This window comes from Megalops cyprinoides, chromosome 12 (genome assembly GCF_013368585.1).
Source record: "Megalops cyprinoides isolate fMegCyp1 chromosome 12, fMegCyp1.pri, whole genome shotgun sequence".
In the NCBI taxonomy this organism is placed as follows: Eukaryota; Metazoa; Chordata; class Actinopteri; order Elopiformes; family Megalopidae; genus Megalops; species Megalops cyprinoides.
This window is the reverse complement of record NC_050594.1, coordinates 23,908,367-23,969,314: the sequence shown is the minus strand read 5'-3', so window position 1 is coordinate 23,969,314 and position 60,948 is coordinate 23,908,367. Positions and strand designations below refer to the sequence as shown.

Sequence of the window (60,948 nt, the reverse complement as noted above, 5' to 3'; positions counted from 1 at the left end):
GCTGTACTGATGTCAGCACGAGGCCCCAGAATAAAGGGAAATGCTCTTCTAAACAACAGTGTGTGATTAGATATCTACCTATGGGACAGGAGAGCCCAGAGGACAGGGGCTGAAAGGTACCTAATTGTTGTGAATATGTGCCTTTGGCAGCATTAAACTTTCCTATTCAATGCCAAATTTGTAGGCCGCGCGTTCTCCCGGGAACGGTGGAAGTATGCCTGCATCTGACTGCCAAGCAAAGGGGTTTAGTCACACTCCACTGCCATTTTTCTTCTTAAACAATCACATTGCTCCCCGTGTTTGCTCGGCGGGTTCCTCAAAGTGCGAGCCCAGCCGGCCCGTCGGGAATCTCCGAGAGGGAGGTCCTAAAGAGATCTGTGGCGCCCTTGGCACCGGCAACCCAGTTTATTTCTCATTTCGGGGCAGGAGAGCGACCCGGCGAGCTGGCCTCTCAGCTGGCAGTAAGATATTGACACACAGCTGAAGCATGGAGCATCAAGATCCTTTATTCTGCACATCTTTTATCACTTGACAAAACCTCATCTTTTCTTGTATTAAAAAGCAATTAGGAGACACATTCCTCCAGATTAAAGGGAGATTAATGTTTTTTTTAAAAGAACGTGACTTTCCCTTGCACATGGAACGCAGAGGGAACGATTATTGTAAACAATTCCGATTAGCATACATTGGTTGTTTTAGGAGATATGATCTGCAGTAGTTTTGAATTCTGACCCAGGAATTCACAGACATTTCACTCCACTAGCCCTGTAATGGGAATGACTAGTACAGATGTACAGAATCCTTAAATTTCACACTTGAAAACACCCCAATCCCATACTTTATTCTTTGGGAGCTATACCTCCCTTATAGTTAATTCATACACTTTTGCACCGTATAATCCTTGCTAAAATTGTAATAACATGAAATGATCTATTTTTTAGTGTTATGCAAGAGGAATTTTCCCTTGTCTGTCCCTCATGCTTTCTTTTCTCATCACAGAATACTCCACTGTTAGAGAATCACAGACATGCTTGTATTTGATTCAGGTAAATGATCCATCTATCACTGCATGAGACATTATGTTACTATTTAATTACATGTTAATGCATTATTATCATTTTCTTCATAAATATTTTTGTTTTGTACCTGGAATCAAGTTGAAAGACATGAACTTTTTGGAAACCAGGCCAAATCGTTGTTTAGCATTTCTCCCAAAAATGATAATGACCAACATGCATATTAACGGCCATTATAATCAGCACTCTGATTATAGTAACATTAGCTATTCTTAAATGTGGTCCCTCTGAAAAAACTGCCTGATAAAAAAGCAACACAAGAGCATAAGTCAATGCAAGTGTTAATTATGAATACAGTTCAGCAACTGAATGTGGTAACTGCTTCTAAATAAACCTATCATTAGCATTTTTTTCTTTTAAAAGGAATAATTTAAACTTTGATATTGTTAATTGTGCTTAGAGGCTTATTCACTTTCTTATTCCCATTTAAACACATGTGCTGAAGGTCCTGAGAGAACTTTTTTTACACTGAAGGGTTCATTTGAATATTTTTCTTCAGCACATTTTCGGTGTGAACAACCCTTTAATGTAAAACCAACGTATGTGTATAGGTATACCCAGAGGCGTGAGCTACGTTTTATTCAGATTTTGCGCGGTTTCAAAGTAATGACTCTGGATGCTATTTGCATAATTATAAAATGCAGAAATTCAGTAGTAAAGCTTTAAAAGTATCCTTCTCAAAAACAAACATCGCCAAAATAAACAAAATTGAGCTGAAGAAAGTTGACTTTGCTGGCACTTTGAACGACAGTTTCACTGAGAACAGTGTACAAAGGTGTAGCTGAGTGCACCATCTCAATGAGAGGAAGTGCAGTAGAATGTCTCTGTCTCTCTCTCCCTGTGAACAGGGCCCTAGAGTTCCTCAAGCAGCACGCATCTCATTTACATGTGACAGCTGTTAGCCAACAGAGGGTACTGTTGTATTACAAGTCAGAGGGATATCTCACAGAGGCCTGAGATACTAACACCTCTAATTTAACTATTAAATTCATATCTCTGAGCAGTGCACCAGTTCAGCTGAAATGAGTAGTTCTAAAATACTTCCTGTATACCTAACCAACTATAACTTGCTCCCCAAGTGTCTCCACCCCTGCCTATTTTTATTTCATTAAATGATATTTGTTTTTGAAAAAGGTCAGGTCCACGGCTACAGGGCAAACATTTGATAGTATGTGTTCCCACAACTTCCAGTTCTTCACACCTATTTTTTTACATAAATTTTAAAGTGATGAAATGTAGGTCAACATTCAATGAATATTACAATTCAAATCACTGCATAAAAATGCAGATGTACAAATAATTTATAGATACTGGAATGTCTATGGCGTTTAAGTACTGTGCAACTAATCTTCTTTTCAGTTTGTAGTTATATAGTTCACTTACACATTTTTACACATTCATTACAATTTACATTTTTGCTAAAATGTACTTATTAGAATTACCTCAATAGGAAAGCTACAGATAGTGAACTCATTAAAAAAGTCAAGGTAAATTTAAATTTGATAGATTTGATGATTCCATACAATATTCAGCCAAAGCTGTTTCACACTTTATCAAGATCAATAGACAAATAACAAAGAAAAAGGAAGAAAAAAAATACAAATAAGGAAAAAGTCCAAAATAAAATAATATTTTTTGCAAAGTGAAAGCCATCCGTACAATTTAACCAGAATATCAATATTCACATGTAGGTATGCAGACATGTAAAACTGTACTCTAGCCTAAAGTTGTATTATGTGTTTGACTTATGTTATGTGAAAAGAGAAAGAAAGACTATTCATACTAAACATCTTAACTATTTTCATTCGGAACAATGAACAATGTTTAACATATTATTTCAGAAACAAATTCATAGATCCAAATTCATAATTTTTGAGCTTATTTCTAGGCTTTTACTTTTCTGTTACATGGTTGTATTTGTACAATTAGGGTTGGAATAAGACCCTTATCATACACGTATTTTCAAGAATAAAGATATCCATTAGAGGGTAATTCTACTGCAGTTTAATGTAAAGTGCCACCTGGCTTTAAATATTACAACTAAGGGAATCCTACCTGCAAGTAATTAAACCCTGATTGCTGAATGCAGGCAATACAAGAGACAGAGCTCGTTTAGCCTTTACATTAAACCAAACACCACATATATATGCAAATTAACAAGGGCATAAACTGGACATTGTAGCTGAGACAAGTAATATGGATAACTTCTCTTAATTGTCTTTAAAAAGTACTGAACTTTAAATAAGGAGACAAGAAAAAGGAGAAGGAAGCTAGACAAGGGACTGTACCTGCTGGCTATTTGACTAATGACCCAATCAAAGCAGAAGGACGACCAGCACATTCTTGTTAACCAAGTCTCCCATGCCTGGTAGTCAAACAACAAAGGATTTTTCTTTACATTAACATTAGACTACATGCATGTTATTCTACAACGGTGTTTCACATTAGACAAGCAACCCATATGACTCATACAATATTTGTCCTACTGTTTACAATTCATAATAAGAATACTAATTATGATGATGATGTTGTCGTTAATGATGATGATGATGATACATTATAATACATGATAATAACAATAACAACGACAACAACAACACAGTGATGTAAACAGATATACTGGTAAAAGCTGCTTATTTCAAATTAGGAGCACACATTTGTGGGGCCTTGAGAAAGTGAGCATGAGACACATGTTACTTCAACAAATACTTTTATACTTTACTGTAGGATGCTGATTTCAGGGAGCTTTAACAATTCATGCTGAGTTACATTCAAGGCAAAATAGAAGAATGATACAAACTGTGTTTTGAGCATACCAACAAAAAACAACAAAATTCAACATTTATGGTTATCCTATTGGTTATGGCAATTTGGATAATTTACATATTTGAATTTTTCACATTTCACATTTATACAGCTGCATATTTTGAGCACTGAAACAACTCAGCCATAGTACCTCTCTCAAGGGTGCAACCATAGTCTTCTCCTCATGAATTCAAACCTACAATCCTGCTGGTCATTTGGGCCAGTTCCATTACAAGTACTGCTGCCCTGTATTTACTGAATATAAACTTACCTTATTATCTAGTTGTACTCGGGTAACAATTTACATTTTAATTTAACAACAATTTACATGTAAATGATGTGTTCATCTAAATATTGGGGACAAAGCGGTGCAAATTCTCCTCCAAATGGACGTGGGTGTCCTGTTATTTGTATAACAAAAAAAATCATTTGGAAAACATGCAATCCCCTTTTTTATTCTGTCTTTTTTTGTAAATTAGCTTGAGGAGACTATTTATATCCTCCCACTGTTGCTGGTTGATGGAAGAAGCGTTTGGCTCGGAGAGTGTCAAGCTGGTACCGAGAAAGAACTGAAGCCCGGTTTCTCAGCCAACGCTACCCTTGAAGAAAAGACTATTTATTGGTGGAGAGGAGAACACTGCAGGCAATATGGGAGAATGAACCATGTAAGTGTCCTATGAATCAGTCAACATGAAATGAATTGCAACAGTGGGCCACTGCGGCTTTCAGAGCATATTTCATGGCGCGCGCGACAAGATGATCTGCAGCATCAACAGCACCTTAGCAAAAGGCAAACTTTTGAATTGCAATTGGTGTGCACTAAGACGCTGTGGGCCGCGGCGGATAATGTCCAAGGATTTCCTACCTTTGTTCTCATGTATGCATGGGAATGCAGACAAAAGAATACCTTAACTCAATGATTTTCAGAAACGCACCCATACCAAAGCTGACTAGCGCATGGTTTAAATGCATGGATCACAATGAACCAACTGGTGGTGGGAGATTAATTCATCACTTTATTTTGTCCACAAAGCATTATCTGTCAAATAAAGCAACAACCACAGAGAAAGAAACTGTTAATCAACATATACAGTCTGTGACAGAGCACATTGGTATCCAAAATGTCTACACTGAAGATGCTACTATTCAGAGTAATTTACAATCTGTGCAGCTGGATGTTTGCTGAAGTCATTTGGATGATGAATCTTGCACAACGCCAGTGGCCCACTTGAGAAATGGACCTGTAACCTTTGGGCTATAAGCCCTGCTCCTTACCCCTAGCAGGCTACTGCCTGGTTTCTTGTTGAATATGAACTGTGTTGAGAGAAAAAAAAAAAACACGTTTTCAGTTTTTGCATGTGCTTATGATCCCCCCATACCCATTAAGAAATACTCCTGAGGTCAAGATGAGAGACTTGGTAGGGCCTGAGATTCAACATCCATTTACAGTCATACAAGAGGTTTATAAATGAGGAAACAAAGAAAATACTTACTCTGTCATTTGAGATTCTCAAACTTTCTCAATCCCCCTAACTCCACACAATGCTGCATTTTTGGAAAGAAAAAGAAAAACAGGTAATCAATTGTACTTACAAATAAACCTTAATACAGCTGCCACTAGTGTCAATACTAATGCTACTGGTACTATGTCCGCTACTAGCACTGACAGTCATAGAGATCATGGCATATAATATATGTGAGGACAGAGAAAGCAGACAGTGGCTCAGGAATGTGACTGTGTACTGGGTGGAGAAGGTCAAAGATGAGGTGTTTTGTCTCCTGCCCCTCAGCAGCTTGGCGACAGAGGCTGGAGGTGTTCCAGAAGTCCAGGGGTGAGAGCCGGGGAGGGGCAGAGAGCAAGAGAGACAGGGAGAGAGAGGGCAGCAGTGTGTGAGGCTGGCTGACCAGCGACACACTCCGCAGATCGCAGAAAGATGGATCGCTGCAGACATTGTTTCATCTGATAGAATCAATCAATGGGAGCGCCGAGTGCTTCCACACCCACCTCCTGCCCTCTATTACCCAAACAGTGGCGTATTACTATGGATGCAGGGGCAGTTCCACATCTTACCGAAAGTAATCGCCCACTAAGATAAAACAAGTAGGATCTCTTTTTTAAGTTCTGGGTTACTGTTTTTGGTCATCATTCTGGGGTATGTTATGGATGTCTGAATAATATACAAGAACAAATTATTTCTTGCACTCCTCCCAATTAGCATTACATGTATGATGGTTCAATTCCCCAGTACGTCTCTCAAAGATCATCATGTGATAGTCAAACATCACAACTCCCTGACCCACTCATCATTCTCTGTGGCTACCTTTACTCGCAATGTTATCTATTCCTGAGCTGAACTAGAAAACCGACTCTTTCGGCAGCAACGCAGTTAGTCTCCCTCTCCCTTAAACAGAGAACATTATAAGCAGAGCATACAGTCTTACGGTGGAGAGAGTGGAATCGTAAATTGTACGATTTGTAAAGCATTCTTGATATAGCATAGTACACATATCTAATCACACGGCCTTCTGACCAAAAAAGACAACAAACAACTGTGTCTAATGTTAACAAGTTGTTTCAAAAGTCTTATTTTCAATGCAAACATTTACAGTACTATCAAAAATCAGTCACAGTCACGGACATTTGTGTGTCTATAGTTTGACGACGGCATATAGATTCGAGGCAGCATGGAGCACTTGCAATCTTGAACGTGTCTGAAAACTCCAGTACCTTTAGTTTGTAACATACACGGAGCACTGTAATTAAATAGCGCACTCATGCTACATATCAAGCATTCTTTATGCTTAAGCCTTTGGTACATTTATATGTTTGTCATTTGGTGACTCATGTCTAGACGGTTCCAAATCAAATATATTTCGCGCACGTGAGTGCCATATTTTCTTTACATCAGAGCTCTGTGGCAGCTATGTGAACACATAAGAATACAACTGAAACCAAGTTTTTTTAAAATTAACTTTTAAACCTGAAATTTGAGGATTTTCTTCTGACATGCCCACAGGCTTCTAGTGGTGGAAATATCTGACCTTTGCCTATTGCTGACTGAGGTTTAAAACCCCTAATAATTCAGTAATATAAATGCATATGTAAATGCAAAGTCAGAATACATGTGGGCTGTCTTATGCCTTCTGAGTTTCATTTTCTCACGCGCCATACGAGACGTTTTAGAGCACGATATTGTTCCTTTCCACCAGCAAGTGAAATCAGGCGAAGCGTATTACATGCATCCAGTATGTTCATGCGACTCTGTCCCTGTCTCGAAAGACACTTATTTAAGCATCACATAACTCAAGAATGCAGTGATCAATCTCTACTCACACGTAATCCACATGTTTCATACTTAGGAGAAAGGTTAACGTCGGAGGGTTAGTAGTGTGATTAACATCACATTTTAACAGTCCACATTTCAAGTTTACACCTGATACTGTCCTGTCACATAAAATATCTGCTAATTAGGAAAAAAAAAATGAATCAATTTAAATTATTTTAGGCAAATGGTGTCATGTCTACATTTAGACAGTTATATCATTTGTAAATTACCACGGTTGTCACAATATTGAGTGCTGATTTTTCAAGCGTAAAAACAGGTGACCATTAAATGATCGGTTCAAGGACTATTGTTCAACGCCGATTCTTCGTACTGTAACCCCTGATTCCACTCTCAATAAACGTGATGGTCGAAAAATAAAAGGGAACACCGACAGAACATAAAAGGGTGCTGCATGTAATTTACATTGAATAATAAATCTCAGGCCAGTTGCGTGCGAAGGTTAACCGCCAAACCCGTTTTAATGACCCTTTATGTAAATCAGTGCTTTGCCGTTAAAGAGTAGCACATAGCACTTACGGGGTCTTTCATGCTACAAATAATACGTAAAATGTGAAACGGCTATTCTAATATCTACAGGACTGTGAACTTTCGGCAAGGTATGACATGTTTTTGTTTTGGAACAATAATACGTGCAAAGTGTTCATTTCGAATTTGTTTTCTCGGGGCACTTCGTATTTTAGATTATCTATACATGGTATCCTGTTTTGAGTAACTATTAAGTACTCCTTGCGTCTGTCCACTGTTCCCTGTGCTAGTCACAGGCGTGCGGTGTCCATGTGTACTTCTCACTTCGCGCTGCTATGCTGGTGATCCGATAGTTGTAAAAAGCCACCACTAGTCGCCCCCAGTGCTCTTGCAGTCTCTCACAGTCTCCAATTTTTCTTTCTCACTGTAGACTTAACGTCACGTCCGCACTTGAACTTGAATTTTATCCCATTGTACAGAGGCAGACCCAGCCACAGAGAGACAGAGAGCTCCCGGAGAAGCAGGACTCCGCCATCTTCATAGTGAAAGAAAAGAAAAAAAAAGGCAGCAGGTCTTGTTCTATTTTCAAAAGGGGTGGCAGTGTGTGTCCCCGGTCTCCTTAGTGCCGTACAAGGGGAGCCAGAGTAAAAGAGTTGGAGAGACTGAAAAGTATTTGGCATTCCATGCTCTAGGGTAGTACCAGTGTACAGAGAGAAGAGGTGCCCATCGCTTGGCAAACCCAAGTGCCGAGAGGACATTGGATTCTTTTTTCATTTTATTATTAATTGTTTAAACATTTTTTCCTTTAAGAAACAAAACAAAACAAAAAAATAAGAATCCCGTCCAAACACCTGAGCCACAGACTTGGCGAACAGTGGTGGTCACCGTACCCCAGCTGTCAAAGCAGCGCACAGGGCAGAGCGTTTTGATTGTCCAGAAAGGTAAAGAGACATTCGGAGTGCTTTGCTCAAAACTGTCACTCACAGGCGTGAAACGTCAAGGATATTTCCAGCTTTTGTGCCGGTCACATTCACTCGTCATACACCTTTGCCAGATGGTGTGACGGAGAGAAGATTGGAGGTGAAACAGGGCTGTGTGTCTAAGGTCTGGTCATCGGGAAGGCTAGAGTGGACTTAAGAGGCTAGGCGCAAAGACTCGCTCTTTTTGAACAAGGGACCACTATAAAGTCTGATTTATCCAACTGGCGGTCCAAGCAGCAGAGCAGAGCAGAGCCATTTCTGAGGAGGTCCTAGGAAAAGTTACTGAAGGAAAAACGGAAGAAGAAAACGGGGGAAGCAAGCCGATCCTTCTAAGTGCAGGTCTCCGGGCGATGCGTGTGTAAATGCCAGGGCAATGTCCCGTCGCAAGCAGGGAAACCCACAGCACTTGTCTCAAAGGGAAATAATAACGCGTAAGTACCTGCATTTATTACTGTTAATAAACGTGCATGTATCGAGACTCCATCAGATGTTTTTGTTTGTTTTATTATTATTGTAATTATTTTGCATTTAAACATACGGTTGATTTGTGTGTCATTTAAGCGACTCGAAACGACGAGTATTTCAATGCAACACATTCAGTAACATACGTTGGAGATGTTGTCTTCAGAAAGTGATGTTGAAGTAGTCTACCCTGCATGTGGTTAGGCAAGTTACACAGACAACTGTAAATATAGTTGGATATCAGCGTTGTGATGAAAGCAAACGTATGATGAACATATGTATTATTTACTATACAAGTTTACAGTCTACTTAGACTCTACCTTTTCAACAATAGTCCCCTCTCTTTTAGAATGTTTTCACGTAAAATAAACAAGCTGTCTAATCAAGTAGTCACAAAGGGAGTAAAATGTAATTTAAACCATGTCTTAAAATACTGATATTTTAAATACATGACTAAATGTTTCCTGAAATGCTTTGCTGTGTGTTAGGCCGTGGTAGGTGGATATTGAATCGGTGGGAGGCTTGTCAACTTTCACTCAAACAATACCGGACAATACATTTACTTCACGTGATGAAAATATTTACAATATTAACTGGTTGAGTGAGACTTGGTTTAAAACATAGTTTGATATAACTCACTTTACATGGATGTATGCAGTTACACATAACGCTGATTTAATTTCACTTCGCCCTGGTGTTTTTGGAATACTACAAGATGATATGTTTTCGAGTCATGGCAAACATCACCTTATCTGCACGAAATTGAAAACAAAAAATATTTTTGTGTGAAGTGTTACTGAAGTCGGGGATATTTCATGTTGAAATGTGGTTTCCTCTTAAATGGAACGGCCCGAGTCGAATTTCCATCGAAATACTAGGCTACAAAATTGCAAGAAACAACAAAAATATATATTACAAAACAAAAACTTCCTCTTAACTGCGATGCAGTGAAAACAGGGACTTTATTGGCACAGAACGCCGCTTCTCCGAATATGTATGTTTTATTTTACAAGAAAATTTAAATACATAAATATTATGGAGTTTTCTCCTCCCCTAGCAAAGGCACTGTTCAGAATCACCCACACTATCGAGGTGAGACGCTGCGTGCCACCGACGGTATTGTTTGTGCTTTTATTTATAATCTGCACTCTATTCTGCATTTGTATTGTTATTATTGCAGGATATAGTGAGGACGGGACCTATCTGCGGGATGTTATTGCATGTTATTATTTTATTTCTATGTGTTATAAAAGGAAAAAAAATGCACGGAAATTACAGCATATATTTTAGAGATTAAAATGTTGATTAGTTGTGTTTATATTTAAGCGTAATTGTATGCTTCTTAGTGAATACATTTTTACTTCATTTATTGTATTTCTACCCCGTTTCGTTTAATATATCAATGCTTTTTGATGTGCAATTTCGCATTTCACAGGATAGACCTTTTACTTCATTGCAGGTACGCAGGTGGTTGGTGCAAAACGTCAGGGCATTGAAATTCTCAGACCTCGTAGAATAAATGTTTCATAGAAGTCCAGCTATCCTCGTCATTTATGCATCAAGCTGCTAAATGTAACTGTAACAATGTTGACATTAGCTGGAGCAGATTCTGAATGCAGTGTCTTGGAGTGAAGTGTCTGCACCAAGGTTGAGCAATGAAAGGCGAAGGTAGCGCAGAGGAAGGTGGCAGGAAACGCAGACATTTTACGAGAAAAGCTTTATCTCTGCCGAAGTACTTAAGTTGTGAAAATGCTCAGTGCATACAAGAGAAAGAGAGAACGTGCTTTATTTGAGTAAAATAATTACATATTTCAATTAATGGAATGTTGACAGATTGTTGCATAGTTTCATACACGCGTGGATCCAGCTAGTTTAACCCCCCCAAAAGTGACACTTTTATGCAGTTGTGCCGATAATTCCATCTAGGGAGGACACTTTTGCTTTAGCTGTAAATCACATTTTAATCTGTCCTTTGAAGGAATAGAAGTAACAACTTTGGGGAATCCAAGTTTAAGTCAATGAAATCAGTCCAGTATTTTCCAAGTGTTTTCCAGTGCTTAAATGCTGTCTTATTGTGGTCTAATCCAGCTAATTCCTAGCAGGAGAGTATGATGTAATCCATCTCAAATCTGGTTTGTGTTGTGCTGGGTTAGAACTGTGTATTCTGCACATTCTGTCCCACACACCATTCTTTCATTTACAGACTGATCATTTTTGGTGTGCTTTTTTTTTTAATGGGTTGGCGCATAACCTCTTATTCTGGACACACATTTATCTCCTGTGGGGACAGTTAATGATGATTTAATAACAGCTTTCTGCCTATTATCCAAACTGTAAGTTTATCCAGTCATTTTTTTGTTGTTGTTCTGATGCAAATAGATGCAAATGACACCACGGCCCAGCACACTTAGGGGCAATATGTAATGAGATTATTCTTACCAGGCAGTGTACGAGCGCTGCTGCCCCTGGTACCTGTTAGATGGTAGGTATTACAAAACAAAATGGGAAATGTTTCTGTCATTTGCAAATTGTAGACGTACCTTCTACGTAGGCCACTTTATACCAGTGTCTTTTCTTGGCGTACTGTATCATGTGTCTATTGTGTGCAGTGCTTTAACAATATCAAAAAAGGCCCTAATTTCACTTTAATCATATACTGTTCTTGTAGCGCATGGATACAATTATTATCCATCCATTAATAGTATCATGGATAATTGCTGTGATGAGCAATCTGAATTTGAATTCCTGGGATCTTCCTGCGGTGTGAGTTTGTGTTATGTTCCTCAGAATTCGAGGCTTAAATAAGTTCCAGCATGCGCCTTTCTGTCTCATGCATGCCACAGCACAAAAAAAGCCAGGTCCTCTGTTATTAAGAGGGATACGTTGAGTGGGACTCCATGATGGTCAGATCATCTCTTCTCTAATGCCTTTTTAACAATGGTATATAATCACACAGGGCCTGTTCCTACTTTGAACTACCCAATGACGGCAGCTGTGGATTTCTGAAGGAGAGTAGGCAGTGCAGTGAAGGCTGAGGGCCAAATGGAAATTATTAATACTTATAAAAACGTGTGTAGTGCACACGGTAACTGTACTAAACCATATTAATGGATACTGTAATGCAAGTGGGTGTTTCAGAGAGACTGTGTACACATAGACATAATGAAGAGGCCAAAAGCACACAAAGCCCTTCAGTGTGAGCCTGGGAGCTGCAACGATGTGATAAAATTATTAGCTCATGAATATACTTCCAGGACAGTAAAAATGTCTTAGTTGATTAAAAACATAGATTTGGTGGGTTTGGGACAAAAGAGGAGTGTCGCATTGAAGTTCTGTCAAAACAGACCGACTCTGAAGTCATATGTTACCTAAAACATGGTCCACAGGTGCTGGTGCATAGTCTAAGAAGGGGTGAACCAGAATTTCTGCATGTTTCATCATTGATGTACAAAAGAAATAGTGCTCTCCGTGTTCCCTGTCAGACACGCGCACATAAACTTACACGCGCACATGCATTATACATATAAGCTGTCAACACATAAGCCCACATATCGAAACCATAGTCTTAAAGAACAAGAATGTATTCCGAGCACTGTGAGAATTTTAAAGTCAATGGAAATTCTGTATTAGGTTAATTTTACGATCACTGTAATGCATCAAAGTGGCTCTTAAATGTGTGTTGCTGCTGCTACAGTTAGGTGCTCTTGGCAAGCATACACTGAAATGTTTCTACTTCAAATGAAATTTTACATCAAGATAAAAAAAGGCGCAGTCTCGCCCACCTCACTTCAGTTTTGGGGGAAGGTCTTGAGAAAGCAGTAAAATGTACGCATACGTCTGCTAGTCAACATGTCGTCTGTGGTATTTAGGTTTTGTTAACCGCCGGTCTTTCAGTGGATTAGCTGCGAGTCAGTTGGAGCCAATTTTTCGAAAGGTTCAGTTGCACAAGTTAATTCATATGTGTCCCCAGCAAACTTTGCAGTGCTTCACCTTCAACTATATTACAGGCTTAGCAGCCTGAGGATGAAAGAAACATTATGGCTACACATACATTATTATTACAGTTTTCTTAAGTCCATTGACTTTTAAATATATCTGAAACAATACAAACAGTGATATGAAGACATCTGTTTGCAATGCCAGAGTGTTACTGTTCATAGTAATGATGCAGTACTAGCTGGGAAAATACCTATAAATTTGCAAACACACCGTGAGAGATACATATTTCACATTTGTTCTTAAATTCACAGAGAAGCTTAGAGCGTGGTTAACAGTACTCTACTTCTACATGCCACCTGAGCCACAATTTCTTTTTGCAAAACACAAATTGTACTCAGCCATTTTCTGTATGTTTGAATATGTGATGTAGACCCATGTTCTTTTCTGGTTGTTATGTTTTTGACTTCACAGTAGTGTAATACACCTTCAGTGATACTGAGTGATTTTATTGTCTTTTGATTACGAATAAATTGCATACATTTTATCTCCTAAAAATTATATCGCCTAAAATTCCATGTAATTTATGATCTACTATTTTTTGCTGTAAAATTCAGATGAACAGAATGAATTTATTTTTGAGTGAAATGGAGAGGACAGTGATTAGTCCCTATAGCACAATCCAGACTTTTTAGAGAGCACCTTTATTGCAGTGAAGCTTTACTTTCATACTATGGATACTATCCTGTTTTTTATTAGGAGTCTTGCAGTTGGTGTCAGTAAAAAAAAAATCACATCTGTCACAACTACTGTCTTTAGAAATGTGTAGATGGATCAAATTCTCTTTTAATAAAGAAAAAGTAAATTAACCCCAATGGCCTTTTATTGGCCTCTAAATGGTTGGATAGTATTTAATTGCAATGACGTCTTGCATGTTTGTATTGCTTAGGTTATATTCTGAGTTAAATATGCACTTTCATTGAACTCAGAAATGTTATTTCATTATGTTCAAAGCTAAGGACAAAAAAGTCTCTGAAAGTTGCTTTTATTATGAGTGGAAAGGTGTATTGTTTCCCTTCATAAGCGTGGTCTCACCTCTATTACTGTGAAAGAGATAAACATAAGAAACGTCTCCAGCCAGCGAATAATTTAAGTTAAGACAATGGACACAAAGAGCATGCCTCAACTTATGCTGCCGATGAAAGGTGCATTTCCTTCCCGTCAAATATGCAGAAATATCTCTGGACTAATGCTATCTGGAAGAACAAAGGCAGCCATATTCCTTTCCATAACCATTGTCTTTTAGCCTGGGTTTGATTAATTTGTTACAATTGAGTTGTTTATCATTAAGTGGTTTCCTCTTAACATTCATTTTCTTTGAATCCTTCAGAATTTCAACTTTTGTGCTCTTGTGGCAGTAGCCTCCATTACAGTGGGTGTGCTGTTTTTGACCTGCTAGGGGGAGCTCTTAGCTTATGTGTAAGGTTTGCATGCTGTTGTAAAAGTACACAAACATATTTCCTAAATCTTTGTTGTTATGGGGGTTGGGCGGAGGAACTCTAAGTAGTGGCTTTTGACGACTTTATGCATAGATATCTCACATGATAATACCATTAACATCCTGCATTTACATTAAAACTGTCTGTGTCTCTGCATGGCAGTTGGTTCTTCAACATCCCCAGACCTTTCTCTTCCATGGCATTGATGGTATTCACAGAGAGGTTTAGTACATGGCATTAACAGCATCTGTCTTGCCCATGCACTTTTGCACTGCAACGTCACATATCTTTTCACCTGAAAAAATAAGTCATCCGAACAGATTCTTATCAAAGCCCCTGCAGTGTTTTTTTTTTTTTTTTTATATAGAAAATATACTTGACCCGGTTCACTGTTAATTCTAAGAGAGAATAAAAAGTCATTACTGACATATGTTTATGCCAAACTGTTTGTTTGAAAGTTGAAATAACTGTGAAATGGAAAACAGAGGTGAGGAATCAAAATGTGCTGATGGACTTGTTTGTGATATTTCTGAATCACAATGCTGCCATGTGTAAAATCAATGTTTGCTTCTTGAAGGTAGCGAATAAGTTTGTAGAAATTCCTCTTGGTGTTTTATATAAGAAGTATACAGCTAGAATTCAGAGGGAGGTGACTCTCAAGTAAGACAGCACATTTTCCCCAGGAGCAATTTGACAAAATGTCGGCCGTGTGAGTTTGATTAATATGCTTACCGTTCTCCCCTTTGCGAATTCAGTAGCTTTGTTTGCCCAGAAGGAGGGAATCTTCCTTTTTTGAGAATTGCATGTCTATTGGTGTAGACACTTCAAAATGACAAACTTTTTGGACAGCAACAAAATTTTCATTTTTTCTTATGAGAAACCGGCACTTACAAAGTGGCGGTGATGTTTGCCGCTATGCAACTGGTTTCAGCCGATCACTTCTGACCGTACGAAGCTTCTGGTTTTCATCACCTTTCTGACAGTGTACATGATTGTGTATGTTACGTTAACGTTCGGATAATCCTGCATGATTTCAGAGGCAAAATTTTAAGAGAGAAAACCCAGCTGATTCGCTTGTCAGTGCCTTCTGATTCTCTATTAGAAATGAATACCTGGTTTAGAAACAGCTCCCAGCACCATGCCTGGGTTTGTGCAAAAGGCAAGATTAAGGACCCTGCAGTATAACCCCTCTTTCTTTCCAAGTGAAAATATTTGGTAATGTTTCCCTGATGAGATTTTCTGATAGAGGGTTAGCACTGCTTGTGCTCCCTCCCAGCGGACGTCTTCATGTTAATCTCATTTTACCTGCGAGGAGGCTAATTTCCTTCTTTTTTAATTACAGTAAAGCAGACTTGCACTGGAACCTGGTGCTAGCAATTCCAGCAGCACATTGCATGATGATTTCTGGTTTCATCCTGTTAACAGCTTCACTTACATACCCCTTACAATGTGTTCATGCAATGAGCTGATATATGTATATGCACACACCGCTTGCATATATATCAGCTGTGTCTGTAGCTGTGCTAAATAGGATGATGTGACCCTGGTGCTGGCCTTGTGCATCTGCATGCATTGTTCTGCAACCCCCCTTTGCCTTCCTGGTGCACTGTGGTGCCATTTAACCTGCGTAATTGCACTTAGTATTATCTCCATTTCATATTGTCTCCATGCCGCTTTAGCATTCCCAGTGATTTTTGGGCAGACTAGCAGTGAGGATTTAGCATGAACGCTAGAGGCACCTCGCTCACCGAAAGTGTTTCACCAAATGTGGCTTTGATTTTCGAAACGGTGGATATTTACGACATGAAAATTGTTTTAGCTTTCCTTGCAGAAATACAGAAATGAGTAAAATATGGGGAAAAGTAAACCGCCTTTTCTGCAGTTATTTATTTTATTGCTCTCTTTGATCTAAATCACTGCCTCTTTGCAAGATTAGAAATAACGAGTGCTTTATTAAATCTCTTATTAATTTCTCTAAACGCGCTTCTCTAAATTTATTTTCAGAATTCTGTAAGCAGCGGAAAGAGAGTGAGCAGTCTAGCAGGGCAGTTACATGTGCTCTCTGCATGTGTGGCGGATTCTCCTGGTCGCTTACAGAGAGGGCACAAAGGGTGTTGCCACACGAGCCTCGCGGCCTCATTACTTGTTTGTTTGTTGTGGGCCATCTGAACGGGAGGATTTGTCAAAAGGCTGCCTGTCAGGCCCCGTTTCGACAGGGGGCTCAGAAACACTGAGTCTGAATTTCCCCATCTTGATTTGGAAGGGCGTGGGGTCACTTTCATCTCTGGTGGGGTTCCTATTCGCCCTCCGGTGACAGTCAGGTCGGGGGGGTTGGCAGGTGAAGGGGTGGGCATGGCTCATGCGAGACTCCTCCAAACCGCAGATGTTGCCGTCTTGGGCTTTTGTAAAGGCGAAAGCTGAGAGTGGCCTTCTGGGAGAGGCTTAAGAGAACTGGTGGTAAACTTTGCTGTTATATCTGGGTGTTCCTCTGCCTTCTTAGCACACAGTCACTGTGAATGGTCTGAGCTAGTCCTGGGCAAATCTTTGTATCAGGACAGAATTTTAAAGGCTTTCAAAATTTACATGGAGAAATCTGTGATCACACATTAAAACAATATGAAATCGATAAAATTCTGTGTGTGTTTTGTAATTAGCCCCTGACAGCCTTACGGAAAAAAAAAAAAATGTTGAAAAGCACTGGCGCTCAAATGTTATCACATTTTTTTTCTGAGTGAGTTGTTATCTTCTTGTTGTGTGGAAAATTTCAGTAGTTTCGCACTACCTGAAAGATGGGTAGGTGGGGGGTGAACCTAAACAAAATTATGGAATGAAACTGGAGTGCCTATAATGAGATGGCGAGGTGACATTCGTGCAGCGTTATGACCGTAGCAAAAGCATGAATATTGATGCGATCCTAAGGCAATGTTATGTAACCCTATGGGAATGTATTTTTGGGCTGTAAATGGGACCGCAATCTGATTGGCCAAATGTCTGTCTGCGGTAATTTTATCCTCTTTTTCAGATACACAAAAGACGCTTGAGTTTTCAGATATCGTTACAAATCATAACACCAGTGTTTTCATTTCAAATGCAGGCGTGTAGAAGTGCACAGTCTGTCGTTCATTTTTAGATGCTCAATTTGCCTTGGTTTTGTTCTTTACACCAGCAACGGAAATCCTATTAAAGCGTGCGCTGAGTCATCTGGCCTTATTAGGTAAATTAGGCCAAAGTGAGGAGCCTTTCGAAATCTATCATTTCGAATGAGAGCATTTTGTTTGACCGCATTGTAAAACTTTACTAATTATGTAGGTGACAGAAACCACTAAGATCTGACACCAAAATAAATAAATAAATAAATAAATAAAATGAAATAAATAAAAATTAGTCAAGTCCCCAATTCTATCTGATTAAATATGATTCAAAAGAAAAAGGGTTATGTTGTATGAACTATATTAATGTATGTATAAATAACTATGGAAATATTCCTCTTTCACTTTCTCTTTCGGCTGGGGAATGCTGTATAAAGACAAATAACATTTGACATTTCTGGCTACTGATAGAATTATATGAAGTATTTGTTGAGGGATCACAGAAATGATGAGCCGTAATGTTACCTAGGTGACAGCATTGTTGCCAGGAGCGGGTGTGGGAAGGTGTGTGTGTGTGTGTGTGTGAGTGTGTCAAAAGAGTGTGCATGTGATGGCAGCTTCTGGGCCTGGTGAATGGAGATGCAGGTTGAAGGATATCTGCCGAGCTAGTTTTTGTCCTTGCATGATAGACTGATTGCACAGCTTCTACCATGATTTTGTGGATTGATGACTCAGTCCTTTGGGAACACCAACTGGCTGTGGACTAGGGTCATCTGGTCCACAGTAATGCAGTGTGTGTGTATGTGTGTGTGATTCTGTAAACCTCCCTGTGAAGTGTGTGTCAGTATATCGCAGGGCAGCATGCGTCCTGCAGTACATATGGACAGGAGAAATGGGAGCTGGACATTCAAAAACAGTTTCAGAAGAACATGCTTCTGTTGTTCAGCTTTTGTGATTTTATTACTTTTTTGTGTCCTGGAACTTGCTAAAGTTACCGTTTTTACAACTTGAAACTTTTGTGTAGTTTTATAATGGCTCTGAAAGTCTGTCCTCTTCCATCCTGTCTGAGATCTTGTGTATATTGACTGATTGCAATCAATACCACTGATACTGCAGTTCAGACTGGCCTGCTGTTCTGCCAGCTATGTTGATGTGACATGACAAAGGGGACTTAATTTTTTGCTGAGAGTCATGGAAAATGGTGCAAATGGTAGGGATCATGATCCTGTCTGTGTAGATGTTTCACTTTTTGTAGAAGGAACTACATATTGTTGTCAGAGTGCACCTCTTAGACTGTGAACATACATGCACACACACAAATGACACCTCCCATCTAGGTCTGTAGGCTTAGTGTCTTGACTCCTTGTTTTGCCATTTGTAATCATTTCATTCAAATGAATGAACAACCGAATTATGCTTGAAATAAAGTTTTAAGAATGTGATGATGAATGTAAAAAAGAGTTATTCTTACAGTTACAGGTATCATACATTTGTTATTGAAAGTTCAAGGCAAACCATATTGTGGTTACACCAGATTGCTACATTTCTACATAGATATATGATTTGTGATAATGTCCCTAATATGGGGGAAACTACATAATGTTTATATAGTGTGTAATAATGTTCCTTGGTGTGGGAATATAATACACACTAGGCTTATGTTACCCAAAAATGTCTGGTTTATAGGACTTGCTAACATGTACAATGATTACATGCAAACATTAACACTACATGCATGTTGACAATATGCAGCCATATTTATGAATGTAGAAACACTCTTACCTTGATCTCATCTTGTTCATGCTGCATGCATTTATTATAGATTGTATGCCTCTGCCTTTTGCAATAATACATTGTGCAGAAAACAACTGGAATTCATTTCTCAAATAAAATGCTTTTTAACTAAAACGTTACTGTGAGTATCTGAACCCCAAGGTGAAATCTGAAAAAATTGTCCTGAACTTCAGGATTATTGGATATAGTAACTATCACAGATTCTGAAGAAAACTAGAGATTCCAAACAGCAGCTAACCGAGAATGCATATTTTTTGTGGCCGTGCTTCATTTGACAATGCGGGACAGTTTGCATTTATTATTTACATCACAGATAAATTGCAGAAGGAGGTGCAGCCTGATTCTAATTTATCATCTAAAATTAGTCATGAAGGAAGTCCACTGGGAAATGTAAACAGTGTTACCTGTACAGTGACAGAGAAGGAAGCTTTGGTTCAGGCTTGATTTTCTCCTCTCTGTGGTTAGGCCCTGGCATTTTCTGCAGCACACATACTCCATCCTTCATCAGGATTTGCATCATGGTTGTACTGTAGTTTGCCACACTCTCCTTGCAGCTGTCTCACAGACATCCTTTTGACTGATTTGGAGACACACAGCTCCACAGAGTTTTACTACAACGGCTATGTCAGCCTGTTTTCTTTTCATACTCGTAATGGCAAAGACAGGCATAAATTTGTTATCTAAAGCTGCTTAAACTGGCCTGGGTCACGGTGACGATGATAAACAATTCCAGGTAATAAGAAAGGTAAAGTGGTGCTGTTAATGATAAAAGCAGCAAGAAATCGAATGCTAATTCAGATCTTGGTGAGGTGCAGGGCAGAGGATAAGCTGTCAAAAAAAAAAAGCGATCTGACAAAGATCCCCGCTGGGTTGAAATTTATGTGCAGCCTCACTCTTTTTTTGGCCGCTATTGATGAAACTAAGAAACTGCTAAGGATTCAGAACTACAAAGCACTGATTGTAATGACATGTTAAAACGCGTGGGTGAAATTCAAAATGGAGGCTTGCGAGTGGAGAAGGCTGAAGAAGTCCACGCCGAGGTGATGCGATCAGTTTGATGTGCAGTTTCAAGTCCTGGCCGTTTTGAGTGTTTATCGAGGTGACAGAATCAGCAGCAAGATCTGCTGGGTTTCTTGCTTTGTGGCCACGCATAGGCCTCCATCGGCCGATGCCATTTCTCTCTCTCTCTCCTCCTCAAAGTCATCTGTGAAGCGTATTAATAACAGTGACTTATGTGCACCATCCCAACCGTGTGTGTGTGTTTATTAAAGCGCAGGACATTCTTTCACAACTCTGCCTTAAACGACACACAGGGGATATTTGGCTGGGATGTGGCAACTGGGGAGATCAGAAAGAGTTAGACTTCCATATCTTCAAATCAGTTTTTCTGATATCGAGCAGAGGTCAGCTTACAGAGTGGCTGGGGCGTGCATTCAGTACTTTGCACCCAGGTCAAGTTACTGTTCTCTGGCTGACGTACAGCAATGAAGTAAAGGCAAAGAAAGATGTCTTTTTTTGTCAGAGATGTCCAATCCAGGTCCAGGAGGGCCATAGCCGGGTTTTCATTTTTCTGTCAGCTAGCTATAATGAGGGGTTGATGGTGAGGAAGATTTGTAGATAAATCAGTTACGAGTTGTTAAGAGTTAAGAGCAGCACTGGCGGTGATGGTGTGAGTTATGGTTTGCTTGTGTCTTCTCCCCCCAGCAGAAACCGATCATGTGGACGCAGGGCTGGCTGTGGCCGAGGGGCATCCGGCGCTGGACCCCTCCATCCCCGGCTCCTTGCCGGGCGGGATGGGCGACCACGACCTGCTCACCTGTGGCCAGTGCCAGATGAACTTCCCCCTGGGGGACATCCTCATTTTTATCGAGCACAAGAAGAAGCAGTGCCAGGGCCTGATGGGCGGGCCCGGCTGCTACGACAAGATGGTGGACCGCAGCAGCCCTTCGCCGCCGCGCCCCGAGCTTAGGAAAGTGGTGGAACCAGTCGAAATCGGAATCCAGGTGACACCCGAGGAGGAGGACGAGAGACTGTTGACACCCACAAAAGGAATTTGCCCCAAGCAAGAGAGCGTCCCAGCAGGTAGGTCTCGCTCGCTCCGCGCTCTGGGAGAGGAAGCCTCTCCAGAATAACAGGGGGGAGAGGCTCGAAAACAACCGGGCCTCCGCTTGACAGCAGGCCGTGATAAGCGGCCACGGCTTGCGGCCTCCCTTGGTTCGTCGGCATGGCATCACGTGGGCGAGACTCGTGCAGTTAACATACATCCACCTCGATGAATTTTAGCTAAAGAAACGCATCCACCTCTGTGAGATTCAAGATAAAGAAGCACACCCACATCTGTCAGATCAATTTGCACAAATGACACATAATAGCATCCCTAAGATTCACACACAACACAAATCCACCACTCAAAAACGCATGCAGATGACACACAATAACATCTCTGACACGCACACAAATAACACACAATCGCACCTGCGAGATGCACACAGATAACACGCGTCCACCTCCGTGAGATTTACACTAAAGACACACACATATCCAGACCAGCAGGACACACAGCTTCCTGTAGAGTTTGATACTGCTCAACACAGACCTTCAAGAGAGATTGTTTTCCTTGAGCTGATTTCATTAGAGGAGCCTGTGCTGCTAGAAGTGAAACATCACATTTCAGACTCAAAGCCCTAAAACCCCCCGGAGGACTCTGGAACTTGAAACAAATTGTGCAAAACGTGACAGAGAACTCACCCTACTTTCATGAAGAAATCCAGCCTGAGCCATCTGCTTAAAAGGTGAAAAGCTCATTAAAATTCAAATACTCCAAAAAAAAGAAAGGGATTAAAAAGCTAGTTTCCTATTCAATAGGGTAAAGAGGCAGTTTAGTTTAGACCAGCTGCAGGGAAAGAACTCTCATACTGTAGTTATCTTGCAAAACAGTGCAGTCAAGTCCTTCACAAAGAACCCAGAGGGATCTTGGGAAATGGGTCTCATAAAATAATATTCAGGATTGGACAAAGTTACCAGGGAAAAGCGAGGGAACGGCTTATGATACTAGCACACAGTCTTAATAACACATTTTTCCTTAAGTATTCATATTTATGAGGTTTACCTGCGGCAGCCAAGACAGATAATTCTGGGGAAACACAATATTTCACCTCTTTAAACATCTTTAAAATCAGGATAAGATTTAATTACTAATGTGACACATGCCACACACAAGATGCAAAATTGAGACGTAGATCAAAAATGGCAGAAGCCAATGGAGGCACAAAGCACGTCTACATTGCTGTTGAAAACAGATACTCTTGAGGTCATTTGGATTTCAGCATTAATAGCAAAATTTAGTACAGAATAAATATCCCACAATCAAGTCTGTGTTCACTGAAAAGTAATGATTTTGTATGTTGTATGATATGTGTTAAATGCTTGAATCCAGAATTCAGACCCAGCTTCTGAAATGCTGTGTAAGCTTCATAACTGAGTCTTCATATCCGTCCGATGATACTTTTGTGATGTGCTGTTTCTACCCTCTGAAATAAGTCACTGGTAAAATCCCACCACTATGTTGTTATGCAGAAATTATAGATAATAATAATAATAATAATAATAATAATAATAATAATAATAATAAAATGTCATTACATTATCATGCCATCAAGATACTAGCCTTGTTTCGGGGTGTCCAGATACCTAATTTTTTTCCACAGATGAAAACCATTTGGGTGTCTCCTTTTTTACCTCAGTTAACACTATGTCTGTTTACATGATATGCACTGATACTACAATATACTGATAGTATTAGACAGTACTACTAATAATGGATTAGTGCATCATTCTTAATGGATTCATTCTATGAGTTTAAAGTCTCGTACAATTTTTGTGGCAATATTTGTGACAGCCATATGGATCTGCTTTTATTTGCTTCCTTGAATCTCACAAAACAGAGTTATTTTATGATCAACAAATATATAAATGTAATGTTCTTGGATTATGTAATTGTGTGTCCATAGTGTACATTTATACAATGGACCGAGCATTCATTTCTGATTTGTAATTTTGTGATAATGCAATAATGGAAAAAGCGATATCTCTATCTGACCTACGGTGAGAACAATATTTTTGCAGGCACCATTTATATGAGGGAATATAATTCTGAAAGACAAAATATGCTTTTTCTAAATCAGATTATTGTGAGTTCAATACTCTGAAGATTTTGATAGTGAGAGAATCCCCTGTCAGGAAAAGAAATTCTTAGTTGTGGTGGCCATGGTGTTGAACTTGAGTGTCAGTTTGTGCATTCCACTAACCATGCACTTGAGGAGACATATTCGTAATTGCCTCCCAGCATGTTAAAGCATTTCTTTTAAACCTTTTCAGTTCTATTCATTCTTAACATGAAATGAAAAAAAAAACTCAGTCTTGTTAAAAAAAAAATAATAGCGATATCTTTCCTCTCCAAGCAGTGATCATTTTTCATTTTTCAATTTTATGAAATTTATATATATAAGACATGAGAACTGGACAGGTTTGCAGCTATCAAACAATATCAGAAAGCTGATTTTGGGCATAACAGCATTATTGCCCCCTGAGGTTTGCATTGTATACACAGAAATTCAAACCTATTTTAAAAAATACAATCTCTTGATCTCTTTCTCCTCAGATACCCATGGCATATGAACAATGCAATAGCAGACCTTAAACTTTTATTCTTTCATTTCATTTCATTCATTCCTGCCATGCATGATCCAATCAGAGTTTCTTTCTGCAGATAATTTAGGGCTTTCAAATAGGAAAGGGAGGGGCATGTAGCAGCACTCACTTCCTGCCTGCTGCACTTCATCGTACTGGCCAATGGAGACACTCAGAAGAAAAAGAGAAATACCTTGCATTGTTTTTTACCATGAAGGTCCCCCCACAGTGAAGTGATGCGATTGGCTGGCAGATGGAAATCTCTGTGTAATGTCAGCGCTGACAATTTATCATTCGCTCGTCTTTCAAGATTTCTGACTGCGATTCCATATTTAGGCCATGTGTCAACAATAAAAATCAACCATGTGATTATGCCAGTGGAGGCAGCCAGCATCTGAAGTGGTCCTGTGCTGGAGAATGCTTATGGGGAAACTGAATGCTGAGAATATCAGAAATTCTGCATTAAATTACATATCGTTTTTTCCTTTGGGGTATTTATGAAAAACAAAGCATGATGTCTTTGATCATGAAAGTCTATATCAAGAAAAAATGGCCAGAAGAAAAACCCTACACCTCGGTCTGGTATTTTATTCCCCTTCAGTGATAATTTCCCTGTTTTTACTCCAGGAAAAGTCAATGTTATCTATGAGTATATAGGACAGCCATTGAAGATGAACCACTTGAGGGTTGAATTCAATATTTCTCCCTTAAATATCAGCAGGACACGGGCTTGCTCAGCACCACATTATATTGCCACTCAGCCGTCTTAAGTTTCAGCAGAATTTAATTATATTTAATAGCCCTAATTAAATAAAATATGACATTCTGCATACCCCTAGGCAAGAGGAACAACTGCTGTGGGCAAAGAGAGCCATAGAGTGAGAAAGGCCCAGCAGAGCACTTTTTGAAGCACAACCAGGTTAAAGTAGTGTTGCTTAAAGGGAATGTCAATGAAAATAACCCAGGCAAACTGCTGAACAATATTCAGTTGCATGCCATTAGTAATCAAAATGTTAAAAGCATTCCCAATCAGTCATGTTTTTCCACATACATATTCACACCCCCCGATGGGTCTGGTCGGCTCAGCTGGCTATTCTAATGAGTGCATTAAACATAATTCATGCTTTATTGTAGACAGATTGACAGCTACTGCTGTATATGACAAATTTAGATTGCTAAGAGTATATTTTTTTATGCTTCAAGCGATTACATAAAGGATAAATACAGGTGTTGCCCTCCAAGTTGTGGTTGCACAGTGACAAAGAAATTCAGAAAAATATCAGAACGCATTTTTGACCATGGAGTGATGATGACATGCTTAGAGTACCTCTTTTTACTACAGAGAGATGAAGTGAAACCAAAAGGACTCTCTTCCTAGGGACACACCTGAAGATGTAACAATACATGACACTGCAGTAAGTAAATACAGTCAGGCAATTTGCAGTAAGGAAATTTGTGTCACTTGTAAGTACACATGATAAGAGTGGAAATATATAGGTAAAACAAAGTGTTTCCTGTGATGATCAGGTCTTCATCCAAGCCGGTTACCTGAATTGTTCCATGTCATTGTAAGTTCAAAACTATTACCATATTCCAGTCACCAGGAGAGAAGGAGTTAAGCGTGGACAAACCTGCTGTGTTTGGTTAGGTCTGGCATGGCGTTGAGGGGAAGGCAGGGGGAAGGCTTTTGTTGTCGCACGATGATTTGAGGGGAAGTGTCTCAAGCTGTTTTCTCTCTCTCTTTTTAAACTAACAATGCTGCACCGATTTGGATGAGTCCCAGCGCATCATTTCTGCCGAGGAGGAGCCACAGTGACCCATTGTTGCTCGGAGCAAAAAATGGAAAACGTGCAGGGGCCCCCTTTCAGAGATCGGTCATGTTTACTCACCATTTAAGGAGCCCTGCGCATCGTAGCACTGACAACAGCCATTACAGACCACGACTGAGCTGTGTAGCCTGCAAATTTAATATTTCATATTTCTTCCCACCACTTAATACATGGGTGACTGCTGTATAAGAAAACAATACGCATTATCACCATGCAGATTACTGTAAGTTTGCTACATGAGATCCATCTCTGTGTTCCTTCCTGGTGCACCCGTGGCAGGGATGTTTTTAGTTGACTTTAAAATGATCTGCGCTCTCTTTGAAAGGTTTACAGGCATAACAAGTGCAGTGAGAAGAAGTTATTTTGACCCGTCGCTCGTACTATCACAGCGGTGAATATTTCATGAGGCGTGCTATATTTATAGAGATATTTACCTCAAACACACTTTTTCCTCTGCCTCTCTCTGTGTTTGATCTCATATAGCAATTTCACATTTCAACAGCTCTTTCTCCGACTTCTGAAAAGACCTGCTGCGCAGCGCTTTGGTTTGCTCATTGTGTCTGTGGCCAACAAAAACAGTGGGAATATCAGGAAACATTTTTTTTTTTTTATCATCAATTACCCGTCTGATTGGTGGAAGGTCCTATTCATTGTTATTTATATATATCTATATTGTTATTTATAAAGAGTATAACCTTGTAACATGGACTCTGTTTTTCGGTGAAAATCAGTTAAGGTCTTTTTAATGATCAAGGTAAAGTAAAAATAAATAAAAACTGATGAAATCAGAGGCATTCTCTTCAAACTGGACCACGGGATTTTGCTAATTCTGTAGTGGATGTTATTACCTTTCCCAGCTTTCATCAGGCTGACATACTGCACATCTTCTCGGTGTATCCTACAGATTCTAAAATTATTTAGACACATTTTGTGCATTATTGAACAAGATTGTATCTATATTTAAACTTCATTTTGAATGTCATTTTTTATGTTTATTATTTATGACCAACTGAACCAGGCAAAAAATATATATATATTTTTACTCTAGAATGCTGTAGCGTAACAAGCTCCGCCTCTTTGTGTTTATTGGACAGTTCTCTGTGGGGATGGTTCCCCTTGTAGCTTTGGGATAATTCTTGGCACTTCCTCTACATTTGAGACTAATCATTTATCAAATTAATTACAAGACCATTTTCAAAACTATAATCAGCCACACTCATTTTTGAAAATGTGTATGTGTAATTCTTTTTAAGGAAAGGCATGTACACTATCCAGTGATCAATAACTGCCATTATCCTCAGCTAGACTCACTGTAAGTGATGGCTGTCCATAAAATGTGATATAATTCCTCCTAACATGGCATTAATTTATTATATAAGGATCAGGATGTGGAGTAGAAGTACAGTAATAATAAGTAATTCTGCAGTAGAGGAATAGTAATAAGATCTTTTCATATTTTCAATGTTAATAGTATTTTTACTCATATCTATGTCTAACAGTGTCAAAAGAACAACACTATTTATGCTGTACTGTGCCCAGTGGATAATTGTGTATATATAGATGTACACACATTATATGAATCAAACAAACCCTTGCCAATTTTCTGCTGAAGGATTAAAAAAGCTAAACAATCAGGTCCCATGTTGATACTTGAAACATGTGGCATTTTTCTTTCTTGTTGTAGGTAAATTGACTGAGGAGAATTTTGTGTAATAGTGCAAGATAACCTAAATTCCTGTTTGGCTCCCACTGCAGAGAAACTGCCCAGCCAATTTGACTTCCTGTTTCCAAGCCCTCTCTTCCTACCTGTTTTTGAGCGCTTGCCCAGAAAGATTTGTTTCGTCAGAAAAGTCTCCCCCGTGCCAGCTGCCAGCTCTGATTGCCAGCCTCATTTTTGGATGGCGGACATGAGTGACGTTTTTCTCCCTTTTTTCTGCTTTGCATGAATTTATTTTCTAACTTTCAGTGGGGGGTTTCCTGAGGCTGAGTGAGCACCTTGTATTGGATAGATATTTTCACCATACCTGTGTATACACACCTAACCACATTCATACGCAACCGTGCATGCATATACAAACATTAAGACATTTGCATGGACACACCAAAAGACAGAAGAATTACCTCCCATAATACTACAGTTTTTGTCACCTAATTTAATATGATTAATTATATGTATATTATATATAATTAAATAAGATTATACAGATTATATATAGACAGATAGAGAGGAGGAAGATACACAGATCACAGATGTGTGTGTGTGTGTGGTTACTGTAATAGGAAACTGAAGGCCAGAAAAGCATAGTGACGGCCGTCCCTTGATAATACAGCAGACATCCCCCTCGTGTGTGGAGACACACATAAACCGTCTCGCTCCCAGTTTGATTTCCCCGCACTTTAGAAAACATCTCAATTGAGAAGCGCGCTTCCCAGTTGCAGACTCAACACATACAGGGAGAGCTCTTCAATAAATAATGATACAATACAGGCAGTGAAATATTGAAAATGTGTCTCCATATTACTTCACATATGCTTTTTTCAATTAAAATTTACAAAGGCTGGGGGGATGCCGTAATGTTGAGGCAGTGCCAGAATCGATGTGCTGAGATTACGTGGTGGAGGGAATGTGCATCTGATTTAATGTGCTGTTTTGTAGCGATTACTCCTGCTGGTGTTCTTGTTTTTTTGTTGTTTCAATAAAGCCAGGAGTGCCAGGATGTAGCAGGGGTTTTGAAGTGGTAATTGCTCACTTTTGTCTTGCTCCCTATTCCACGGCGTTCACTTTTTTTTTGTTATTTGAGCTTTTGGCAAAGTTCCGATGAGAGGGGGTTTTTTTATATGCATTTCAAATGAAATGTCACTCTCTCTACGATGCAGTCCTGATGCATATTTAATGGGCTTGTAAGGCTGCCAGGCTGGGTTGTGTGAGTGCATGGATGTGGGCGCTTGCAGTTGAACATGTCTGAAGAGGTGCTGTTTATCCTCCTTGCCACACTGATTTCAGCTGAAACAAGAACTCTACACCTACCTGAAACAAGGTATTCACAAAAGCAGCATCCTGCTAAATCCATACAGATATTCATTTAGCGCACACATCCATACTAATAATTGATACCTTACGCTGTACCATTCTTATCTATTTCAGTCCTGTTGAATGAGTCAAAAGGCACCTAGTTTGACAGATCATTTTAACGAATAATGAATGTATGATATATATGGTTTGATATTGTAAATGTACTTTATTGTAATACATTTTTTCTGTGTTTTTACAGTGTATCGGTCTGATCTAACATATTTTGGTTTGTAGCACAGAACACAGCAGTCGCAGGCTTACAGATTTATATTCAAGAGATTCAACCAGTTAAAGTGCAACATCCCTTCATTGCTTAGTATCGTTATTGAGTTTAAATACAGCTTAAATGCCTGTCCAGCTTCATTATTTAAGCATTGTTCTCTGCTAACCATTTACAAAAGTAGTTAAGGATCTCGGCATTCCTTTATTCATTTGGAAAGACCTTCCCAGAACCAGTGTCCTGGCATCATTGTTTATTGTAATCTGTTATGTGACAGAACACATTGCCGCCAGTGTGCTTTTTATGCCACACATTCTCAGTCTGTGATGTTCAGGAAGCTGAAGATCTCACTGGCCAAAATGATCTGTCGAAATATGAACATGGTCACGTGAGGTAAGCCTTAGCTAACTTTTCAAAAAAAAAAAAAACAATTCAGCTTACTTTGTATGCCACACATGCCATCCCTTTTAGTACTGTTGTATATTTTCAAACAGGAATCCTCCCCTCTCCTGTATGCATGCAAGCTGGGTGTAAAAGGAGGACCAGCAAATTGTCTGCTCTGTGTATCATCATCTCAGCTACTCGGTAATGGATTGCAAGGCCTGGATCGTGTTCCGTATGTAAAGACAATTTGCTGCAAGCGATTAGAATGCCTAGCTGAACACGTAGCCGAAGAAGACCCCTTTGGTTGAGGCGTACTTTCACTGTGCTTAATCTGCCACTACCAAATTCAGGAAACTGCTACCTTTATACTGCATTGGAAATGATTTTTGAAATCCTGCTTCTTGGGCCAAGTCCAGCTACTGAAAGAGAGAGAGAAAAAGAGAGAAAAAAACAGTTTCACTCATTAACCGGCCATGGAAAAGGAAAGCTGCATCTATATACTTCTTAGCATCTTCAAATCCTTTTTATATTTTTGCCTCGTTGCTTTTTTTTTCTTAATCACTTTGCATGCACTCATTTAAATATTAAAATTTTCTTTAATCATCAAAGGCAGTGAGCCTCATGCATATTCATATTTTCACCCCCCCTCCCTCTCCCCAGCATTACAGGTTCATTACCTTGCTCCAAAGCCAAACAGTCATTACCAAGAGCCAGCTTTTTAATTGCTGATGCCTGGCCATCATCGCCTTACCGCTAAGATTTTAAGTTCCACAAGACTATAAAAAAAAATCAAGTTTAAAATAACTTTACATACTTGTTATACATTCTCTCTGGTTTGGAAAAAATAGAAAAGGAGGGAGAGAGAGAGAAAAACCTGTTCTCTGGCTGGGGCGCTGAATATTTGTCAAGAGGCTTGACGAAAGTTTCATTTGCATAATGACTTTGTAGTTCTGCATTAATAAAATTTGCATATGAAGCCGTGTTAATTACTCCTGATCAGGCTTTTTTGCATTCATGCATGGTAATTTTCTGCGACTTGCGAGAATTGATGTCCCGGCGTCAGGGCTGTGATTGGTGGTGGCGGTGGCTGTTGTCGGGTGGGGGGGGGGGGGGGGGTGCAGAGTGGAGTGGGGGGGTGGGGAGTAGGGGGTGGGGGGGGTGGCGGGGGTAGTGGGTGTTGCAGAGAGAGGAGGATGGCACATTTGTGTGTTTGTGCTAGCTTTTATTGCACTGCTCTCTTACTGTTCTGTACCATATTTAATTGGTGAGAGAAAAGGGGAGTCATTTCAGCACAGTCCTATTTCGTAAAACATCACAAAGGAGCCAGACTAAAAAACCTGTCACATGTAGACAGGCATCTCACATCCATTGTTCACCTCTTCCTTATTTATTTCAAAGCAAGGCATTATTCTGACCAATAGAATGTGGACACATTTTCTGCTTTCAGTGTATGCTTTCCTAAGTGAATGGAGGGTAACATATGCACAGGACATAATTGGGTTTAAAGGTTGTTCATTTATTCAGAATCTGTATTGTGCAGTCTTTAATTTCATGTGATTTAGTTCTGTTTTATTTTCCTTTTGTGTTATTTTGTAATAGTATAAATTACTCAACATCTTCAACGTTGTTGCTATTTTTTTTCTTCATCCCTAAAGTATGAGCTTTTATTTTTAATGTCTTTTATCTTTCAAAGTTCAGGCCTTGCTAGTCATATCATAGTTTCAGGCAAATGCATTTTTTATTTGGTTGTGCTGAAGTACTGTTGTAAAATATCTAAGCATTCACGGGCCTTTAATCAAGGAAACATTTGGCAAAGGGCTATTCAGTACCCTTCATTTTATTTTAAGCATTTCCCAAAAGATTAGACTTGTTTTAAATATCCCATGGGGGATATCATGTTGATTTGCAGTTGAATTTATACCTTTTTTTTTTAACAAAAGCTGCATTTCAGTTGCAATTTTTGCTTAGGGCCCAAGAACTTCAAGTATTTACTCAAGGAATTTTGCCCTTTACTTGAGGTTTTGGCAAAAGCCTCACACAATTCTGTATGTGTGTGTATGTGTATGTGTGTGTGTTGGAGTGTGTGGGTATGAGTGTGTGTGTGTTTTCCTCTAAATCTGGTGGTCTCCCAGTCGTTTAACATAACGACAGAATTAAATACAGTGCTTTTATCAACGTGGAGAGGCTGGGGCCATTGCCAAAACAAAGATATCCAGAGCCGACAGACACTTAAAGCAGCAGCACTCAACTGCAGACCGGAGTGTGTTTGACAGATCTGGCACAAAATAGTTCTGGAAATTAAAAAGGCTCACGGCATTGTTGTTGTCGTGATAATTGCGCAGAAAAAAATACAATACGAAATAGTGAAAAAGGACCTCTGTGAAAATGTTGAAGATAGACATTTCAAAGTCTGGTTGTCATCCTATTTTCATTTCAAAAGAGGAATTTGATAGAATAGTGGCCCAGTCACTCAGAATATGAGGCAACTGAACCATTCAGAGGGGTTCACATTGAATTAATAGTATGATATAGTGGATGGAGAAAGTTGGCCTATAATGGAATCTTTATCTACTTCTTTTTTATTCAAGCTCTAATCAGAGCTTTATTGTGACTAATTGTAAAACAGGTGCTTTACACCCTTAAAGAGGTCAAATAAAACAAAAGCTTGATACTTGTCAGCACTGTCCTCATAATAATTGATTTATGCAAACTAAAGAATGGATGCTTGTTAATTCATTCGTAAAATGAATGCAGCAACATTATCAGATAGTATTTTATCTGTTAGCCCTCTAGGAAAGATCTCTCTGTGTCATACCTTAATGGTAGAAGCTTATTACACACTGGATCCATATGTCATACCTCACACTTGAGTACAGTATGAACCTGCTTTACGCTATATAACGTAACTACATTTTTATTGTTTTTCTATTTCTGTATGCTTTCACAGAATCGCTCGCAGCTAAATCACCATTGCTAATTTTAGAAAGGAAATCATATTGTGCATAACACATAAACTCATACTGGACTGTCAACCTCAGTTAAAAATATTTCCACCACATACATTTTTCTTATTCAAATTAGTCACCTCGGCACCCTGACCCCTGTTGCTTTCACAGCAACCGCTATCATGCCACCTCGCGACTGGCTTGTTCGAGCCCATCTGCGCGAGGGGTTCAGATTCAAGCACCGAGCACCTTTCTCGGTGTAGAGGAAGACCGAGCGGATGCCATCGGACCCTCCTGCCCGTCCTTGTTTATGTGCTCGAAGACTCTGCACCCTCTAGAGACGCGACAGCGCTCTGTGAAGCGGTGCAGCTGTGACGTCTTCGCGAAAAGAGAGGAACAGGATGTAGCATGGTGGCAGAGGGTGGCTGTCTTTCTCAGTAAACAGCCGGTCTGTTAAAGGGCACCGCACTGCCAAGGCCCCGCGTTGCTTGGCACCTGTCCGATCTGATCGCTGCCATCAGGTGGAAGAGGTTCCTGTTGAATTTGTTGACTCTTGCACAGAGATGCACGCCCCATGCTGTGAGGGCCTCCAACCAGAAGGGGTTAAAGTATCCCCTGAAGACATCAAACAAGCCACATGCCGGTTTATGGTAGTCACATGGCAGGAGATTTGGTATTTTCCTACCACAGCAGGGAATAAACTTGCCACTAATTTGGACTGTGAATGCCGCCGAAAATGTAGGCATATGCTGATAGTTTTCCTCTGTATTTGTTGATTTTTTTTTACTCTTGTTAACTGTCTGTGTAGTTAACTGTATGGAGAAAGAGAATGCAGTCCAATTATGTCACGAGTATTCTGGTATTTTGAAAGGTAACTGCATGCTTTTAATTGTATTAAACTGAAAATTGAAGGCAGTTACAGTTTATTATATACAAGCTCAGAGGAACGTTGTTATGCAGGCAGCTCAATACATGTGCAACAAGTCCTGATTTGATAATGTTTCTTTTTTGAAGAAGCCAAAATGCAAATAATCATATGTCGGTTTTGAAAGTAAGCCATGACAGCAATCAGAAACAGTACTTCTATGCTGTTTTAAACTGCTAGTTATTACGTTGATCTGACAGCATTTGTTTTGTACCAGTTATCTCTGGAAAAAATTAATTTATGTAGGGGACTCACAAAGCTCCTTCCAGGAGATACAAGCAGGAGGTCCCTCTAAATCTAGGCTATGCAGGCCTAGTCTGTAGATCGTATACATTGCAGCAAAGAATATTGGATTGAAAGGATTGCTGCTGCAAAGTGTTATGTTTGTATGGAATGCAGTGGACAGGAGCGGATTATCAGGTTGATACAGGTTCTGAGCGGCTGCAAGACGCTCCTTGGTCAGGCGAGTTTTTGACTAGGCCTCTGAAGGAATTAGTCGATCTTTGCTGTTTACTTCTTAAATCCCACTGTCTAATGAGGCCTCTCAGCCAAAAGTATTTCTGACAAAAGGGTGTTGCCATTTAGTGGGAGAAATCACCACTTAACAAAAGCTAATTTTTCACTCGGTTAACTGGGGGGATTAGAGGACCAGTGATGGAATAATGGTAAATTTGGGGAGGGGGGATTTAAACTGCAATTACAAGGAGCGGAGAGTTGTTTGTCGTCGGCGGCGGAGGTGAGAATGTGGTCGGAATCGTTCTGACGGACCACTGCACTTTGAAGATTGCGTGTAGCATTATGTATGCCGGTGGCTCAGCCCGACGAATTCGTGTTGATCCCCTTGTTTAGGGGTTTTAAATCTGCCCAATTTCACATGCTAACAGTCGCAGACAAGCTTCAGACCCGTTGCGGTTGCAGAGTGATGGCTTACAATTCTTGAAGCTGAGACGCGTCCTGCAATATTGATATTTGTTCTCCTTACGTTTTTCTTCCTCTTTTTTTCCCCCTTTTTGAAAATGCTCTGCATGTAAAAAAGTGAATGCCAGGCCTGTGTGGATATGGCAGACCTATAATCATTGGTCTCTTACAATAATTGCTCTCGTCTGCGGAGTTCAGAAAATGTGCTCTATCAAAGTGCAGGCTGGAGTTTTAGAGAGGAGGCTGGCATGGCTGGAACATCCCCTGGGACAAAATTGAGAGCACAGTTAACCCTTTCTGGAATAGCACATGCCGAGCTTCCCCCCTCACCTGAACTTGAACCGTGGTGTAGTTTACAAATGCTTTTAAGGGTTTAATTTTTTTTTCCTCATTGCACAAATATGCCATGGGTTATGTCATTTTCTATTTATATTATATGGGAACATTCTGGGTGGCAGTGCACTAAAATAAGAGTGTGCCTTTGCTTTTCTCAAGAACCAGATTTTGGTTAAGTATTTCATCTCATTGCCTGATTTTTGGTTTGCATGGTGAACACAGTACTAATACCAGTAGCTTACCAGAGCAGGTTTGAGGTTTAATTATTGTATATGATGACTCACTTAAATAATATACTGATACAAATAGTCACAGCACTCCAAACAAAGGAACATTCCCCCTCACCTCAATTTATCTATTCATCGATAATAAAAATAATTTAAAAACTATTTTGCTTTCTTATGAAAGAGCTAAATAAAACATATTATCATTTTTATTGATGTCGGCAACACATGTTAAAACCTGTCTGATGGATGGAATTGCCCACTGGTTTGCAAGCTAATGCATTTGATACCTGAAAGATCTTTTAACTGTAAACAAAGCTGGAGCCCTGCCAAAAACTGCCACTTGCAGAACTCTGATACGAATAACGGCCAAATAAATCACAGCTGAGGACCAAAAGGCACAAGAGAAGCTGGGGTTTAATTCAGCAGAATTGCTGATTGCAGTTTAGCACAAGAAGAGAACCTTGTTATTTTAATCTGGCATCTCTGGTTTTGTGAGTAAAGAGGTGTTTAACACACCTGGCATTGGTTGAAGGCAACATGGAGATAAAAGACATGCCTTTGAGGAAATTGTAGGTTTGCATCGTTTTTGTATGGCTGCATTTCCCTACCCTTAATTATATTAAAGTTTTCATTTCGTTCGTATCATATTATTTAAACTGGCCAATGGAATTTGCCAGGTAGGGCCACCCATGATTACACCTGTGTCTGTGTTCTTCGCCCTTGTTCCCCATCAAGGTGAACTGTGGGATGGGGTGTCCACACCTTACATTAAACTGTATGTAGTCCTACTTTGGAGATCAGTGGACCTCCAAATGGGCCCCTTTCAGGTTAATGTGATCTGCGGCCTGTTGTTTTTAAGAACAACGCCGTGCAGTGTCTCACTGCTGGCAGAACTTTGGCCATTTGCCTAATTTGAAAGAGAGAGGTGCCTTGCAAAATTAAATTAGAGGGACTTCTCTGCATCATTTCATCTTATAACTACATTTCTGCTTGCTCTTGTGTGCATGCGAGCCTCTTAGGATGGTCTCAGCTATTCTTTGGCTTGTGTCCACTGTTTGTTAGGTAAGGCATGAATCCAATGCCTTAGTGAACACTGTTAAACTCAATCATCTATAAAGGATAAACCAAAACGGAACCGGGTCCTATTGTTACAATCAGGCGTGTTGCACAGGAGCAAGTGGCAAGACCATCGCCTAGAAAACCGCCACTAATGATGCAAGTCAGTAAATGTGAAAGGGGGCTAGCCAAGTGATGGAAAGTGTAAGTGTAAAAATGTGCATGTGAAAATGGCACACAAGGATTATTGTAGTGTCTGTGGTGTGTTTGAGGAGGGACTCCTGCCTGCTTTGTGCACACATGTGGGCTTTGCCCTCATGGTGGGCCCCCATTCATTGCAGAAACAGGGAGAGGAGGGGGGGGGGGGGGCAGCGCCAATCTGTCAACGAGGCCTCTGAAGAACTGCAATTTACAATATTGTTATTTTAAGAGGAGTTGGGAGAAGGGGAGAAAAAAAAGGTTGCACCATCAACATAATACCCGGCCAGGGCAAGTGAAGGCTTTGCTATTTGCATAACACCGTTCCCCTGCAGTAACAATCGGCTTCTCCTGCTCTTTCACGCACACACATCTGAGGGACATTTTATAGCACCCTGTTTTGTTTTGTTTTTTTGAAGGCATGTTGAATGCCCCAGCTTTTTATAGTTACATTTAAAAGTGGGGGGGTGGATGCCTGGCACAGCTGGGGCTCATTATGGTATATGCTATCCAAAAATGCATGTGTAATTAATTCACATACAACCCTCCTGGCCTCTGCTGGTTTCCTGTAGCACGGAGACCTTGAAGGACTCCTCTGTAGACAGGCACGGGACTTGTTTCACAATCGATTCCTGGCTTTAGGGGTAATACCAAACGCACATGGTTAGTGGTGGTGAAAATGCATGCCTGCCCGTTCCGGTTATCCAATCAGCAGATTAGAACAACATTTGGGAGGGGTCTTCGTGTGAGTCACGTGACAGTGAACTCAGCCTTGCACTGAACCAGCCTGTCCTTATTTTACAATAAATTGTTCTATATTTTCTGCCACCTCTCTCAGTCATGATCTCGGGTCCTGTCAGCCAAACTTATTTCACTGTGGCGAGAGGAGCATTAGTGCCAGCAAGAGCCCAGAGTATCGAATGCACAATACGGTGCAGAAGCAATGATTTAAATTCACTGAAATGAAATGAAAAGCTTAGCTAATGCAATTTCTGAAGTCCAGCTTTTTATTCTACTGAAGCAATGCCAAGAATCATAGCTCTCACTGACAGAGAGGTTTTTCCAGTTATTTTTCATTGTCTCTCTCTCCATCCCTTAGCCCCAGCATATTTTGTTATATGAGGGCTTCTCAGTGTGCGGGACCCATTACAGTCTTTTGTTGTTTTACCTTTTCACTCATCATTCTACACCTTATTTTACCCACTTTGTACTTTGACACATGCAACATGAGAATTTAAGTTGTGGATGTACATATTACACTAGTTTATGTTGTAGTACAGTATGTATATTTATTTATGAAATGTATAGTTTTTGTGCTTCTGATACGGATGAATACCATTTGAAAATGCATCACTGTCACCATCTCTGTTCCTGTGGAATGACGCAGTGTTTCCGCTGAGGTTGATGGTGCCTTACTCCTCCAGTATCCATATCCACACACAGCGCAAAGCCTACCTCCTTGTTCATAACAGAGCTGGAATGCCAGCACTGTCTCTTTAAAGGCAGAGACGGTCGGTTATATTTTTGAAGTCCCTCTTCTGTTCAAGGAGGGGGGGGGAGTGGGGGGTGGGGGGCAAGTACTGTTTCTTGCAAATGAAAACAGATTGGACTGGTTATAGAAGAGGGCCTGGTTTTGGTTATACTGGAGCCAGTCGTACTGTGTGAATGCCATACCCCCCACCACCACCACCCTTAGCTGGGTTTACAGTCTTTGACATGTTTTTTCCAGCATTACTCTCTTGAGTGGTCTTTTTTTTAGCTTCCATGTTTTTTTTTTTCTTTTTTTGTGACTGGGAATTAAACAGGAGAAAAATGTATTCTAATCTTGATTAGTGCAGTTGGTTCATTTTTTTCTGTCAAGTTTAAATTTTTCCGAAGAAGAGACTGCCTCCTTGGGATGTGCATTTCAAATGAATGCCTTTTATTGGAGGGTTTCTTCAAGATTAAGTTGAGTTGTATTGTTGTTGTGAGAAAGAAGCTCTCTTTAAGATTCTGTGAACTTCTGATTTCAAGTATTTAAAAGTCCATTAATGCTATCCAGACAGTACACTGACTAAACTAAACAGGCAGAACCTTGTTGCTGTTTGCACTGGAGTGTGCTATTGTTGCAGCCTCCCTCAAAATCTGCTTTATTCCGCTTATTAATTACAGACACACCTCTCCATTTTCCCAGATATATTTTTGCCATTCTGCCCACCTTTGCATGTTCTTTCCTCTGCCTGCAAATTGCTTTGTTAAGGAAATTTGTTTTCTGAAATAACATTTGTGTATGGAGAGTGCTCTTTAGTCAACAAGAATCCAGAGGAAACACGGTGATTGTGTAATTAGTCCATTATTGCCGGCGGTTCCCCTTGTTTAGGAATAGCGAGCGGGCCAGGGTACAAAAGCTGGCACAATTATTGAGTGCATTCGGTACGCCTGATTACGTTTTACAGGTGCTTGTTAAAAGGGAGGTTCACACTCCGCAAACGCCGGCGGAGGAGCGTTCTTGAGCAGCAACAGGAGCGCACCCCGTCTGCCTGTTTGGGTTTTTCCTGCTCGTCCCCGAAGCAGGGGAGCGCAAGGGCATTAGGATAAATGGTGTTACTGTCTCCTGTCAAACGCGACGTTCAGACGCGGCTATCAGCGCCTTATAAGGCCCGCTGGAACAGAGCGTCCCCCTTCCTCATCTGGTCTGGATCTGTGCTGCAGGGCCAACCGGACCCCCTTCCCTCAGCTTCAGACAGACCGTACTGTATAAACACCGAGCGCTCTGCCAAAAAACGCGCCCTGGCTTTGCATCAGCCACAGGTCTCCCACTAAAACCACCTCCCGTCGCCGCGATCGATTAGGCCAACATCAATATGTAGATAAGGATAAGGCCAGGTAGTATTACACAGATCGGAATGTTATGACTTGGAATTTTGTAGTTCCTCTTTTTTTAATGAAATGTACTGTTTCCATCTTAGCTATTGAATCCTAGACTTAATTTTCCTCTTCCTTGAGAGGGTGCAGGGTTTGTGAGTCTCATTTATTTATTTATTTTGTGGACGAGGCAGACAGGGATGTGTTTTAACACTTGGAAGAGTCCGAAGGCATCACGGCAGGTTGTGACAGGAAAAGTAGCTGGCTGATCCATCTGTCCAGGGATCCATCTGTCTACCGAATGTTTGCGGCACAATTTTAGCTCATATTCTAAACACCCAAGCTCCAGGAGCATGTACTGTATCTCATACCACCAATGCCAGCCCTACTGCTGCTGCCGCTAACGCTGGCGCTGCACCGGAGAGCACAGCACACGCGGTAATGTAGTTATGTAATGAGCTGCAGGGAAATGCAGTTTCTGTGACAGGGGGGGGTTTTTCGGTGCATGCGTTGCGGTGGAGACCGTCTCGTAGTTTGCGCTTACCCTTGAACACCGCGCCCCTCGCTCGGCGCAGCCCCCGTCGGGGAGGGGAGAGACGCGTCTCATTACATCCGAGTTCGAGGGGATCCCGGTGAGACGGGAGGGGAGCTTACAGCGAGAACATCCTCCAGGAGCTCCCACTTGGCCGATTCGCTCTGGACTCACTTCCTTAAGGAGGAGGGGAAGATCATCCAAAAAGTCTGTTCGGTTCTATTCCCGTGCAAATCGGGCTTAGAAGGTGTTTACTCAGGCTGCATCCATTGTGTCTCAATGTTTTTTTTTTTTAACCTATTTTCTTAACGCTCACAGATACATTGTAGCAGTGACAACAATGAAATATACAGTGAGCTAGCGTACATCATTAGCCATCTAGAAATGCTGCCTTCAAAGGACTGCATGTTGTACAGAGTTAATTGGGTTAGCTGACACCAGAGGAGATGATATCGAGGCATTTAAATGCAATTACTAGGTGGAAATTGTGGTGAGACGGTGAGGTGCGACTGGTGCAGGTGAAAGTTAGCAGGTGATCTGGCCAACCGCTAACCCACGTGTGGCGGGATTAGTCCGGCACCGAGCGGGGGATTATCCCCCGCCGGGCGTTTCCTGTCTCCCCAGGTTTTGAGTGGACCCAGGCATGGGATAAACCCAGTCTGGCATTCTTGCTTCTAATCCCTCTAATTTGTTAACGTGACACATGCTTTCCCAAATGCTGCCTATGCTCTGACGTCCCGTAGGCCAGCTTCTAGTGCTGGGCCCATTTGCTGCAAACTTCCTCTTACGGCACACTGCAACTAAACACAGCCACCAAAGCGAGCTGGGGTTTGCTTCAGTGCTATTGCGCTTCACTATCTCAAAACAAGTTTTTTGAGGTCCAGCAATTCCTCAATGCACAATGCAGCTCTAGATATGTCCCATCTTTTGCTCTTGAGTGTGTGACCGTGGATGGTACAGAATAGCCAACGCTATGCGCTTAAATAATAGCCTTCTTTGTCACATGGCAAATGAGATGTTACGAGAAGAGAAGTCCTCTTCTGTTTTGACCCTCTCAGCCATGCATTTCTGACACATGGACTTCAAAACGTTTAAAAGTCTTGACTCTCTTGAACCCCCAGGCCCATTTCCAGTGGCCTGCCATTATTGGAGAAAATTGCTTAATTCCTTTCACAACACTTCCATGTTACAGTCACTCGGCTTCGGCAATGGACTTAATTCATTCTGATTTGGCTAAGCTGTTCAATGTTAGTTTAAATTCATAAAAATAATGCAGGATCCCCCCCCCTCCCCCACCCTGCTAATCCTTTATTCTCTTAATCACACGTGAGAAGATGGGCCTGAGCAGCTCCATGTGTTCTGAGATAGTTTGTCATGTGTCCAAATGGGATGAGTGCCTTTGAGGAGAGAAAAAAAAATCACAGATTAGAATACAAATGTCAGTTCTCATGCTCATGCATTCTTACGCACAAAAATGAAAACAAATAATACCTCCCAAAATCACAACGTGAAACATAGAGTGCTTGTGAATGTGTTTTTTGCTACATGTTGTGTTGGACACACTTTGATTGAATCCACCAGTTAGTAGGGTGCTGGCTTATAAGTCAGCCTTTTTGCCCCCAGTGTGATCATGTATTTGCCCTCGCTCATTTGCCAATGAAAGACCAGTGATTGCAGAACATGTTGACATTTATGATCTGGAAGTAGCTGTAAGTGTTATGCAACTTTATATGCATTCCATGGAATGTATGTACAATGCATGTTATTTTGATTTTTGGTTATATTTTTAATTAAGATTTGTGTGTGGGCCCTATTTTATAATAACATTACACACTTCAGGAACCCTGATGAGAGATATAAAACGCTTTCAAACAGTTTTGTTAAAAAAAAGAAAAAAATCCGTTTAGGAATAAACAACTTGTGTATGACATGGTAGAGGTGACTGTCCTCATATAAACACACTTCAACAACACCGACGAGAAGAGAGAAAATACAAGCAGTGTGCATTTTTATTCCTTGGTGCTGAAGCTGTCCGGTGAAGGATTTGGACAGTCTGAAGAGGAGAATGCAAAGCAGATGTTGGCAATGGGAAATCTGTGTGCGCTGTCCATTCCAGGTCTCAACTAGTATGTCAAACAGGCTGTAAAAAACAGCTGCTTCCAGATTCCTTTGCCTCATTTACACTTAGTAAATCACCCAGGATCCTCTGCACCGCAGTGGAGGGCTCGTCCTCGTATGAGATCCAACCCCCAGTTACTGTCTGCAAAGCCCACTGTTGCTACACATGTCCAAAATATGTTGATCTTTTGACACTGCCACATAAATACTCTGTTTGATTCGAGTCTGACTATTTCACAAGTGACACCATGTCCTTGATGTTACCCCCAGGGACTAAACTTTTCAAATAGGGGACAAACACCCTATATACAGGTGAGAGTGAATGTGTGTGTGAGTATGTGTGCACGCATGTGTGCATGTGTCTGTCGATCACCTACTAAATGTTGACTTGTGCTTTATGAGATGGCTCAAGACAATACTGTGTGTATATCACACATAAAAAACCGATGTATAAATAATGATAAAAATACAAGCAGAGACATGTACATATGTGTTCAATGAAAGTAAATTTCAGCCAGGCACATGGCGCTTCTCTCGGGCTTGCTTGCAGTAGCACAGTGCCTGATTTGCATGTAATTGTTGCCTCCGATTTGCTATGATAGTCATAAACAAGACATTAGCAATTCAAGGTGAGGAATTAGAAGCTTCTGGGACTTGCAGATCACACACATGGTAATGAAGCCCCAGCTTAATAATGCAAGAAATGTCAGGAAACTTTCGACAAGTGCAGCGAACGGGAGAAAGGCACCTCGTGCCTCCAGCCCGTGTCATCTTTGTTCTAAATGCAAATCAGTTGTCGTGACATTGACTCTGTAGAATGTACAGCATTCTAAACTTGAACCCTAGGAGCCAGCAGTCAGTCCTCCGGGTGGCCGATGTTACAGACCTTGCTGAATGCATGCAAAGGCTTCTTTTCCCCTCAGTGCCTTGTAAATAATATGACCCCAGTATTGATTTGCTCTTTCGTTTTCATCAGTATTTTTTTTTTGGCTATAGCTGTAGATAAATCTCCTCAGTGGACAGCGAATCAGGGGAGGAAAATGGGGAGAAAAATAGGATATAGAAATCAGTATGGATTTGGGTTTGAAGGTAACGGAAATTTAATCTCGGTCTTAATAATTTAAGCACCTTAGTGTGAGAAATTCAGGCAGTTCAAAGGAGATGGGACTGGCTTAAAGAAGCAAGGTTCTAACACTCTGGAAATTCCAAGGTTATCTGAGTAAGCTCTGGTTAACAGGATGTCCAGTTTTGAAGTAGGATTTGGGGGATTTTCTGACCAGCACTCCCTACCTCCCCCTACCTCCCCCTACTCCCTACACGCACACGCACACACACACACACACACACACACACACACACACACACACACACACACACACACACACACACACCTCTACCATTTTCAGAGGGAAAAGCTGGAGCCACCAAAAATACCTTTAAATGTTAAGATATTAATTATTTCAGACTAAGAGAATAAACATTTCTCACAATTAGGAGGCTGGGAGGGTCTGAGGCTCATATCCCACCTGAATGGATGGATGTATGGAATTCTTTTACAGTGATTTCATTGGTCAATGAAGGAATGTGCTGCAAGCTCCTGTACAAACACAGGCTCTCTGAAGGTCCATAAGATAAGTTTGGATCATCGCTTCAGGTGAGGTTTAGGTGAGATTTAGATATCAGATTAATTTGAAAAAATGGAAAAATCATTGTAACAAAATCTTTTCATCCTAGATTGATCAGGCTTTAGATGGTGGTCTTTATAAACTAAAATTTGTAAATTAATTTAGTAATTTGTGAAGCCTGTGGGTCAGAACTGGGTCTAAAATAGGATCTCCACAGAAAGCACACATATTCACCATTCCATGGTGAATATGTGTGCAGGTGTATCATTAAGTCACAGAACCTCCCCGTCTGAATTTTTGATGTGTAGAAGTTTGGTTGAAGATGTTAGAAATGGCAATAGTGCTATTTCATAATCAAATGTAAACTGCAGTGTATTCTAAAGTGTATTTTATAATCTAATGATTTCTTCTCTATCATCAGTACAGCGTAGACTGAAAAAGATTGAGGTTTGCTTATATCACAGGAATCAATGACCGAAGGTTATATGCAGTGCTTTCAGTTTCGATTTGACTTGACAGATGCTGCCCTAAGTAGCTATGGCTGAATGCAGTAAAATAGATTATTCTGAATCACTTTGCAAAATGCAAGGGGTTGAGAACTTTTTTTTAAAACAATTAGCCTCTCACTTTTATTTTTTCAGATTCCCTACTAAGCATGACAAATAGAGGCTGGTGGTTTTGCAATAACAAAGCCCTGGCATACATTTGTCTTATTTGGTGAAGCGCAGAGGGGAGAAAAAAGAATGTTATAATTTGATCGCCTCAACACTTGTGACATTAATCGCAAAGTGTCTGGCTATTGGCACTTCCCCTGTAATTGAACATGCAGAGGTAAACCTGTTTCCCTCACAGTGCAGTACAGCCTCCCATAATAGCCATGATTTAATTTAGCTATTTAACCTGTAATTCCAGCAATATTTATTGAAGAGCGAGGGGAGAAAATTGGGCCATTAGGCGCTGAGGATGAATACATTGAGATGAAAATGAACACTCCTAACTGGTAGTTGACCTTCGCATTTTGTAGCAGTTTTTATTAGCGCGGGCCACAGTAATTACTGCAAATTGAATCATAGTGAAAACTGAAATCATTCCATAATGAGCATTTTTATTCGTTATTGCACTTTCCAGCTATGCTCTGAAGTATGACGTCTCAGTGCTCAGCTCGAAAGCCTCCTGGTTTGCTGTCTGCAGCTGGGCTCAGTGCTAAATTAACAGCCGTAGTTATTTATTTTGATGCATTTGGTGAACGGTGTCAAACGGCTCCCCTATACTGCTACGCCATACAATCACCGTCAGTATAAAATGCACCTTTTCCATAATAGCTATAGTGCATTTTAACAGCAATGTGATTATTTTTTTGTTTGTTTGGGATGTACATGGAATATGTTCCCAGCTATCCTTAAACACCCGTCATCCTTTTTTTTTCAGATGGCTTTTTTTTTTTTTTTTAGTGGTGCCAATTTATTTGTATCCATTGTCTTTTAACGACATATGGCACATCCTGTAAGACGTGGTGAGATGCAAATTCGGGGGAGTCTGACTTTAAATTAGGCAGCGACAGTGACATGAGCCTTTTGAAGAGCGCACATCACAGTATTCCAGGGAGAAACAGTGGGGAGCCCCACAATGCCGAGCGCTTTCACCACCCACCTATTCCTTACAGTACAATAGCATTCATCATCCCGGGCCCGGGCCTACTGTATGCACACGGCTCTCAATTACAATTCCATCTCACCACCCATGCTCCTCAAAAAAAAAAAAAAAAAGAAATATCGGTAAATTAGGGGCTGAATGAAAATCATCCAATAATTTAAAAAAGAAAAAAAAAAACAAATGACACCTGCATTTGTGTTTTTTTTTCTAAAATGCGGTTATTGTGTGCACATTATGGGATGTACGCTGCGCGCATCCATACAGACGCGTCTACATATATGAGCAGAGACGCACGTGCGTCTTGCGGATGATGCGTATGCGCGTGGGCGTATCTGTCTGCGCATCGCCTCGCAGCCGAGCGTGTAATAATCTTTATTAATCCACCAGATTCAGATGGACAAGTATTTGCCTGACAATTACGGATCCGTTTGATGCGCTCATCTGCCTGAATGGAGCCGGGGCGATTGTTCGCAGCGGAACTGTATGGTTCTTGCAGCAAGACGTCAGTTGTGATTGAGGCTACAGCTGGGCCTCACTCGGGTCCCCTCTCAGCAAACAGCAGCTTGAGTTCTAATTAATGGGACATACGTCTTTCTGTATATCTTACGGAAGAGGGTCCAACTTCGTTTTGAAGCATTGCGTCCGCATGAATAATTGTTTCAGGGAAGAGTCATCTTGAAATCGTAGTGTGTAGTCCCTCTGAATTATCACTAAGGGCGGACTGTGCTTAATCAACATTAAATGACCAAGAATGCATCAGGAGAGATTTGCAAGAATATACAATCGTAATAACAGCTCATTTCTCGATGAAGAGGCCCATGATGCATGGGCTTACTTTTATGCCTTCAGCAGCAAGAAATTAATTCTTATGTACTTTTATTTTTCTCAAATGGTTCAGTATAATCTACACAAACTGAATATTAAATGTTCAATTTCTAACTTAATCTAAAGCCTTTTAATGTATGTCATTACCTCAAATATTTTATATTTTATTGACCTGAAAAAATTGCCTATTGTTTGTTATTTATCATCCAACGCATTATGTGAATATATATTTAAATGCATACATTGTTGCGATGTAGTAATTGTTTTTTTATATTTCGTTTTAAAAAACTAAGCTGTACAAAGTATGTGTAGCGAAATCACCTGATGTGTCTGTCGTCAGAAGTTCCCCCCTTCCAGAATGTTGAACATAACTAGTGCTTTATACTTTATAAAATTGTGTTTCTCTTCTGTAAAATACATGGCACAAGAGTGTTGAGGAGAATACTGTGGTTATTGAGATATTGTATGGTTAAAGAAATAACAGTTCAAGGGCCTTCCCTTGAGATATTTATATCTCAGTATCTTGTAAGTGTTGAAAAGCCCTCCAGATTGTGCTTGATAAGGACGCATAGTGTCCTCTATGTAAATTACAGGAAATTCTGCTTTTTATTCCGCTTTTCGTTTATTTTTTATTTAATTGTATACTGTTGTAGAAGCCTGTTTTGTAAGACAGGTTGGAAATATTCTGGCATTATTAACATGTCAAATATACAGTATGTATGAACCATAAAAATGTTTTTCTCATGTTTTTTTTTCAGTTATCAACTGCAGTTCAGTGGGGGAAACAGATGCAGTTTCGTTTAGCGGTGTCGCATTGCAATGCAACTATTTAAATTAATCAGCGCAGCATTGCTGACCGTGCATTTCAGTAACTGTACTTTTCTTTGTGCATTTTAACATTTGCAGTTCAAGATGATAAAAATGCATTCTATCAGAATTCTTTTTTCTCTGCCTAATTAATTTCCCTTATCTTGTCTGTGAAAAAGAAAAATTTTCTTACAGTGGGAAAAGTATGAATTCATATTTGGGAAGCTTTTTCTGTTAAATGTACTTTTTTTTGTTAGAAGCCACTTTTACAGTAGGATGCTAGAATCTGCTTGGAGGAAATCGTGGACTATCATACTGTACATTACAGAGAGCCAGAGATGGACTCCCATTAGATCGAGTGTGCTACCGTACACTAGTGATTTTTTTCTCCCTCTCTTTTTTCCCCCCTTCTCTCTGTAAGCCATCCAAGAGCTTTCCTGCCAAGGCTCTGTGTGAACCACAGCCAAACAAAACACAGGCAGCCTTCCAGCCCAACGCGGCACGCTTCCACTAATAGAGAGAGAAAGGCTTCCAGACCTAACACGCTACTTACAGGACGGCAGAATTCTTTACGCTAGATAATAGCTTAATGACAGCCTAAATGAAGTCCCCATAGTAAAAACCAATGTCAGCAAATGAGCACCTCATTAAGGGATGCAATATCCTTTTTTCCCTTCGATTTAGAACCGGGCTTTATTGTGTGGAAATCAGAATTCCAAGAGATTTTTGGCCCTTTGTCCCCACGATTACAATTTGGTTCGGCTGCTTTCTTTGAGCATCTTTCGCTTTTAAGACAACAAAAACAAAAGAAACTCTGGCTTATAATGACAATAAAATGTCAATCTGCCAAATAAACAGAAATAAAAAAAATGCCTTTTTTTGCACACCGACAACTAAAACGATGTGGAGTAATGATTTTGTGGCGTTATTTTAATCTCATGAATGGGACAAATAACAATTGAGTCCCAACAGTGGCACAATGCGACAGTAGATGTTTTTGCAAAATGATTTGAGAACAAATCCAACAAAGGCCCAATTTAGCATTTTCCCCACTTTGCTTTTCAATGACAGACAAAGCTGAAAAAATGACAATTTTTATAATTGGTGAAATCTGTCAAAATACCTATTTAAATGTTAAAAAATGCAAAGAATTCCTTGGTTTGTTTGTCAGTTGCAGAAACAAACCAAGCACGTGAAATATGCTGTAAACTATTTACCTCAGTTCGTGCTAACACTATTGTACTGTCCCTATTTGATTGCGGATTGGTTACTCCCATTAAGGGCTTCAGTCTCCTCGCCAAATGATAAGCGTGAAGACATATTTGAGGACGTTTGTCATCTCTTCTGATGTGCATTTAAACCCTGGATTTGCGTACACAGTATTTGACACTGCCTGTTTGGAAACCTAAGATCGTTATTAGCAATAATTTCTGGTTAATTGAATCAAGTCCTACATGGCATGAAGCCATGCCATAGATGACACAGGCACAGTGGCGTTTTCAATTTTCCTCATCCAAACAGCTGGTTCACACTGTGAATATGTTGTCTTGGAAAACACAGTCATGATTCTTCTTTCTTTTTCAGAATACTGCCTGCAATGTACTGACATCTTACATTAACTGAAGCACTGTCTTGAAAATAAAGTTAGATTATGTGCACAAATTTATGTGCATTTCTAGTTTTAAAGGGTTTGCCAGGAAGAGCCTTCCTTGCTACTTTAAAAGCAGTGTCTACATCATACGGACTTCCTGCTCTGTGTGAGAGTTTGTGGAAGATCCCAGTGCTTACAGTACATGTTTACCCATGAGATTATGTGTGTGTGGTGCATGCGCGCATGTGTGTGTATGTATGTGTGTGTGGTATGAGCGTGTGTATATGTGTGTGTGTGTGGCTGCAGGAGTTAAAAACTATAGAGCCCCACACCGTCTCACGGCACAGAAAGGCATCCACCCCAGCAGTGGCATCACTGGAAGAAGTGCCGCAGGTTTTTGTCTCCCTCCTCCTTCTCTCTCGGTCTCTCTCTCTCTCCTCTCCCTCCCTCCTTCTCTCTTGCTCTCTCCTCTCTGTCTCTCTTTCTCTCTCTCTCTCTCTCTCTTTCTCCCTTTTTTCATATGGAAATGTGAAATAATGGGGTGATTAAATAGAGCTGTATATTAAAGTACAGCTGACATTAGAATTAGCATAATGTGCTCTCGCCTCGGGCTGCATACTTTATTTGCCATCTGCGTCGGACTCCAATCCCCCCGGGAGGGCAGACGCTGAACAGTTCTCAATAAACTCACGCCCGAGTCCCTTTATCGTGAGGAGAAATACCATTTCAGGCAGCGAGCATTGATTCGTCTTAATTGTGGGGCAGAAATGAACATTCGGCCCCCCGATGACTTTTGTTGGTCTGTGAGAAGTTCAGCTAGTACAGTACGCTTTCACGCCCCAGCAGTTAAACCAGAAACAAGAGCGAGAGACAGACAGAGATATAGAGCAGGAGAGAGGAGGAGGATCAGCCTAGTAAAAGTGCCGTTGTTGTCTTCTTGGGCCCTGTGTGTGTGTATGTGTGTGTGTGTGTGTGTGTGTGTGTTTTCATGGAGCATTAGTCCTTTGAAAGCCTTGGCCATAAAACAAAAAGGGGAGGGGCCTGCACGGCTGTAGCTTTCAGAAGGCCCAGTAAACACAAAGGGCGGCTATTGTCTACAAGCGTATGCTCTGTCCACTGTAATTAAGTCAAAGGGTTTACAGGACAAAGTCTGACTGCAGATGTGAACAGCTGTTTTGCCCCTTCTCTCTTTTACAGACATCTAGAAGAGATGGTAATTTAGCAGTGAATGCATTTACCAGGAGACTTTTTTAAATGCATTTGTTAAATAGTTTAATGTTGGTCGGGGCTGATTTGGAAGATTCCTGCAAAGTGTACGAGGTTGAACCTCTCTCTGTGCAGACACTCATATAGCAATAATTTGAGAGGCTGAAATGTTAAAGACTACGCTAGTCATGCTGTTTCTGAAAATCTTCATTTCACATCACACTGTAGGAATGCTTTAAAGCCATCCCTAAACAGCACTTACATTTAGCTGTAGATAATTTGCCTTAAATTATCTCTGTGTGGTTGAACATACTTTTTAAGTTAAATTTGTGTTTTATGTTGCTCAAGGTCAAAAATACCATGAGGGTACGTGGGTTTTGACAGCCTAGTGTAGTTACATTATTGTGTTAGCATTTTCAAATGGTTCAATATAAATTGGGGCATGCGCCATAAGAAACGCATGGGAACGGCAATTACACATGCTTTAAAGATGAGAGTTTTCACATTCACAGAGTGTTCACATATAAAACAAAACACCATGCTGAAATTTTGCGTCACTTTCTACAATAAGTCATTCAGTTGGTTACGTAGCATACATTAATTACGGTTGAGACTTGATGCCCTATCATGAGATTTGATGCTCTGTCAGTAAATGCTTGAAATTGCATTCACATTTTCCAAAACACTTGTAAACCTCAAATATTAGTAGCTGTTATTTGACAGTGTTTGTTTGATCATGCGTAGTGAAATGGCTGATCAGCATTATCATATATTGGCAGTAATTGTGGTGGTTTTGCGCTTTAAATCATATGGGCATACTTTTTTACCAGCAAATTATACAGCCCGCAATATATCTTAAAATAAAAAAACCGACACGCAAGATAATTTTGTGTATGAACAGTATTATGCTCTCCTCACCACAAACCTCTCTGTGATGCTGCTGACTGTATCATTCTTAGAACTGTAACTTTCAGTAACAGCCGCATGCATAGGAATGACTGAACTGAACCGCTCAGTCACCGCTCACTCTGACAATAGCCACAGTAAAAAAAGCACATTCTTACGTACTTCCTCATCCGGGTCTCCTCTGAACTTAACGTGTACCCGCAGTAGCTGCCGGCACAGAAATGCATAACCGAATCAAATACCCAAACAATTATTGCAGCATATGTTTTCCTTCGTCTTCTAAATTGCCACATTAGGTCAGAACAGCGAGCTTTCATTTAATAAATAAATGAAACTCGTTTTCCGAGCGCACAATTACCATTTCCAGTGTGTTTTTATAACAATCCCCCAGGACTGTCGCAGACTCTGTTTAGCATCCTTTTCTAGTGAATACGCTGTATATCGCTGCTTGTTTGCGCGGCAGCTGTAACGAGTCCCCTTTGCATTGCAGAACCTGTGTTACATTGCGGCGGCATCATCAATTAGTCATGTGTAGTTAAAGGTACAGAGCTCTGAGAAGGTAAATAACTGATACTCGTCGCTTTGCGGAGTAGCAGTGTGAGGTTTGATCATGGGTAAAATTCTCCACATGCGCTCACTGTTCTTATGGATCTCTGAGGGAGTGCATATGAAGGCAAACATACAGTTAGGATCACTGTTTTTTCACTGTTTTTGGTATTGTTATAACTACAATGACTTTTTTATGAACACAGGTTTTGCCTGATGTATATAGTTGTGTCTTTATCTCCAGTGTCTTTACACTGGATATACTGTGAGGTAACAGCACATCTGTATATTCCAGTAAACCTTACTTTGTGCCCAAAATGTATTCTGACTGTCCCAAAACAAGATAGTGTCTCTGAAATCCCTCTCAGCCAATGAGTGCATAGTCAATATTTGAGCCTCTTCCATATGCGTTATAATTATTTCAGCCAGCTCTCTCCGTGCACAATTAAATGAAAGAGATGGGTAAAGGGGTTGTGCTACTCCTGGGATTCTAATAATAAAATGAGTGGAATAGATGTGCGGGGAAAAAAAATCTCCCTGAATAATCCACAAAGGAAGGAAAAAAACTGCAGTATAGCCATCTGCAGTAATTGATTAATTTTGTGAGGCTGAAGTGACATGGAATGCCTGCAGGCCGTATTTTAAATACCAGTGACTTAAATACTAAATAACAACCTTAGACCAGTAATAATTTACTCACAGCCTTTTTCTGCCTTTTTTATTTTTTCATTCTTTATTAGAAACCATTCATCTTGATGTGCACCATTTTTTATCTGTTTTTTATTTGTTTCCTGGAGCAGAAAAAGCTTTTATTTGCTAGTGATAAAAATGCCTTAAATGGCGGTTTAAGTTGAATTTCTTCAGTATGGAAGCATATTACTTGGCATCGCAGACTTGGGAAGGATTAAGTCCCTTCCGCCATTGGGAGTGTTGTGAAGGCGTTTGGCTGCTAAAATAATTCAGCGATTTGTAAAGATGCCGATTAAATACTTCTTAAATCATGCATATAGTGTCCCCACAATGTTAGCCCATGCTAGCAGACTATGGAAATGTGCGCATTAAGAATATGAAAAGCATGTCCCATTCATGTGACAACATGATGTGCAAGATAGTTCCCAGGCCCAAAGTATTAGGCAAATTGAGAGCTGCACCGAATGTCTGAGCAGCAGAAAGAAGACTGGGATATTCATGGCGATAAAAGATTATAAGGCATACAGTAACATATTTGATGGTATTGAATGTATTTGTATTTTGTGTGATAAGAACAGCACACTTTGATGTATGCCTCATTAATTCAGACTGTACATAAACCCATTGCCTTACCTTTTTGTCATCGCTGTTTTCCCCATATCAGTTTTATAATGTTTTTACTTATATGATTGTTTTTGGATTCAAGGATATATAAACCTGTATTTACCATGAATCCAGACATTGTGAATGTGTGAATTTAGACATCACGTTATACAAGAGATGTATTTTTAATGATATACAGACATTTAACATGTATTTGGATTTTTGGATAAAACGAACAGTTAGGTTTAAAAGGAAAGTGCAAACTTTCCTCTTAGATTTTTTTTGTGCTTTTCTTCTCTTATAGGTAGAGATGAACCCTCAAGCTACATATGCACAACATGCAAGCAGCCGTTTACCAGCGCCTGGTTCCTCCTCCAGCACGCCCAAAACACACACGGGATCCGCATCTACCTGGAAACCAACCACTCCAACAGCTCGCTAACCCCGAGGATCACCATCCCTCCCCCCATGGGAGCCGAGTCCATACCCCAGTCCACTCTCACCAACTTCCTGGGGGACAACAACCCTTTCCACCTCCTGCGGATGACTGGACCCCTCCTCCGCGAGCCGCCGGGCTTCGTGGAGAACCGCCTGCCCAGCACGCCCCCCTTCGTCAGCCCGCCGCCCCGCCACCACCTGGACCCCCACCGCCTGGAACGCCTTAGTGCCGAGGAAATGGGTTTAATCTCCCAGCATCCCAGTGCCTTCGAGAGAGTAATGCGCCTGACGCCCATGGCAATAGAGTCCCAGTCGATGGATTTCTCCCGGCGACTCCGAGAGCTGGCCGGGAACACCAACTCCACCCCTCCGCTCTCGCCGAGCCGCGCCAACCCTATGCACCGTCTCCTCAACCCCAACCCCTTTCAGCCCAGCCCCAAGTCTCCCTTTCTGAGCACCCCGCCACTGCCGCCCATGCCGCCCAATAGCACCACCCCTCCCCAGCCCCAGGGCAAGAGCAAGTCCTGTGAGTTCTGCGGGAAGACGTTCAAGTTCCAGAGCAACTTGGTCGTGCACCGGCGGAGCCACACGGGCGAGAAGCCCTACAAATGCCAGCTATGTGACCACGCTTGCTCCCAGGCCAGCAAGCTTAAGAGACACATGAAGACGCACATGCACAAGTCCGGCTCCATGACCGGGCGGTCTGACGATGGCCTCTCCGCCACAAGCTCTCCGGAGCCGGGGACTAGCGACATTGTCGGGGAGGGCATGAAAAACAGAGATGGGGACTTCCGGGGTGAAGGAATGGGACCAGACAATGAAGAAGAGGAGGAAGAGGAGGAGGAGGAGGAGCTAGAGAATGAGAGTAGGCCAGAGTCGAATTTTAGCATGGACTCAGAGTTCAGTCGCAATCGGGAAAATGGCTCCAAGCCCCCACCTGATGAGAAGGCCCTATCTCTAGGCAAGATTGTAGAAAATGTAGGTTTAAGCACTATACAGCAGTACAATAACTTGATAGTTGACAATCGGAAAAGGCTCCCCTTCTCCAAGAGGAGCTCGGAAGGGCAGCGAGACACAGGAGACGAGGACTCAGTGGTGGGAGAGATGGACCAGGTGGAGCGGGCGACAGTGAACGGTAGGAACTGTGGCTCAGGTGACTCTTTCTCAGGCCTGTTTCCTCGAAAGCCCACCCCAATCACCAGCCCCAGTCTGTCCAACTCCTCGGCCAAGAGGATCAAGATCGAGAAAGACCTGGACATGCCTCCCGCCCCCCTCATCCCGTCCGAGAATGTCTATTCCCAGTGGCTGGTGGGCTATGCAGCGTCGCGGCACTTCATCAAAGACCCCTTTCTCGGGTTCACCGACTCCAGACAATCTCCGTTCGCCACGTCTTCTGAGCACTCCTCGGAAAATGGCAGCCTCCGTTTCTCCACCCCCCCTGGGGACATGCTGGACGGGGGCCTCTCAGGTCGCAGCGGGACAGCCAGTGGCGGCAGCACCCCTCACCTGGGAGGGGGTCCCGGACCGGGCCGGCCCAGCTCCAAGGAGAGCCGCAGGAGCGACACCTGCGAGTTCTGCGGCAAGGTCTTCAAGAACTGCAGCAACCTGACGGTCCACCGGCGCAGCCACACGGGAGAGCGCCCCTACAAGTGCGAGCTGTGCAACTATGCCTGCGCCCAGAGCAGCAAGCTCACCCGCCACATGAAGACGCACGGCCAGCTCGGTAAGGAAGTGTACCGCTGCGACATTTGCCAAATGCCCTTCAGCGTGTACAGTACCCTTGAGAAACACATGAAAAAGTGGCATGGAGAACATTTGATGACGAACGAGGTAAAAATTGAACAAGCAGAGAGAAGCTAAGCCAGTTTCCTATTCCTCCTCGCCACTTCTTGAATAAAGTGGGTAGCTGGATATTCTTTTTTTCCTAAATATTGATTTTGGGTTAATTTTATGTTTTGCCTAAGAAACTGCCACCTGAGAAAAACAACAACAGAAAACTAAATAAAACACCAACAAAAAAAAAAAAAAACAGTAACAGGAAGTTAAAATTAAAGCCGGCCTAAACTGCCTCATTTGGCATTGCATTTTTAAACAATCTATCAGAGGATGAATTAAGCAGTAACATACTTGGAGCCTTTTTAACTGTGCAATAATTTCTGTATTTATTGGATTTTTGTAATATTTTGGCATGTGCAGGTACATTTTTATTTCTTCATTTTTTTTTTGTTTTTCATTTAATTTTGATGGCTGGGATTTTATTTTTTTAAACCCAGATGATATCCTGAGATTTTTTTTAGTAAAACAATACAATTGTTATAAAATAATTCTTTAGGCCGCTGCTTTTAGACAATTGTATATTTAAGCTACTCGTGTAATTTCTTGAGGAGAAGCCGAACTGAATCTTCAAATTTGAACGCAAAACTAAGAAAGCTATTTTGTGTTTGTTATAAGTAATAGGCTAAGAGCGGACAACAATCCTTTAAAGTTGTAGCATGTACTGATTTTAAATGTATCAATCTAATTGGGTATGTAGCACTGAATGTCAGCTTTGACAGTAAAACAAGGGGGATTTGAGTTCAGATCCTTAAGAATACATAAATTATGATACAGATATAACTGTAAAAACAAAGGCAGCTGCTTCTAGGTACCAAGTACCGAAACAGACAACGCTATCACATAAATTTTGCTTGTGTGTTGCCATACAGGTCCTCTAATCAGTGTGCATTCAAACTGTTTACATTGATACAAACTAACCCCATAGTCTCAACATGTACATGCTTAATTAATGCAAATACTGTAGTTTTTACATTCTGAATTATGTTGAATCTTACAGTTGTAGGAAGCTACAGTAACACTGGCCATATAACCACATGAACGTGGAAAGCTAAACATCTCAGGATCAGTTGAATGGCCTACTGTGTTATTTGATAAGTGAGATCCATTCATTTAGCATCATTCATCAGAGCAGTTTAACACAATTTCATCATGCCTAGGGGATCGTTTTTCATAGTTGTTTTCTGTACACTGCCAGGTCTCTATTACAACTCATGGTGTCACTGAAAATTGTAAGTTTTTTACATTTTTGTTGTTAAATCTCCTTAAAGAACAGTAATCCTGAGCAAAAAGAATGAAACAATTTCAAAAGTAAATTGAAAACGTGAAAGCAGTCAATGCATTGAACTGCATGTCTACCACTCACACATGTACAAGTTGCATATCAGACAGTTCAGAGAAGTATAAATTATTCCAAATCATTACAGTATTTCTTCTTTTCTTGCATTAATACAGTGCTCCTGATATTTATGATTACCATTTGTAATTTGCTCATGTCATGGATTGCCTTGTATTATTTTTGAAAGGGTATGGTTTTCTCAGACAGTTCATTCATTGTGTATGTCACCTCTTTAACCAGACATATTGGTAAAAAGATCAAAGTCAATTATGAGATACTCTTTTGCATTCTGAAATCATGTTTGTTTATAATATCACTTGAATACAGCTTTTGCCCTATGCATTTTTTAGATTTGTCTATAAATCATAAAAAATAATTTATATTGTACAGTAAATCTGATTAATTAGTGTGCCATAGTCAAAATGTTTATGATATTAAAATTTCTGGTTAATCTGGTTTCTTCCCATCTGAACAAAAGCAATGCCAATTATGCGTTCAGTAAATTTCACAATATCAGTGTCTGTAGAAATTTGTTGAGCATGTACTAAACCAGTAAGACTATTTTTCTTTCTTTCTTTTCATTTAGGACTTCCTGTGATGTGTAGTTGAACATTCTAAGAAGTAGCAACTTTGTCACATAAAGAATGCACAGCTGAATTTTTTCTTTTTTTTTTTTTTTGGTTTTTGTATTTTTTTTTTTTATTTGGTCTTCAGCAAGCAACACCTATGCCTAAATCACAACTCTGCATTATTGTGAATAATGTACTGCATTCCCCTGAGTTCAAGCAACCCAAATTGTAGCATTGAGGGAAAAATTTTAATGAAAAAAAAAAGGAAAAAATAGATCTACTCAGCTGACCTGCACTTTATGATTTGTTTGTACACAAAAAGGTAAAGAAAAAAAAGCGGCTTCTAGGCAAGAAATTACATTTAATGGATTGACTTGGCCTTGCAAAAGGGTTATAGTACAAGGGAGCATCTGAGATTCAAGTGCCAGTGTTGCTAGGCATGGCATTCACAATGCTGGCACTATAAAAAAAATAATAAAAATAATAATAAAAAAATTAATTTATTGGGACAGTTTTTGTACTGCCATTCAATTTGACGTGAGTGTGCCTTGAATACTGATCTTCCTATTTATTGTCTCCTGAGACGAATGAAACTCTTTTGTGAAGCAAAAGGATTGAACAAAAAAGAGAGGTGTCAATTACTCAAGGTAGTCCTAATTTGCTTATAAGGTTCCAATAGAATATCAGAAATAAATTGTAAAAGGCGAGGAAAGATGCATTTAGGTATAAAAAAGTACCCAGCACAACATTCATGTGTCTGTGTGTGTATATATGTATGCATATGTACATATAAAGGCACAAACGTATATATTGAATTCTTCACTTCAGGACAAGACTGCGTCCCTCGATAGAAAAATCGCCGGAGTGGATTGTTATGCCACAGATAGTCAAGGAAGAGACTGGACAAAAATCAGGAACAGCAGAAACTTAAAAAAAGAATTTAGTGCACTCTGTCTTAAAATACGTTTACAGTATTGAAACAAGTACAAGGGTAAAATAATATTTGTGTGTATGTGTGTTTTAAACAAACAAGTATTTTTTTTTTTTTCCAAATTTGCTTATAAAGTTTCTCTGAATGCCATAGTGGCTATGATGTGTATATTGGTTTTTTTGGTGACGGGGTTTTAGTATATAAATATATATAAATATATATTACATTTTTCTTGTTTACTGTAAAAGTATACCAGTATTTGTAATATTGGAGAATGCCTGGGCATTTTACAAAAATAGAAAAAAAGTTTGTTTTTTATTTTTATTTTGCAGTTCAATTTGAATTGTGGGTCTATTAAAATGTTTTTGTCACTGTAACTGTAAAAGTCTTGAGTTTTAGTAAAACGTTCATTCTGCCTTGGGTGTAAAAAAATAAATAAAAAATAAATGAATAAAAAAACTCAACTGTAAAGAAATCTTGGGGGGCAATGGGGCCAGCTACATGTAGAGAAAATCCCTGGTAGAAACTATTGCATATTGTTATTGCTTTGCAGGAAGATACTGACATTCCTGACCTGTACCTATTTTTCTTCTTCTGGAATGGATATTCTTAATGGCTGGTTTAAATACTTGTGTAGGCACTTGCTGTCTTTTTACTGGAGCTTGTATTTTTTAACTTGTATGCGCATCCTTTGTGAGAAAAGGTACTGTGAGTACCTTATGTCTTTTTCTTTTCTGGGGGGAAGGGTACATAATTGAAAAGAGAACTTCAGAATACAACACACAAGCTGCCACAATATATTTTTTTAATTTGGCAGGATAAAAATAGTTGCAAAAAAAAGAAAAAAAAAAAACCTGAAGAATTTGTATTCTTAAAATGAGTCATATTGTACAGAAGGGTTTAAAAGGTTGTCTGACAGCCTTTTAGCTACAAAAAATACAAAAGTAAATGTTTTGTTTACTATTATATTGGTTGTAAATATTTTTTATGATGACCCTGTTCTTATTTTTGTTTCTTTTCTTTTTTTTTTTTTTTTTTTGTTGATGCGTGTTCTGACCGGCACTGGCAGCAGACTGTGTTTTCTGGGCCACCCCTTTGACCTTATATCTTCATTTAAAGAGTGTGAAACCTCATTTTTATTGCCACCTGCCCTTGAGTTTTCTCAGCATGAAAAGTGTAGAGCACAAATACAAGCTGTTCCAACTCTCTAATTTTCACTCTTTTGTGCTGTCTCATTTCCCTTTAAAACCTCTCTCATCCATTGTGACATGCAAGTGTCCAAACTGGTGGGGCCTTTAGTGTGAACGCGGTTCTCAGTAACAGGAGAACCAGCTGGTCGGAATTTGCTATGCACTATTCAAAAAAGAAACAGTCACCGATCTGTTCGCTACAAAAATAAATAAATAAATAAGAAATAAATACATGCTTGTTAAGCTGAAGAAGGCTGGTGGGGGGGTGGGGGTGGGTATAAAACAATATTGTCATCGCAGACAATTATGAAAACTTGGGGAATCTTGTGAAGTGTAGAAACATTGAACATGTCTGGGAATCCTTGCCTGATTTATTCTCGGTGTACCCTGATTGCAGCAAGACTGAAGCTGGATCAGATCAAAGATTGCCGCTAACTGCTGATTACAATAATCAGTGAACTATAGTACAGTACTACAGTGTCAGTAATTGTGTAGGGTACAATTAGAGGCACTTACTGCTGCCAAAACTGACCACAGTCATACGGATGCATATCAATCTGCCGTACGCTCACGGCTTATATTTTAAAAACATTCATTCAGCTATCTTGGCCTCCATTTTCCAGAGGGGACCCTCATAAGTGTGTTAAAAAAGTTTCTCTTAGAAGTGGTGCTTCGAGAAGATTTTTTTTTCATTTCATATTTTGTTTTATATTTCATGGGGAGGCTCGAACATCAAGAGCTATCGCCTCTCTCTGTCAGAATGAGACAAAAAAGTGCTTTGCTGCTGTTCACTCTTTAGTTGACATTCCATTATTATGATTTATTTTCTTAATGTTTGTATTTAAGACTTATACAGGGTTGGGATGAGAACACAAATCTGTAATTTTTGATATGTCCAAATGTTCGCAAAGGGGGTGGGGGCGGGCGGGGATACTTTCAGTAGGGGTGTTATGCTGTGTGTGATGTCACTTTATTTAAATACATGAATTGATACGGCGTGTGTTGTCTATGATGTCATTCCAAGCTGTAGACAGCCAAACATCCTCAGGCCTCATTCCGCCAACATCGATTCACGATAGTAAACATTACCTTCAGACTCCACCGGATCTGTCTATGTTCTTTATTCACACGACATAAGGAGCGAGGCATCACCCACTACAAATGTATGCATCCATCCCATTCCTTTGACCCGGTATCTGTCATTTTCGGAAGTGTTTCTGCCCGCCCTATCAAGGCAACCCCTGCCAAGTTGCAATGGCAGTAGCGGTATCATCTTAGAAAAAGCAGAAAATACACAAAATACCTCAACAACAAAGCCTTCCTCTCATAATTTAAGTAATTGAAGAGTTTAAAGTACAACCGGCCCTGCTGGAAAAAATATGCATACACACACCCACATACACACATGCGCCATTTATTTTCTTAAGGCATTTTAAGATTCTTGCTGGGGTATTAATTTCACTAGCAATTTTGCATTAAGGTATTCAGATCCCTGTGACAGTGGTCTATTCACATTACACTGGGGAGATATGGATGCCTCCTAGGGGCCTGTTGAGGTTGGCTAAGCTGACTGACGGGGGAAGCTGGAGGTGTCTGATCAGTGGTGCTGCTGGACTGTGAATTAGCACTCTCCCTCCACACACTGCCATCATTAAGACCCACTGATATTGTATCTTCTGTAGTATTAAACAGCTCTGCCACAGAGAACCGGAGACTCCAGCTGTAAGCAGCTACTGGAGCAGAATCTTTATACGCAGGAGATTCATCCTTTACAAAAAGGGCATGGGGTATTGCCTATACCAGATAGGGGAAAATTGATAAAGTATTTGGGGAGATGTGAAATATGCCTCAAATGTCAACAAACAAGTCGAGACACAAAAACCTTTGACGGGTCGTATATTCTGACAATACAAGGTGTGAGAATGCAGGGGAGTTCTCATTAATCCAAAGAGAGAACGGGAAAAGCTTTGTGAATAAGAAGCTGCCTTGTCAAAGAATGTACACTACATTTTAACACTTCTCAAGATATGAACTGAGTATGGTTGATGTCATTCTTTGCAGTGTCATTGGGTCAGACATGACAGTGTATTTTTGATATGTATACATATACACATACACCCCCCCCCACACACACACATACAAATGTAAACAAATGCAAACATAAACACACACACACACACACATATATATATCTCCATCTCAATTTTGTTAAGGTGTCTGTACGCATAATAAGAACCCTATAATTACATACAAACATCTTTCATGTACATACACATACACTTATACAGTTAAAGATGGTAAAAATGTAGCAACATAACACATAAATATATGTGCCATTAAAATTGCAGTTTTTAGATTGCTTGTACAACAACAAAACACCTCTGCAAGGAGGAAATCGGCAAGTAAATTAACACAAACATTATCCTAACGACTGCCGTTTGCCAGCTTG

At 40.3% G+C, this 60,948-nt stretch overlaps 1 protein-coding gene across 3 annotated transcripts; it reads left to right on the top strand.

Moving 5' to 3' along the window:
* Positions 1-8,197: 8,197 nt before the first annotated feature.
* On the top strand, positions 8,198-57,391 carry bcl11ba (BAF chromatin remodeling complex subunit BCL11B a). 3 transcript variants are annotated; one of them, XM_036542586.1, is made up of 4 exons: positions 8,198-9,104; positions 21,158-21,535; positions 52,504-54,360; positions 56,396-57,391. In XM_036542586.1, exons 1-4 carry the CDS (start codon positions 9,047-9,049, stop codon positions 56,416-56,418), a joined length of 2,316 nt encoding a protein of 771 aa, XP_036398479.1. In that variant the 5' UTR covers positions 8,198-9,046; the 3' UTR covers positions 56,419-57,391. The 3 variants fall into 3 exon arrangements, with proteins under 3 accessions (XP_036398479.1, XP_036398478.1, XP_036398477.1); XM_036542585.1 differs by lacking the exon at positions 56,396-57,391 and having other exon boundaries at positions 21,161-21,535; positions 52,504-54,613; XM_036542584.1 differs by lacking the exon at positions 56,396-57,391 and having other exon boundaries at positions 52,504-54,613.
* Positions 57,392-60,948: the final 3,557 nt, after the last annotated feature.

Coding starts and splice junctions, on each gene's coding strand:
- bcl11ba (XM_036542584.1), top strand. CDS start 9,047: ATGTCCCGTCGCAAGCAGGGAAACCCACAGCACTTGTCTCAAAGGGAA. Junction 9,105..21,157: donor TCAAAGGGAAATAATAACGC/GTAAGTACCTGC, acceptor TTCTCCCCCCAG/CAGAAACCGATCATGTGGAC. Junction 21,536..52,503: donor GCAAGAGAGCGTCCCAGCAG/GTAGGTCTCGCT, acceptor CTTCTCTTATAG/GTAGAGATGAACCCTCAAGC.